A 59840-nucleotide genomic window follows, 5' to 3' on the forward strand; every position below is an offset into this window, starting at 1 on the left:
AATTTTAGATTATCTTATTTTAGCCATCATCCCCCCATCCTCCCACCTCCCCCCAGCCATAGGCAACACCTAATCCTCTTTCTTTCTCTGTAGATTTGCCTGTTCTGGAATTTAATGTAAGTGGGATTATATATGTGGCCTTTTATGACTGGTTTATTTCATTTAGCATATTACTTTTTTTTTTTTTTTTTTGTCTTTTTGCCATTTCTGGGGCCGCTCTCACAGCATATGGAGGTTCCCCGACTAGGGGTCTAATCGGGGCTGTAGCCACCGGCCTACGCCAGAGCCACAGCAACTCGGGATCCGAGCCTCATCTGCAACCTACACCACAGCTCATGGCAACGCCGGATCCTTAACCCACTGAGCAAGGCCAGGGATTGAACCTGCAACCTCATGATTCCTAGTCGGATTTGTTAACCACTGCGCCACGACGGGAACTCCTAGCATATTACTTTCAAGCCTTCTCCACATTGTGGCATGTATCAGTACTTCATTCCTTTTTTGGTGGAGTAGTGTTCCATTGTGTGAATGTACCCCACTTTGTTTATCCATTCATCAGTTGATGGACATTGGGATATTTCTGTCTTTGTTCTCTTGTGAATAATGAACATTCACGTACAAATATTTATGTGAACAATGTTTTCACTTCTTTTAGGAATATACCTAGAAGTGAAATTGCTGGGTAAAATGGGAACTCTATGTCTAACTTTTTGAGAAACTGCCAGATTTCCGTCCAAAGTAGCTGTGTCTTTGTTTTTTTTGTTGTCTGTTTTTTGTTTGTTTGTTTGTTTGTTTTTGGTCTTTTTAGGGCCGCACCTGCAGCATGTGGAAGTTCCCAGGCTCGGGGTTAAATCCAAGCTACAGCTGCCAACCTGTGCCACAGCCACAGCAACGCCAGATCTGAGCTGGGCCTGCAACCTACACCCTAGCTCACGGCAACGCTGGATCCTTAACCCACTGAGCGGAGCCAGGGATCGAACCCACATCCTCATGGATACCAGTTGGGTTCCTAACCACTGAGCCTCAACAGGAACTCCAGCTGTGCCATGTTTGCATCCTTACCAGCAGTGTATGAGGAGTCCAGTTCCCCCACGTCGCCACCAACACTTGAAATTCAATTATCTGGCTCTTTGATTGTAGGCATCCTAGTGATGATAAAGTGATAACCAGCTCATTTTTAATCCTCTGGGATGGGGTATTGGGGAAGCTATTCTTTTTAACACTCCACACAGGGTCTACGGGGGAACAGCCCTTTGGAAACTTAGCCCTGCAAGATCATCAGGGTATTTCCACTGAAACTGAAGTTTTTCTCAGAGGGATTGTGCCCCATTAGTAACTCATCGTTGATTTGTAACAACCCAGATATTTGCACCACCCTCTTAGTAGATATTATTGGGAGATGAGCACATATTTTTGAGGGACTACTTACAGTTACAAGGCAGATTATTACAAGGCATCTCGACTCCACAGACACCAGGACAAGATCCCTTCTAGAGAGAAGTTCTGTAGACACGACTGCCCAGCCCCACCTCCCACCACCTATTTCCCATCCCTGTGATTTGCAGACACCAAGGACCCTTCTGGGGAGAGCAACCAGAGCTGCTGGGAAAGTTTCCATAAAGAAAGGAAGAGTTTCTCTGGGGAGGCAGACACCACAGCACAGCAAGAGCTCAGAAGGGAAGTTGGTTCCTGGTCCTGCCCTGTGTGGTGGCTGCTTCCCAGGGTGGAAGAGAAATTGAACTCTTTGCACCCAAAGCAAGTCAGCCAGTCAAGGGCTGTTTACTGGGTGCCTGCATATGCTGACGTCCCTTGGGTGTTGCACTTACTGGGTGCACCTTCAGAGAGTGTTTCAAAGTCAGGTCTTCCCATTGCATGCTCCCACTCCACCCTGAGGGTGTCTTGCATAGCACTTTGCACAGTTATGGCAGAAATGCTAATTTCAGTTCATTGCTTGGTACCCAGAGCCTGGAACAGCATCTGGCACGTGCACATACTCTAAAGTATTTGGTGAATGAAGGAAAAAAATCTAAACCTGACACTGGCTAGTGGAATCCAAGCACAGTAGTACCTCAGCATATATTATTTTGTAGTTTATTTGTACTTAGTAAATATAGCGTTGTTCTCCTGTTGTTAGGTATTCCCTGATGGCCCAGTGCTTAAGAATATGGTGTTGTCACTGCTGTGACTTAGGTCACCATTGTGGCGCTGGTTTGATCCCTGGCCTAGGAACTTTTGTAGGCCTCAGGCGTGCAGCTGAAAAAAAAGATGCAGTATTGTTGAAAATTTCATTTGGCATAGTGACTATGTAATATTCTTCTCATGTACAGTGAGGTACCACTTCACACTAGTCAGAATGGCCATTATAACAAGTCAACGAATAACAAATGCTGGAGAGAGTGTGGAGAGAAGGGACCCCTCCTTTGCTGTTGGTGGGAATGTAAATTGGTACAACCACTATGGAAAACTAAACATGGAAGTACCATATGATCCAGCAATCCCATTCCTGAGCATATATCCAGACAAACATTTGTTCAAAAAAATACATGAACCCTTACGTTCATCACATCACTATTCACAATAGGCAAGACATGGAAACAACTTAAATGCCCATTGATAGATGAATGGATCAAGAAGATGTGGTACATATACACAATGGAATACTACTCAGCCATTAAAAAGGACAAAATAATGTCATTTGCAGCAACATGGCCAGAACTAGAGATTCTCATACTAAGTGAGGTAAGTCAGAAAGAGGAAGATATGACATCATTTGTATCTGGAATCCAAAATATGGCACAAATGGTCCTATCTACAAAACAGAAGTTCCCGTCATGGCTCACTGGTTAATGAATCTTACGAGGAACCACGAGGTTGTGGGTTCAATCCCTGGCCTTGCTCAGTGGTTTAAGGATCCAGTGTTGTCGTGAGCTGTGGTGTAGGTCACAGACATGGCTCTGATCTTGTGTTGCTGTGGCTCTGGTGTAGGCCAGTGGCTACAGCTCCGATTCGACCCCTAGCCCAGGAACCTCCATATGCCACGGGTGCAGCCCTGGAAAAGACAGAAAGACAAAAAAAAAAAAAAAAAAAAAAAAAAAGCAGAAACAGATCATGGACATGGAGAGCAGACTTGTGTTTGCTGGGGCAGAGAGGGGAAGGAGTGGGATGGATGGAGAGTTTGGGGTTGGAAGATGCAAAATATTACATATGGAATGGATAAGCAATGGGGTCCTACTGTACAGCATAGGGAACCATGTCTAATGTCTTGGGTTAGAACATGATGGAAGATATTATTTAAAAAAAAGAATGTACATGTATGTATGACTGGGTCACTTTGCTGTACAACAGAAATTGAAGGAACATTGTAAATCAACTACACTTTAATAAAAAAAATTTTTTTAAATATTCTCCTCACAAACTGACCAAATTTGTCCTGACCAAGCTCTGGCTATTGGATATTTACAATTGTTTAAAATTTTTTCCTATGAAAAAATAATAGTGGGCTTGGGCTGTGGGATGGAAATCCTGTGAAATCAGATTGTTATGATCATTATACAACTACAGATGTGATAAATTCATTTGAGTAATAAAAAAAATGAAAAAAAAATAGTGGGAGTTCCTGTCGTGGCGCAGCGGAAATGAATCTGACTAGGAACCAGGAGATTGGGCGGGTTCGATCCTTGGCCTCCCTCAGTGGATTCAGGATCTGGCGTTGCCATGAGCTGTGATGTAGGTTGCAGACGCGCCTCCGATCTGGCATTGCTGTGGCTGTGGCCTAGTCTGGCAGCTACAGCTCCGATGAGCCCCCTAGCCTGGGAACCTCATATGCTGTGGGTGCGGCCCTAAAAGGACAAAAGACCAAAAAAAAAAAAAAAATAGTGATACATCCTTGTAGAAATGTCTTTGAGTACATATCTGACTGCTTCCTTACTATAATTCCCGGAATGGAAATCCTGGGTCGAGGAACATGCCCGTTGTCAAAGGTCCATGATGCCTATTTGCCAGCATCCCTTCTCCCAAGGGCTGTGGATGGGGCCTGTTTCCCACACACCATTGACCTCAGCAAGCATCGTCATTTTCTTCATGCTTTCAGTAAAATTGCCCCATAGTCAGAGTATCTGATTCCTGATACTACACAGCCTCTCAGGGGATTGCCTGTGAATGCAGGCCCAAGTTTTATGTCAAATTTGCCATAAAGAAAACAGTTCCTGAGAAAACCAGATCAAGGAAACCAGATTTCCTTCTTGGAAAAGCCATTTTATAGATGACTAATAATAACCACTACCAAAAAGAATGTCTGGTTAAAGATTCCTGGAAAAGTTGCAGGTTGAGTATGCGCCTTGAACGTCAAGTTAAGTGTCATACACTTTCCCCAGACTGCCAGTCAGCTGGGGGTTGGGGGAGACTTCCCAGGAAGAGGAGCTTATCTGAAAATAATTTAGTTGCTAGAAAGTAACTCAGGGTGCGGCTCCAGCAGGCTTGATTCAATTTTCTCTTTTACTACATTGATGTGACGTTTGTCATGTTACTGATATATATATTTTTAATTTAATTCACCTGTTTGCTTCCCCTGTCCCCACACTTTTAAAGGGCCTCTTCCCTAACATCCAGCCAACCATGTGTCCTAGCAGATTTTCCATACAAGGTTCTTGACACACCGTGTATCTCTACTCTTCTGTAATCTTTTTCTTGAAATTGACTTATTTTTTAAAGACCTCAATGAATTTATTTTTAAAAAATTTATTGGAGGACGTTCCCATTGTGGCACAGATGAAATGAATCTGACTAGGAACCATGAGGTTTGTGGGTTCGATCCCTGGCCTCATTCAGTGGGTTAAGGATCCAGCTTTGCCATGAGCTGTGGTGTAGTTCGCAGACGCAGCTTGGATCCTGCGTGGCTGTGGCTCTGGCGTAGGCTTGCCAGCTACAGCTCTGATTTGACCCTTAGCCTGGGAACCTCTGCATGCTGAGGGTGCGGCAGTAAAGAGAGAAAAAAAAACAAAAAAAATTTTTGGAGTATAGTTGACTCACAATGTTGCATTAGTTTCAGGTGTACAGCAAAGTGATTCAGTTACATGTATACATGTATCCATTCTTTCTCAGATTCTTTTCCCATGCAGCTTATTAGAGAATATTGAGTAGAGTTCCCTGTGCTATGCAGTAGGCCCTTGCTGATTATCTATTTTAGATATATTAGTGTGTACATGTTAAACCTGAACTCCTAATTTATCCCTCCCCCACCATGATTTCCCTTTTGGTAACTGTAAATTTGATTTTGAAAGTTGTGAGTTTGTTTATGCTTTATAAATAAGCTATCTTGTATCACTTTTGATTAGATTCCACATATAAGTGTTATCATATGATATTTACCTTTATCTTGCTGACTTCACTTAGTATGATAATCTCTAGGTCTATCCACGTTGCTGCAAATGGCACTATTTCGTTCTTTTTTATGGCTCAGTAATATTCCATCGTATACATGAACCACATCTTCTTTATCCACTTTTCCATCAATTCCACGTCTTGGCTACTGTAAGTAGTGGCTACTGTAAATAGCAGTGAACATTGGGATGCCAGTATCTTTTTGAATTATGGTTTTCTCTGCATAGATGCCCAGGAGTGGGATTGCTGGATTATATGGTACTTCTATATTTAGTTTTTTAAGGAAACTCCATACTGTTTTTCATAACAGTTGCACCAATGTACATTGCCACCAACAGTGTAGGAGGATTCCCTTTTAAATGAATTTGCTTGTAAAGTTAACTTTACATCATTACCTCAAATTAAAAACTAGTTTACTTTTCCATGAATAGGAAGGCACCATAAAACAAATACAATAAAATTCTAGGTGGATCTCTGTGATTACCAAAGTCTCTTTGAGCAGTTCTCTTCCTGGTAGTGGGAAATAGGCAGGCATTCGAGAACAGTTAAAGATATACCAGCAGTAAATGAGTGGTATAATCAGAATGATTGACATAAATTTGAAAATGCAATTACCTTCCCCGTCAATGTGAACCATTGTTCTCTAACGCTATGTCCACAGGCCACTTAAAATTGTCTTGTGTGTCACAAGCACAGTAGCTGTTATACCTGAGTGTGCATCAGAGTTTCCTGGAGCCTCGTTAAAACACAGATCACTGATTAAGTCTGGGATAAGGCTTGAAATGTGCATTTCTAAAAAGTGCCCAAGCCAGAGTTCCCGTTGTGACTCAGTGGGTTAAGAACTGACTAGTACGTGGAGTTCCTGTTGTGGCACAGTGGTTAACGAATCTGACTAGGAACCATGAGGTTGCGGGTTCGGTCCCTGCCCTTGCTCAGTGGGTTAATGATCCGGCGTTGCCGTGAGTTATGGTGTAGGTGGCAGACAAGGCTCAGATCCCATGTTGCTGGGCTGTAGTGTAAGCCAGCAGCTGCAGCTCCAGTTCCACCCCTAGCCTAGAAACTTCCATAGACCACAAATGTGGACCTAAAAAGAAAAATAAAATAAAATAAAAAATTAAGGGCATTCCTGTTGTGGTTACGAACCTCACTAGTATCTATGAGGTTGTGGGTTCGATCCCTGGCCTCACTCAGTGGGTTAAGGATCCAGCATTGCTGTGAGCTGTGGTGTAGGTCACAGATACAGCTTGGATCCTGCATTTGCTGGTCTGCCAGCAGCCACAGCTCTGATTCGACCCTTAGCCTGGGAACTTCCATATTCCGCAGGTGCGGCCCTGAAAAGCAAATAATAATAATAATAATAAATTAAAATAAAAACATAAGTGCCGAAGCCATGCTGGCACTGCTAGTTCAGTGCACACACTCCAAGAGGCAGAACCCTCATTTCATCACCTCTCACTTTAAGAAAAACTGTCGGGGAAGGCTTACAGATGCAAAGCAAAAACAACTGCAGGTACAAACAGGTACAAACCTCCTCCCATCCCCTGTGGGCAATTTTCCTTTCAAAGAGCCACAAGCCCAGGCTAGGCACTACCCTCCCTGAAAGCAGTGCTGTAATCTCTAGACCCACCCACTTCCTCTAGAGGAAGCCTGAATTAAAATGTGGAGCCGGGAGAGAGCCTTCTGATCTTAGTAAAACCTCCCCACCATAGGTGAGCAGAGGAGGAAGTAGATGAGAAACCCAACTACTTCCTTGGAAAAGCCCCTCCATATAATTTTTCCCAGAGCTGAATTTCTAGAAGATCAAAAATCAAATGGAATTAAGAAATCCACAGAAATTCCTTTTTTTCTTTTTCTTTTTAGGGCCGCATCCACAGCATACGGAGGTTCCCAGGCTAGGGGTCCAATCAGAGCTATAGCAGCCAGCCTACACCCCAGCTCACAGCAATGCCAGATCCTTAACCCACTGAGCGAGGCCAGGAGTCGAACCTGCATCCTCATGGATGCTAGTCAGGTTCATTTACTGCCAAGCCACGATGGGAACTTCAAAAAAGCATTTTTTGAGAACTGACTAAACTCAGTGAGGTGAGTAGATGAGTGATTGATTGTGGAGTTTCACACGCCAAGATGCAAACACCTATGCCTCCCCCTTTTGAAGGCCGAGGTATTGGGAATGCAGCTCCAGTGAGTGAAGGTCCTTGTGTCAGTATTAGAACCTTCCTCTGAGCCCTTGATATCACTGGTGTGTGAGAAGAGAAACATCTCAGGAAGACAGCTCAACCACGATCCTGCCTCCCAGTAAGTCAAAGCACATTAATTTGTCCATGTTTCCTGCTAGAGCTTTTCTTTATAGAGGCACATTTTTCATGTAATTAGATATATAATGATAACCCGCTTTTTTTTTTTTTTTTTTTTTTTTTGCTTTTTAGGGCTGCACCTGCAGCATATGGAAGTTCTCCGGCTAGGGGTCGAATCGGAGCTACGGTTTCCAGCCTACACCACAGCCATGGCAATGCTGGGATTGAACCTGCATCCTCATGGATACTAGTCAGATTCATTTCTGCTGTGCCACAATGGGAACTCCCAAGACTCTTGCATTTAAAAAAAATTTTATTGAAATAGATGAAGTATTGTTGATTTACAATATTGTGTTAATTCCTGGTGTACAAAGTGATTCGGTTTTTCATCTATATTCTTTTCCATTATAGTTTGTTACAGGATATTGCATGTAACAGGATATAGTTTGTTGCAGGATATTGTGTTATACAGTAGGACCTTCTCGTTTATCTATTTTATATATTGTAGGGTTTTTTTTTTTGTTTTTTTTTTTTTGCTATTTCTTGGGCCGCTTCCGCGACACATGGAGGTTCCCAGGCTAGGGGTCCAATCGGAGCTGTAGCCACCGGCTTACGCCAGAGCCACAGCAACGCGGGATCCGAGCCGCATCTGCAACCTACACCGCAGCTCACAGCAACGCCGGATCGTTAACCCACTGAGCAAGCGCAGGGACCGAACCCGCAACCTCATGGTTCCTAGTCGGATTCGTTAACCACTGCGCCACGACAGGAACTCCTATATTGTAGTTTGTATCTGCTAATACCAAACCCCTAATTTATTCCTCCCCCACCCCCTTTTCCCTTTGGTAACCATCAATTTGTTCTCTATGTCTGTGAGTTTGTTTCTGTTTCCTAAGTAAGTTCATTTGTATCATATTTTAGATTCCATGTATAAATGATATTGTACGGTATTTGTCTTTTTCTTTTTGAGGGGTGGGCCACACCCATGGCATGCAGAAGTTCCCTGGCCAGGGGTCGAACCTGTGCCACAGCAGCAACCCGAGCCACAGCAGTGACAATACTGGATCCTTAACCTTCTGCACCACAAGGGAACTCCTGTCTTTATCTTTCCAACTTACTTCACTTACTATAATCATTTCTAATTGCATCTATGTTTCTAGGAATGGCATTGTTTCATTCTTTTTTATGGCTGAGTAGTATTCCATTGTATAATATTATCACATCTTCTTTATCCATTCCTCTGTTGATGAACATTTAGGTTGCTTCCATGTCTTGTATATTGTACATAATGCTGCAATGAATTTTGAGATGCAGGTATCTTTTAGAACTAAAGTTTTTCTCCAGATATATGCCAAGAGTGGGATTTGTTGGATCATATGGCAACTATATTTTGGGGTTTTTGTTTTGTCTTGTTTTTTTTCTCTTCTTAGGGCCACACCTGCAGTATATGGAAGTTCCCAGGCTAGGGGTCAAATGGGAGCTGCAGCAGCTGGCCTACTCCACAGCCACTGCAACTTAGGATCTGAGCTGCATCTACAAATATATGCTGCAGCTTGTGGCAACATGAGAGACTTAACCCACCAAGCAAGGCCAGGGATCGAACCTGCATCCTCATGGATACCAGTCAGGTTCTTAACCTGCTGAGCCACAACAGGAACTCCCTGTATTTTTTTTTTTTAAGGCACCTCCATGCTGTCTTCGATAGTAGCTGCACCCATTTACATTCCCAAACAATGGTGTAGAGAGGAGAACCCTGCCTTTTCCACACCTTGTCACAGTAGAATAAGCACTCTCTTTTATTGCTGTACCTAGGCTTCCCTTGTGCGATGCTGTCATATATTTCCTCAAGGAGAGTCACCACATTTATTCCTCTGTCCTTGAATAGTAGCAGTTGTTTTTAATTGTTTTTTGGTAATAATGTAAAAGTGCAACAAAAGTTATTGTACATATAATTTTCCCTTCATTTGGAAATATTTCCTTAGGGTAAAGTCCTAGAAGGGAATTTCTCAGTCTAAAGATAAGAACATTTTTATGGCCCTTAATATCTCTCGCTGAATTGCCTTTTGAAGGGGATGTAGCATTTGCAAGTGTGTGAAATTATCTGAACCCCCACCAGAATTGAATATTATCCATGTGAACATTTTTACCAAATGTAAAATATTACTTCATTTGTGTTCTAGTCAGTAGCATGTCTTTTTTGTTTGTTTGCTTGTTTGTTTTTTAATCTTTTTAGGGCCACACCTGCAGCATATGGAAATTCCCAGGCTAGGGGTTGAATCGGAGCTGCAGCTGCCAGTCTACACCACAGCCACAGCAACGTGGGATCCAAGCTCTGTCTGCGACCTACACCCCAGCTCATGGCAACACCGGATCCTTAACCCACTGAGTGAAGCTGGGGATCTAACCCACATCCTCATGGATGCTAGTGGGGTTCGTTACCACTGAGACACGAGGGGAACTCCCAGTATCATGTCTTTAAAATCAGTGAAAAGTCAAGCATTTTCCCATATATCTTTACTAATTTTATTTTCTCTTTGTGAATAATTTATCATGACAATCGACTTTTGGAAAAGGAATTGTTCAAATGCATAGTGAGTCTGAAGACCAGGACTATATGTTATTTACTTTGCACTCCCTGCTCCCTGTATCTACAACAAATGGGATGACGTTCAACTATTCTTTTCTTTATTCCATAAATACTTACTGGGTGCCTGCTATGTGCCAGGTTTCTGGGTGCTGGGATAGAGGAGTAAACAAGGCAGAGACCTGGCCTCAGACAGCTCTCATGGGCAACAGACAACCAAACCAACAAAGATACCAAGTCATTTCATACTGTGATGAGGCCATAGAGGAAATGAACTGGGGATGGATAGTCAGGTGGCTTTTTTTTTTTTTTTTTTTTTTTTTTTTTTTTTGCTGTGCATGCATCATGTAGAAATTCCTGGGCCAGAGATCAAACCTGCACCATAGCATCTACCCGGGCCACTGCAATAACAATGCTGGATCCTTAACCCACTGCTCCACAAGGGAACTTAAGTGGCTCCTTTAGATGAGACCACCAAGAAGAGCCCTCCTGTCATTCTCCTGCTTAAATGTCCCCATGGCTTCCTGGCTTGGCACAGAATAAGATCCAGAATAAGACCTGTGCAGGACCAGGTCACAATCTGCCTCTCTGACATCACCTCCTTCCGCTCTCCTCCTGAATCACAGTGCTCCTCATGTTTGAATGGCAGCCTCTTTCTTAATAACAGGTCTGAGTTCAGATAGCAGCTCCCATGAGATGATTCTGCTTACTGTCCTATTTAAAGAAGTACCGTCTACCCACAAGTCACTATCCCATTGTGTTTTATTTTCTTCATAGCACTTATCACTCTCTTAAATTATTTTGTTTGGTTGTTTTCTGCTCACCCCTCAGCCCCTGTAAGCTCCAGGAGAGTGGAGACTTCCATCATCTTGTTCACTGCTTTATGTTCAGAGCCCGAGAGATGTACAGAAGTGTCTCAGGCATCTGATATCAATTGCACAGCCACTTGAACTTTATTCTTGTAAAGTATCCAGTAGGTGAAAAGTTAATTTCAGCAGATGTGAATGCCAGGATTGGAAATGGTTTTGTCAACGTGTCAATAATTAGGAGTTTCCATTGTGGCTCAGTAGTAACGAATCTGACTAGTATCCAGGAGGAGGCAGGTTTGATCCCTGGCTCGCTCAGTGGGTTGAGGATCCGGCATTGCCATGAGCTGTGGTATAGGTCACAGACAGGGCTTGGGTCCTGTGTTGTGGCTGTGGTGTAGGCTGGTATATGCCGCAGGGCGGCCCTGAAAAGAAAGCAAAAAAGCATTACTAATTAAACGCTTGAGTTGGAATTTTGCTTTCCCATAAGCCATTTCTCTGGGAATGGTTTGCTGAATTAGATAGGAAAATAACTGATCAACTTTATTTATTATCCAAATAAGATATTGATAATTAGCTTTCGTGAATCTGGGAAGACTTTAGTTATCAAGGGACTAGAATTATTGAGAAGCAGCTAAGAGCAGCAAAAATTTCTTGCAACATTTGATTCTGTAGACAGAAAAATTTCTATGGATCTAGTTATTTAATCTTGAGAAAGATGTTAGATTTCTAATGGTGCTTCCCGAGCCTTAGAGCCTTATGATGGTACTGCCATGTTGCAGAATCAAAGTAGTTAAGGAGGGCTTCTTGACAGATCAAATTCCACTCCTAAATGGCTTTGACACAGCTCTCTCCTGTTTACTCTACATCTGAATAGTCGGATGTAATTTAGATTGGTGAACACATCCTTTCCCTCTCCATAGCCAAGAGATCCTTAGTAAGGTTCCTGCTGAAGAATAGTTCTGTGGTAACCAGGTAAGCAAGGGTTAACTTTTTAGCTGATGCTGGACACGGTCACCTACATGCAATATTGTTTCTGTGGGAAAATGGAGTCTGTGATCTCAACTTACAGATACATAGCTAGAATATAGGTGGTATGGGACTTCCCATTGTGGCACAGCGGAAACGAATCCGACTAGGAGCCATGAGGTTGCAGGTTCGATCCCTGGCCTCACTCAGTGGGTTAAGGATCCAGTGTTGCCATGAGCTGTGGTGTAGTTCGCAGATGCGGCTTGGATCCTGTGTTGCTGTGTCTGTGGTGTAGGCTGGCAGTTGTAGCTCCGATTGGACCCCTAGCCTGGGAACCTCCATATGCCACGGGTGTGGCCCAAAAAATTTAAAAAAAAAATTTTTTTTAAATAGAATATAGGTAGTGTGGAGTTAATAAATATCACCTCTTTTCCTCGCCCAGGTGTTGAAGCATGTGAGAAATGAAACAAAGCATATGGCAGATGGAGACAAAATAGCACTTTCAGTTGAAGCTAGTTTTGGAGACTATGTTTTAAGGCTTCCTAATACTGAATCCTAACCCTCCCCAGCTACAACCATCCTGAATACCCAGGTTCTCTCCCCAAAGGGACAAGGCAAGATCGAGAGGTGAGTATTTCCAGTTTATTCCTCTGAGAGCCCTCAGTACCCGTCACTTAGGGGGCAGTGAATAAAGGCAGGAAGGGAGGCCAGGAGCCTGGCGCTCACAGAGCTGCAGCCACGTGAACACAGCAGCAACGCGGAGCAAGCATCTCCCCTACTGAGAGGCTCTGCGTACATTGTCTCTACAGCCCTGGAGTGGTGCAGTCCAGTGTGGACTGAGTTAAAAGAGGCCTAAGAGAGGAGGGCTGTGGATTCACACTTTGGGGACTGCCTAACGTCGTTGCCCATGGTTTTCCAGGGAAGGCCAGGGAAGAGTGAGAAGGCAGGTGCCTAGCAGACCTGCATCCCTTCCCGGTGACTCTTCCCTTCCATGTGTCCTCAGCAGAGAAGTGGAGTGGAAAGCCAGGGTAGGTATCAACACCTTCATAAAAAATAGCATGAGCACACACTGGCAACAGGGCCCTGTGGATGTTACTCTCTTGATATCTTGAACCCAGGAAAAGGAGAGCCGTGTGCTCTTCCTGATTTAGAAGATAGGATTTGAGACTCTGCAGCTAATTATGTGACCCCAGGCCACTGTCCCAATTTTCCTAAATTCCTGGGTAGCCTTTTATAAAATGAATGTAATAGGTTGAAACGCCATGTAAAAATGGCAGGAAGGGAGAATATATTTCCCATACATATGTAAAGGACACTGGAAACTCAAAAATAAGAAAATAACTCCACTAAGAATGGATAATGATTGAAACAAATCTTTTTTTAAAAGAAGAGATATGAGTGGCTAATAGGCACATGAAAAGATGCTGAATGTCATTCGTCATCAGGAGATGCAAATTAAAACCCTAATGGGATACTACTAAATACCCTTTAGAATGGTTAATATTAGAAAGACTGATGATGTGGAGTTGCCATCATGGCTCGGCAGAAACGAATCTGACTAGCATCCATGAGGATGCAGGTTCAATTCCCGGCCTCCCTCGGTGGGTCAAGGATCTGGTCTTGCCATGAGCTGTGGTGGAGACCACAGACAAGGCTCAGATCTGACGTTGCTGTAGCTGTGGTGTAGGCCAGCGGCTACAACTCCAATCTGACCCCTAACCTGGGAACCTCCATATGCTGCAGGTGCGGCCCTAAAAAGACAAAAATGAAAAGAAAGACTGACAATAACAAAGTGTTAGCACAGGTGAGGAGCAGCTGGAGTGCATATGTTGCTGATGGGAATGTAAAACGGGACAGCTTTGGAAAACAGTCTGAGAGTTTATGAAAAGTTAACCATGCACCAGGGTTCCCAAGTGGCCTACCAGCTAAAGATTTGGCCTTGTCACTACCAGAGCTCAGGTTCTACCCCTGGCCCTAGAATTTCTGCAGGCCATGGATACAGCTACCAAAAACAGTATTAAGCATATACCTACCATATGATGCAGCCACTCCATGACTAAGTATTTACCCAAGAGAAATGAAAGCATATAACCACACAAAGACTTACACATGAATATTCTCATACCTTTATAATAATCAAACACTAGATCAAGCCAGGCCAAAAAATATCCCCTCCCAAATCCCCATAACATTCTACATATATAAAATTCTAGAAAATGCAAACTAATCTATAGAGACGGAAAGCAGATCACGGGTTACCTCAGACTGAGGGTGCGAGGAAGGATGAACACAGGAACACTTGGGAATTATGAGAATGTTTGCTATCCTGACTATGGTGATGGTTCCATGGTGTTTGCGCATGCCAAAGCTTTAAACAGGTGCAGTTTGCATACATTACACTTCACTATAAAAGTTGTAAAAGAAAGAAAGGACGCAAGGAGGGAAGAAGAACTGATACCCAGGAATTTGTATGAAATTTCACAATCATCCTGCTGAGGGAGAAAAACCAGGCATAAGCCAGCACCTACTGTATGATTCCACTTCTATGCAATTCTAGAAAAAGTGAACTGATCACCGGTGACAGAGAGCAGGTGAGGTGTTGCCCAGAGTTGGGGGTGGGGGAGGGGATGGACTACAGAAAGGCAAGAGGAAATTTGGGGAAGTGATAGAAGCATTGTGTATCTTGGAGATGGGATCAAAACGGCGGAATAGTAGGACGGGAGCTCAACTTCTCTCCTCAAAACAACAAAATTTACAACTACATGCTGAGCAATCTTCAACCAAATGGACTGGAAACCTTCAAAAAGATATCCTACTCCAAAGGCAAAGAGGAGGCCACATCAAGAGGTATGAGGGGCGATTACATGATATAAACAACCCCATACCTCCTGGGTGGGAAGCCCCCACAGAGTAGAAACTAACTGGTTCACAGAGACTCACCTACAGGAGTGAGAGTGCTGAGCCCCACATCAAACCCTCACCAGCGGGGATCTGGCACTGGGAGAAGGAGCCCCTGGAGCATCTGGCATTGAAGACCAGTGGGGATTGTACGCAGGAGCCCCACGGGACTGGGGGAAACGGAGACCCCATTCTTAAAAGGCGCACATGGATTTTAACGTGCACTGGGTCCCAGGGCAAAGCAAAGTCTCCATAGGAATCTGGGTCAAACCAGACTGCAGTTCTTGGAGGACCTCCTGGGAAAATAGGGGTGAATGTGGCTTGTTGTGGGGGAAGGACATTGGAAGCAAATCTCTCGGGAATATTCAGCAGCTGCTTTTCTCTGGAAGTGGCCATTTTGGGAAAATCTGGCCTCACCCATCAGTCAGTCAGCACTGAGAAGCCCCAGGGCAAACAACAACCCAGGTGGGATCACAGCCCTGCCCCTCAGTAAACAGGCTACCTAAAGACCCCTCAGGCACACGGCTGCCTCTAACCCCATCCAGAGACTAAGCCCCACCCACCAGAGGGATTAGAAGCAGCTCCACCTACCAGTGGGCAGGCATCAGCCCCTCCCATCAGGAAGCCTACAGCAAGCCCCCACACAGACTTCAGCCACAAAGGGGGCAGACACCACAAGGAAGAGAGGCTACAACTCTATTATCTGGAAAAAGGTCACCACACCAAAAACCTATAAAAATGAAAAGACAGAGAACTATAACTCAGATGAGGGAGAAAGAAAAACCCCCAGAAAATCAGCTCAGCGATGAGAAGATTCTCAGCCTCCAGGAAAAAGACTTCAGAATGTCGATGCTGAAGATGATGCAAGACATTGAAAATAAACTGGAGGCAAAGATGGATAACTTACAGGAAACACTGAGCAAAGAGATACAAGATACACAACATTTCTTAAGTTTTATATCTTGAATATAATGGTGATTTGACATGACTATAAATCTATCAAAGCTAATTGAATTTTACACTTTTTTTTTCTTCTTAGGGCTGCACCTGTGGCATATGATTACAAAGTTGCTAAAAGTGACCCTCAGAGAGGCCCAGAGCGGTGGTCCACAGCGAAAGACGACAAAGCTCAGCAGCGCGCCTTGTGGGGAAGCACAGTCTCCTCAGAGATTCTCAAACTACCGCTGGAGGAGTTCCCATTGTGGCGCAGTGGTTAACGAATCCGACTAGGAACCACGAGGTTGCAGGTTGATCTTTGGCCTTGCTCAGTGGGTTAAGGATCCGGCGTGGCTGTGAGCTGTGGTGTAGGTGGCAGACGCGGCTCGGATCCCGCATTGCTGTGGCTGTGGTGTAGGCTGGTGGCTACAGCTCCGATGAGACCCCTAGCCTGGGAACCTCCACATGCCACAGGAGCCGCCCTAGAAAAGGCAAAAAACTACCGCTGGAGGAAACAGGATGTCCTGCATCCCAGTGGAGTGACTGGAGCACAAACTCTGTGATTGGGTATTTGAAGGAATTGTGACTTCCAAGAAGATGGTAGCTTGGGGTGTTTGGAATGTGAAGAGATTAGCTGACACCCCCGCCCCTTCCGCTGTCCCCCAACCCCCATCCTCCCAAGGACGTTTGGGCTGTGTTGAGTTATTTTATACTATGAGACAGAAAAATAATCTATAAGACCAGTTTTGCCTCTTCCATCACAAAAGCTCAGAAGAGACCTATGCTCTATGACCCAACCCTAACTAGCAGTTTCCTTTGTCTGGTTTGACGTCAGTTAATGACTGGACTTTGAACCTGAAAGAACATTAAAAGGAAAGATAGCTGAAGGGAAATCATTTTCTCTCTGGATTACCTGGCACCAACATCCAAAATGAAAGTCTTCATTCACTTCACTCTGCTTGCCCTCCTTTTCCTAAAATCAGGTAAGGAACATTTACACATTTTTAATTCTTTCCGTCATATTTGTCTTTGAGATAGAATTAGCAAGCTTAAGCTACCAATCCCCTCTGCCCCAACTAGTGGGCTATTTTGTAGATTTCCTCGCCAACCAGGCTCAAAGATCCAAGCCAGGGAGTTCCTGTTGTGGCTAAGTGGGTTACAAACCTGACTAGTAGTCTATGAGGACATGGATTCAATCCATGGCCTAGCTCAGTGGGTTAAAGATCTGGCATTGCTGTGAGTGGCAGTGTAGGTTGCAGACATGGCTCGGATGCTGCATTGCTGTGGCTGTGGCGTGGGCCAGTAGCTGTAGCTCTGATTCAACCTGGAGCCTGGGAACCTCCGTATGTGACCCTAAAAAGAAAAATAATGAAGAAGAAGAAGACACAAGGCATTTCAACCTGTGATGAAAGCAGGTAGAACATTAGTAAGAGGGGCTTCTGGACTAAGATTTGGTGTTCAGCAAGGCAGACATTTTCTTGAGTGTCCTGAGGCCAGACAGGAACAGCTTAGTAATTCCAGGGCCCAATGCCTTAGAGTCTCACTAACCACTAGATATCACTTGGGTTCTAATGCAGAGTAGGGATCTGGTTTGATGCCTGAATCTTGCATCAAGAGTTTTCTGCCCTTGGTGCCCTGTTGTGGCGCAGAAGAAACTCATCCGAGTTTGATGCCTGAATCTTGCATCAAGAGTTTTCTGCCCTTGCTGCCCTGTTGTGGCACAGCAGAAACTCATCCGACTTGCAACCATGAGGTTGAGGGTTCAATCCCTGGCTTCGCTCAGTGGGTTAAGGATCTGGCATTGCTATGAGCTGTGGTGTAGATCAGAGACACAGCTCGGATCTGGCGTTGCTGTGGCTGTGGTGTAGGCTGGCAGCTGTAGCTCTGATTAGACCCCTAGCCTGGGAACCTCCATATGCTGCAGGCATGGTCCTAAAAAGACAAAAAACAAAAAAATAAAACAAAACAACAAAAAAAAGTGTTTTCTGCCCTTTACACGTGGGAATTGAGGCTTATCTCTGGACAAATCCTTTCGTTCCTCTGAGTATTGGTGGGCATTTCTGTCAAATGTGGATGCTCACATCCATTCCATAGGCACTGTAGGGCACAGGGTAAGTCCTTGATAAATGATAGGAGGAGTGGGAACAGGGGCAGTCAAGGTGCTCAGCTGATGAACTATTTTCTAGCCCCTGGAAGAAAACTGGCTTATGAATGATGGTTTAAGCCAGACCCTGTTCAAGGTGAAGAGCCAAATTCTGCCAACCAGAGGCTTCCACACCCAAGGGGGAATCAGGTAGCTTCAGCATTTTTTCTATATCTGAAAGTTTAGGGATAGCTTCCTCATTAAAACTTTTCTTTTAATAATATTTTAAACCCACCTTCATTGTCAGAATTCTTAGAGACAAAGTTTCTAGAAAAATGATGACTGGATCACAAAAAGCTTATTACCCCATGTATCCAGGGGTTCCTAAGAGTTGAAAAAAGGCAACTTTGGGAGTTCCCACTGTGGCGCAATGGGATAGGTGGTATCTCTGCAGCTCTGGGACACAGGTTCGATCCCCCCCAGCCACCGTGGGCTAAGGATCTGGCATAGGTTGCAACTGCAGCTTGGATCTTATCCCTGGCCTGGGAACTCCATTTGCCATGGGGGCCCCCCCAAAAAAGGCAAGTTTAAGGATCACCATAGCCCTTAGAGTAAAGATCATCTCTATCATTTTACTCTTTAAAAACTTCATGTGTTTAGAATTATAAATGGGTAAATATCACTAGAAAAAAATTTGAAAGAAGTTTAATACACACCTAATGTATTAACGATTTTTATTTCGTCATTCTTTAAACACATCCCCTTCCCTACCATCCCTCAGCTATTATGTTGTGTGGAAAATTGGGGCAAATGCCTTAAAGTGTAAAAGGACAAAAGGAGGCCATTTCCAGGTAGTAACAGTGCCACCTGGTGGCATTTTCAATTCTCCTCCCTGAGAATCTCGGAGGAATATTAAACTCAGATTGACAGACCTGCAACTACAGGCATAAATGCATCTTGTATCAACATGTGATATGTTGATATTAATATATATGTTATACTTTAATTATATATCATAATATCATATACTATAACTAATAATTAATATAATTAATAATAAAATAGATGATGTTAATACGTTTCTAACCAGCTGACTTAACAGACCAGGTACCATCATATTTTCCAGTAACCCTTTTCCAGTTTTGTCTGTTTAATTTTTTATTTTACTTTATGTGGTTTTTTTTAGATGTAGTCATGTATTTTCATTTTTTAATGTAGTCGACTACATCTACTTTTCAGAAAAAAAAAAAAACGGATTGGGTACCAATTAGTATTAAATAGTAGCCTCTGCCATTATATATTGTGTTTTGCCTTCTGAAACTTTATATCTTTATTATTTTATAGCTTCTACCTCCACATCAAACACAACTTCCACCCCCACACCAACCACAACTCCCACCCCACACCAACCACAACTCCCACCCCCACACCAACCTCAACTCCCACCCCCACACCAACCACAACTCTCACCCCCACACCAACCACAACTCCCACCCCCACACCAACCACAACTCCCACCCCCACACCAACCTCAACTCCCACCCCCACACCAACCACAACTCCCACCCCCACACCAACCACAACTCCCACCCCCACACCAACCACAACTCCCACCCCCACACCAACCACAACTCCCACCCCCACACCAACCTCAACTCCCACCCCCACACCAACCACAACTCCCACCCCCACACCAACCACAACTCCCACCCCCACACCAACCTCAACTCCCACCCCCACACCAACCTCAACTCCCACCCCCACACCAACCACAACTCCCACCCCCACACCAACCACAACTCTCACCCCCACACCAACCACAACTCTCACCCCCACACCAACTACAACTCCCACCCCACCAACTCCCACCCCCACACCAACCACAACTCCCACCCCACACCAACCACAACTCCCACCCCACACCAACCACAACTCCCACCCCCACACCAACCACAACTCCCACCCCCACACCAACCACAACTCCCACCCCCACACCAACCACAACTCCCACCCCCACACCAACCACAACTCCCACCCCCACACCAACCACAACTCCCACCCCCACACCAACCACAACTCCCACCCCCACACCAACCACAACTCTCACCCCCACACCAACCACAACTCTCACCCCCACACCAACCACAACTCTCACCCCCACACCAACCACAACTCCCACCCCCACACCAACCACAACTCTCACCCCCACACCAACCACAACTCCCACCCCCACACCAACCACAACTCCCACCCCCACACCAACCACAACTCCCACCCCCACACCAACCACACTCCCACCCCCACACCAACCACAACTCCCACCCCCACACCAACCACAACTCCCACCCCCACACCAACCACAACTCCCACCCCACACCAACCACAACTCTCACCCCCACACCAACCACAACTCCCACCCCCACACCAACCACAACTCCCACCCCCACACCAACCACAACTCCCACCCCCACACCAACCACAACTCCCACCCCCACACCAACCACAACTCCCACCCCCACACCAACCACAACTCCCACCCCCACACCAACCACAACTCCCACCCCCACACCAACCACAACTCCCACCCCCACACCAACCACAACTCTCACCCCCACACCAACCACAACTCTCACCCCCACACCAACTACAACTCCCACCCCCACACCAACTACAACTCCCACCCCACCAACTCCCACCCCCACACCAACCACAACTCTCACCCCCACACCAACCACAACTCTCACCCCCACACCAACCACAACTCCCACCCCCACACCAACCACAACTCTCACCCCCACACCAACCACAACTCCCACCCCACACCAACCACAACTCCCACCCCCACACCAACCACAACTCCCACCCCCACACCAACCACAACTCTCACCCCCACACCAACCACAACTCCCACCCCCACACCAACCACAACTCCCACCCCCACACCAACCACAACTCCCACCCCCACACCAACCACAACTCTCACCCCCACACCAACCACAACTCTCACCCCCACACCAACTACAACTCCCACCCCCACACCAACTACAACTCCTACCATCGAAGCAACTACAACTCCTACCATCTCAGGAAATACGAGTACTCCAGCCTCAGCAAATGCTTCTGCTACCTCAAGTACACCCACTCCCTCCACAGCCACCTCAGGTAAGAGAGATTCCCTCACAGCTTCTCACTGAGGCATCAGGGCCTTTTGGAGGATGACAGGTAAGTGTGTTGTTCAGGAATGGGGAAGTGCATATAAAGGGACCCAAGATGACCTTGAGTACAAAACCATGGAGTCACAAATGCTAATAGCAATGGCAGAGACACTGAAAGATTACCTGCAATTCCATTCTGTTCCCCTTTCCTCAAGCACTTTCTAGATGTGGAATATTTTTATGAAGTTGGATTTTATGAAAGCTCCTTTTCTAGCTTCCTTCTCCCTAGGAGATTTTTGGAAATAATGTCAGCTTCTTTGAGAAGGTCAGGTCCAAATAAACACTGACTCTGCAGCCCCACAGATCTAGATCCCTGGTCTACTGAAGGAGAGAGTCACTTCTACTCTGATTCCACATCACGTGTTATTGAAAATTATGACATTAAATGGTAGCATTGCTCAAAGAGTCCTAGACATGACCAGGGCCATGGTCCAAAAGACAGATGTTTGGGGATATTTATCTAAGACAAGATGATTGACCTCAAGCCAAAGTTGAAATTAAAACCACTTGCCTCATTTCCTAAAGTTTGGTGTAAAGCTAGTGTCAGTAAATTTTATCAGTGAAGGGAAACTAATAAGTAGTTTAGGTTTTGTGGGCCATACATAAAACCTGTTACAACTTACTAACCTGGAGCTGTTACAACTATTCCACTCTGCCGTGTTAACATCAAGGCAGCCATAGGCAATATACAAATGAATGTGCCTGACTGTGTGCCAATAAAACTTTATTTGCAAAAACAGAAGACTGGCTAGAATTGGCACACAAGTCATCGTTTGCCAAACCCTGGTCTAAAGGAATGCTCAAACCTAGGCTTCAAGTGTCTAGATAAACCCTGTTATTCCCAGTTAGGGGACCTGAGGTTCAGTGAGGGCAGCAACTTGCCCAAGGCCAAAAGTCAAGGTGATGTCTCCCTATGCTTACTTCTTGTGGCTTCCCCATCGTTCTTTGATAGACCTGTGAAATGAATGATTAAGCAAATGGAGCCAGAGCCTGTATCAAAATTTGGTTCCCAGACTTCTTTTGTGTTTGAAGGGTCCACTCTGAAGGCTAGATCAAGAGAACCACAGCTGCACAATCAGTTCTCCAGTAGGGAGCTTATCTAAGCTGTTTTGCTTCCCTAGACACTCTTGTAGAGTAAGGCAGTCTTCTTGTGTTCTGGCCGTACACTAACTAACTCTGGGGCACAGGGCAAATCACTTCTGTCTTGGCTTCAACAGACTCATCTGTAGCAAGGTGTGACTGAACTAAATAGCCAGCCCGGAGTTCCCATTGTGGCTCAACAGGTTAAGAACCCAACTAGTATCCACGAGGATGTGGGCTCTATCAGTGGGTTAAGGATCTGGCATTGCCGCAAGCTGTGCCATAGGATGTGGCTAGGATCCTGTGTTGCTGTGGCTATAGTTTAAGCCAGCGGCTACAGCTCTGATTTGACCCCCATGGCTTGGGAACCTCCATATGCCACGAGTGCAGCCCTAAAAAGACAAAAAAAAAAAAAGCCACCCAAATCCTTTTCCCACTGTGACATCCTACGACTCTATTCCTGGCACACAGAAATGCTAACAAGTCTGTTCTTTATTGCCAGGGAGAAAGCACACCGGGAGTTATCTGTCTGGTATATTCAGAATGGAGCTACACTAAATTTCTTCCCTAGAATTTTCCAAATCATCCTTGCAATGTGACTGAGGCTTTTTTAAAAAAGACATTTACTTTACTTAGAATGTTGGTTTACATCTTGTTAAAGGGGTGACCCTCACATGGTTTATGAGATCCTGTGCCATCCCTCTTATGTCCCATAGCCTGGGGTTTGGGATTTGGGGTTTGATTTTGTGTGTGCGGGTTTTTTTTCCCTCTTAAAATAGAGCAATTTTAGGCTCACAGCAAAGTTGAGAGGAAGGTACAGAGATTTCCCATGTTTCCCGGTCCTTGTGCCTGTACAGCCTCCCTTATCATCAACATCCCTCTCCAGATGGCACATTTGTGACAACTGATGACTCTACATTGGCATATCATAATTGCCCAACTCCAATTTACGTTAGGGTTTACAGTCGATGTTGTATATTCTATAGGTTTCGACAAGCATATGATGACATGTATCCATCACTACGGTATCATAAAGACTGTTTTCACCTGCTTTTTCATCCTCCCTGCTAACCCTTGGCAACCACTAATCTTTTTTACTATTGCCATAGTTTTGCCTTTTTCAGAATGTCATGGAATCCCACAGTATGCAGCCTTTTCAGATTGGCATCTTTCATTTAGTAATGGCGTTTGAGTCCTCCATGTCAATTTTCAAGGCTTGAGCCCTGAGTAATATTCCATTGTCTGATTATACCAGTTTGTTTATCCACTCACCTACTGAAGGACATCTTGGTTGCTTCCAGATTTTGGCAATTATGAATACAATGCTCTAAGTGTTTGTATGCAGGGTTTTGAGTGGATATAAGTTGGTAAATATTAAGTAAGTACTTAGTTACATCAGGTAAATTACAAGACAGGCACTTGCTAGGTCATGTGGTTAAGAGTGTGTTTAGTTTTGTAAGAAACTGCCAACATGTCTTCTAAAGTGGCTGGACCATTTCATGTTCCCATCAGTTTGAGAGTTCCTCACCCCCAGTATTTTAGTTGTTATTTTTTAACAGGAGTAAATTGGGTCCATAGGTTAAAAGAAGCTTAAACAGGGCAAAAGTATATGAAATAAAAATGAAATCTTCCTCCTATCCTAAACTCCTAGGACCCAGACTCCAGTTTGCTTCCCCAGAGGCAGCTTCTGCGGCCAATTTTTTGTGTTTGTGCAAATACAAACATATATACTTGTATGTTTCTGTGTATTCCTCTCCTTTTTTTTATCATGAAAAAGAGCAGGGATTTCTGGCTATATACCCTAGAGTGGAATTGCTGGATCATAGGGTAAAACTAAAAATAAACTACCCTGTGATCCAGCAATTCCATTCCTTGGTATATAGCCAGAAAAAAAAATGAAAACACTAACTTGAAAAGATCCATGCATCCCCATGTTCATAAGAGCACTACTTACAATAGCCAAGACATGGGAGCAACCCAAGTGCCCACCAATAGACTGGATAAAGAAAATGTGATATGTGTGTGTATGTGGCTGTAATGATAGCACTTATATGTAGAATCTAAAAAATAATACTGGAGTTCCCCTCGTGGCACAGTGGTTAACGAATCCGACTAGGAACCATAAGGTTGCGGGTTCCATCCCTGGTCTTGCTCAGTGGGTAAAGGATCCGGCGTTGCCGTGAGCTGTGGTGTAGGTCGCAGACACTGCTCAGATCCCGAGTTGCTGTGGCTCTGGCGTAGGCTGGCAGCTACAGCTCCGATTAGACCCCTAGCCTGGGCACCTCCATATGTGGTGGGAAGCGGCCCTAGAAAAGACAATCAATCAATCAATCAATCAATTAATTAATTAATTTAAAAAAATACAAATGAGTGTATATACAAAACAAAAACAGACTCGCAGATAGAGAAAGTAAACTTGTGGTTACCAAAGGGAAGACAGACAAATTAGGGGTATGGGATTAACAGAAACAAACTACTATGCATAAAATAGATAAGCAACAAAGGTAAATTGTATAGCACAGGAAATTTTAGGTGTTATCTTATAATAACTTGTAATATAGTCTGCAAAAATACTTAATCCTATGCTGTATGCTTGAAACTAATACAGTACTGTAAATCAATGATACTTCAATAAAAATAGACCATGTTGGAGTTCCCATCGTGGCTCAGTGGAAACAAATCTGACTAGCATCCATGAGGATGCAGGTTAAATCCCTGGCCTTGCTCAATGGGTTAAGGATCCGGCATTGCCGTGAGCTGTGGTGTAGGTCACAGACACGGCTTGGATTTGGCGTTGTCGTGGCTGTGACATAGACCAGTGTTTATAGTTCCGATTTGACCCCTAGCCCAGGAACCTCTGTATGCCACTGGTGAGGACCTAAAAAAAAAAAAGAGAGAGAGGGAGACCATGTTATACCCATTTTAGTTTATGTATAGCTTTTTTTTTTTAAGCAATGATTTCCACCCATAGGATCCTAAGAATCTTAAGACAGCACTGAGGGTTGTCAGTCACTTGATTCTATCCTGAAACCAAAGTTCAGAATCATTTCACTTAACAAAGATAAAGAAAATGGCTAACCAAGCTCATCTTTTGGCCACTGCCCTAACTTTTCCTTCTCAGATCCCATCAATTCTCCAGAGACAGGCAAGATGCTGCATCCTGCCTGGTCTAGGAGTCCCAGCCCATGGTGTAGTAACCATTGTAATGTTCTTCTCACCATTTATTCAGGTCATCCACCCAAAAAACCAGCGATCCCCTCATCACTTCCTCTTAGAATCTTCACTGGATTAATCCACTTTGTTCCCTTACTATCCCTTTCTTTTCTTCGTAGGTCTGTATACCATGCATACTAACCAAAATATAACACCTAATTTATTTTTGGCAGCTTCTTGCCTAGTCCTCTCTGTAAGTCAGTTGTTCACAAAATATGATGCTTTCTCTGAAATGGTTTTAGGGAACACTACCTAGTGTTAGAAAACCAGATGTCAAGGTTCTGGAGGATCCTTGAGGTCCAAATTATTTCCTTATTCCTCAGAATTAGAAGATGCCCTCTCTCTCTGCACAGACTCACCCACCTCTGATCTTTCCTGTTTGACAAGTGCTTGGCTCCAGAATTTTAGCAAAAAACTTTCCAGAGACATAAGAAAATATGTACTAACAGAAATTGACAGAACATTGTAAATCAACTGTAACAAAAAAAGAAAAAGAAAAAGAAAGAAAATATGTATTTGTTTCTAGCTGATTTAAGGGTGTGCCATGGAGTAAGACAGCTGAAGAATAGAAAGTGTTCAGGAGGGGAGGCATGAATATTTAAAAGCATGTTTCTGGGTGCTGTTTGTTTGTTGTCATTCTGTGTATTTTTAACGTTTTTCTACTCCATTGCAGGTTCCAGGAACCCTTGCCAGCAAGATTCCTGTAAGGGTGGTTCTTCATGTGTTAGTCTGAATAATACGTTTTTTTGCCTGTGTTCAGAAGGGTATTACTATAACTCTTCCACCTGCAATAAAGGTGAGTTAGAAGGGATGAATCAGGTAGAGCTGCATCTCAGACCTAAAATAGAAGAGAAAACTTAAACTAATAGCAAGAAGAACTTCTATAGTATTAGAGGCAGATTTGGAGGCAACAAAGCCCAGGAGAGTACAGAAAAGAGTCCCGTCTTATTTCAGTGCAAACTGATGGGAGAGGAAATGGACTAAGTCAGATTTATGAGCTAGTCCTAAAGGTGTGCGTGTGGATGGGTCCCTTCACCTGACCTGTTCAAGGGAATGGTGCCATGGGATCAAAGTCAGAATGATAGGTGTTGACGTCCCTGGACAGGTACAAAGGTGTATAAATATTAAGTGATGCTGTTACATGGGGACACTGATGCAGAATTAAGGTGATTTCCTAAAACCACACAGACCATCCGGAAACCTGGTCTCTGACCTTGGTTCAGTTCTCTGTCCTAAGATTTGCACAGGAAATGAAGGCATTGTATTGGCCACAAAGATTAGATATCCCAAAAGCCAAAATAGATGTTCATATTTTTAGCACTAATAATCTCATTTTGGGGATCCACACTAAGTCAATGACCCTAAATACGGGAAGTTTTATGCACGAAGAGGTTCATTGCAGTTTTTTCTCTTTTGAGTAGTTAAATGCACTGAAAACAAGAAATGACTGCATTGGAGTTCCTTGGTGGCTCAGCAGGTTAAAGATCTGTTGTCACTGCTGTGGCTCAGGTCAATGCAGTGGTGCGGGTTCAGTCCCTGGTCTGGGAATTTCCTCTTGTTATGGGTGTAGCCAAAAGAGAAAAAATGAAACAAAACAAAATAAAAATGACTTCATCGATAAAGGAAACATGTACTTCCTAGAATGTTTTGTAGCATTTAAAATGATAATTATGAAGTCTAAGTAATGATTTGGGAAATGCTTATGTAATATACAAAGACATGATATAAACTTGGAGTTATAATGATGTAAACTAGGGACACAAAAAAGCTGGGAGAAATATGCCAAAATGAGGATAGTTGTGGTAGGTTAGGTGAGGGTTGGGGTCATGTTTTTCATATTCACAGACTTCCTGTAGTATCATCAGACATTTAGAATTTTTAAAAAATTATCTGTTTTAAAGAAAAGAGAAATGCCTCTCTTCACATTAAATATCACAGAAAGATTGTGTTTGAATTTCAGGAAAGATTTTCCCTGGTAAAATTACGGTCAAAATATCAGAAACAACTGATCTAGAACATGAAAATTCTGTGGCCTATCAAAATTTATACCTTCAAGTTACAAATTTTGTAAGTATTTTCCAACCATCCTTCCTATACAATTATTCTTTATATATATATATATATATAAAATGATTTCTATTTTTTCCCATTATAGCTGGTTTACAGTGTTCTGTCAATTTTCTGCTGTACAGCATGGTGACCCAGTTACACATACACGCATACGTTCTTTCTTCTCACATTATCATGCTCCATCATAAGTGGCCAGACATAGTTCCCAGTGTTACACAGAAGTAGCTTATTGCTTATCCATTCCAAAGGCAATAGTCTGTGTCTGTTAACCCCAAGCACCCCATCCATCCCACTCCCTCCCCTGATACTATATATAGAAAACCCTAAGGACTCAACCCAGAAACTACTTGAACTGATCAACAAATTCAGAAAAGTAGTAGGGTATAAGATTAATATTCAGAAATCAGTCACATTTCTGTATACTAACAATGAAATATTAGAAAAGGAATATAAAAATATAATACCTTTTAAAATTGCACCCCAAAAAATCAAATACCTGGCCAAGAACGTAAAAGACTTATATGCTGAGAGCTATAAAACATGAATCAAGGAAATCAAATAAGATGTGAAGAAATGGAAAGCTATTCCATGCTCCTGAGTTGGAAAAATTAATATTGTAAAAATGGCCATACTACCCAAAGCAATCTACAGATCCAATGCATCCCTATCAAATTACCCATGACATTTTTCACAGAACTAGAACAAACAATCCAAAAACTTATGTGGAACCACAAAAGACCTAGAATTACCAAGGCAATTCCGAAGAACAAAAACCAAGTAGGAGGCATAACTCTCCCAGACTTCAGGCAATAAATATTCTTTAACTGACTTGTTAGACTGATATTCGGGTGGTACAGGCTGGTACCAGTGATTCACATAGGTGAAATGCATCCTTATTGGTTGGTGAAGAGCAGCTGTTCCAAATTCTTGGGTGCCGTGGCTTCCTGGTTGCCTGGACTCCACCTCTGGGACCCTGGGACCTCCCCGTGATCCTACACCTAGAGTGTAACACCCAGCACTGCAGAGAGCCTTTAGAAGCCTGCTATAGCCATGCTATACTTGTTTTTATGGAGGCTATTAAAATATTTTTTAATGGACAGATAAATTAATTATACTTAAAAATAAGTTATTTCCATAGATGTGAAGAGAAAAAAATTATTTGATTACTCAATGAATTTATTACATTTATAGTTGATCATCACAATCCAGTTTTATAGTGTTTCCATCCCACACCCCCAGCACATCCCCCCACCCTCCAACCTCTCTCCTTTGGAAACCATAAGTTTTTCAAAGTCTGTGAGTCAGTACCTATTCTGCAAAGAAGTTCCTTGTGTCCTTTTTTCAGATTCCCAACCTGTCAGTGAAAGCATTCAATGTTGGTGTCTCATTGTCTGACTGACGTCACTCAGCATGATCATTTCTAGGTCCGTCCATGTTGCTAAAAATGCCGGTATTTCATTCCTTTTAATGGCTGAGTAATATTCCATTGTGTATATGTACCACATCTTCTTGATCCACTCCTCTGTCGATGGACATTTAGGTTGTTTCCATGTCTTGGCTATTGCAAACAGTGCTGCAATGAACATCGGAGTACATGTGTCTTTTTGAGTCATGGTTTTCTCTGGATAGATGCCCAGGAGTGGGATTGCTGGATCAAATGGTAGTTCTATGTTTAGTTTTCTGAGGAATCTCCCCACTGTTTTCCACAGTGGTTGCACCAATTTACAATCCCACCAAGAGTGTACTAGGGTTCCTTTTTCTCCACACCCTCTCCAGCACTTATTGTTTGTAGACTTTTTGATGATGGCCATTCTGACCAGTGTAAGGTGGTACCTCATAGTGGTTTTGATTTGCATTTTGAAGAGAAAAAAATTTAAAGGTGTTTTTTCCATTTTACCATCCAATTTGCATACATTTCTAGACTAGTCCAGCTTTTTTAATGTCCGAAGGAACTCCTTCTAAATTAACATCCGTTACTTCTTTTTCCCATTGTCAAAAATGTCCAAATGAGCAACAGCTTCATTTCTTTGTGATTATTGTGAGTGAATATGTCGATGTGAGAGAGGTGGAGATCTCTATTCTAAAACCACAGCTGTCAGACAGGAAGGCCTTAGAGAAGGTGTCCCATCAGTGTTTCTCAAAGTTTAGTTTTGAAGGAAAAAATGTTAGCTTGGAAATATGTCTAAGCACATAATTCTAGGTGAAGAAATGCTTTTTAAAACTAACATCTTACTCTATGATACTGCCTTTCCGTTTGACATTATGTCATTGTAAAGAGTTTTATTGCTAGAATTGGCTAAAAGTGAAAAGTTATTATCCAAATGGTCTTAGAGATTGTACATATAGAGTGAATGCTCACAACCAAACAGCCAGTGCCTGACACTGCTCTGATAAAACCCATGTCCACTGCATCCCGGACTTGCCCTGGCCCCTTTGCTGTTCCACCTGCACATGAGGGGCACATGGCCATGACTTAGCCTCTTACCCTGGGTCTGCATTCCAGTTCCCCACTCAGAAGATATTCAGTACATTGAAGATAGCAACACAATGTTCCTGTCTCCAGGGAACCCCTCAATTGTCTTATGTGACTTCCCCAATCCCTGGTCCCTGGAGCCACTGCATTTCCCAACTTGCTTTGGATCTGAATGTCCAAAGCCCTGTCTGGCTTCAGGCCAACGCCCTGGTCTTCGGAGATAAGTGTAGCAACTTGATCTCAGATAGGACTTGATGGTCCCAGGGGTACCAGGGCTGGGATGGAACACTTTCATAATTTCTGAGAGTCTTTGAATCTGAAAGGGATCTGCCAGAATGCCTTTGCAGCTCCTAGAGAGAGGAAAAGAGAGACAATTGACTTTCTTCAAGGTCCCCTTTGCAGACTCTGTAGCTGTGGCAGTGCCAGCTCAGGCCCTGAGGGGTCTCCCAGGGCCCATTTTCTCCCCATGCAGAGCCAAATGGACAGTCCACATAGGGATTTTTTTTTTTAATGAGTCATATTGGAGTATAGTTGACTTACAAAGAGTTAATTTCAGGTATACAGCAAAGTGAATCAGCCATACATATACATATACATATATATCCATTCCTTTTCAGATTCTTTCCCCAAATAGGTCACCACAGGGTACTGAGTAAATTCCCTGTGCTGTACAGTAGATCCTGGTTACTTACTGATTTTGTACATAGTAGCGTGTCTGGGCCAATCGCAACCTCCCAGTTTATCCCTCCCCTCAATGTTTCCCCATAATCAGAGGGATTTGAAGTTTCCCTGTTGCATGCCATACCTGGCATTGCATGTGTCATATTTCTAATTCTCAAAATAGGCACCTGGGGGAGACGGTACTTTGATACAGGTTTGCAGGTGAGGTAGGTAGTCAAGGATCAGGAAGGCTATGTAACTGAATAACTTACGGAAGGTCACCCAGCTGACGAATGAGGATGGGGAGATGGGAGCCCAGGACCTGCCTGACCACAGAGCCGCTTCTCCTTCTCTCCTGCTGGCTCTCTTGTGCCATGGACTCCAGACAGGCCTGTTTGGATAGTTCCTGCCCTCCTGTCCAACCCTGCAGCCCTTCACATTGAAAGGTGTATAGCCTTAAATCCTCAGAGGGTTACCTGGAAGAGGGGGAAAAAAAGGAAATCTTTTCTTCCCTGTGCCCGATGCTAATTTTACAATCCCTTCTTTGGAATTAAGAAAACTAAATGGGCAATGGTCAGTAGGGAGCTGTAAGGAAAACTTGGGGTGGAACTTGTTCCAGTTAATTTGTTCCTAAGACTCCCAGGGCCCTGAGGGTTTATAGGAATACCAGCTTTCCCTGATATTTAAAAGAATTAAAATGAATATGGACATATTCTGGATACAAGGCTGCCCAGACTAACTAAATTTATTTGAATTTGACTAAAATAAAAAAGAAATGATTTGATATCTTTTTAAATGACATTGGCTGATCTTCTAAAATATGGGGTCCTTGTGGGAGAAAAATAATAAAATTCTTGGGTTATAAAAAATTTGCACCAACCATGTTCAACATTGACATAATAAATATGGAGACCAGGGCCCAAAGAGAAGACATTTCCAAAGTCATGTCTTTCATAGTTAATTCATTCAGTCATCAGTCAACTGGTACCTGTTGAGTGTTTCATGGGGATTGCCCTGTGCTCAGTGCTATGGGTGGGAATGGGTGACAGACAGGTGTATGCATGTGGGGGGTGTGTCATGAGAAAGAGGAAATTAACTCCAGCCTGACATCAAGAAACTTATGTTCCAACTGGGACCCCTGCCCTACCTCCACCTCACCCCTACTAGAAGTCCCAGCTCCGTCTCTGGCCATGTCTTTATAAGTATCTAGAGTTGTCTCTGCCTTTTTTTTTAGGGCCACACTTGCAGCATACGGAAGATCCCTTGCTAGGGGTCGAATCGGAGCTGTCACTGCCAGCCTACACCACAGACACAGCAACACTAGATCCAAGCCACATCTGCAACCTACACTGCAGCTCACAGCATTGTCAGATCCTTAACCCACTGATCAAGGCCAGGGATCGAACTCTTATCTTCATGGATACTAGTCAGGTCCACTACCACCAAGCCACAATGGGAACTCCCAAGTTGTCTCTGCTCTTGAATACAACTCAATCCCAATAAGATCAACTTGTGCTGGAGCCCTTCCCAGTTCCCATTTCACAAAGCCATGTATCATATATACCATCTCATTTCCTACATCGTATAGCCCTATGTGGTGGGAATTACTGATCTCTCAGATTTTCCAAGAGGAAGTGAAGCCCAAAGAAGTTAAATTTTGCAGCAAAGATGACAAGTTGTGTAATGTGACACTCCAGCCTGCTACCTTCCGAGTGGCACTGTTTCCCAGTGTTGGTGTGGGTGGCTCCTTCTTCTGCTTCCTGGCCCCACATGACTCTCGAAATGCTTTAAGTCCCATCTCCTTTATGAAGCCCTCTCTGGTTTGCTACAACTGGAAGTGAGTTTCTTTGAACTTCCACATTAGATTGTACTCTCTGTGGCACTTACCTCTCTCAGCTCCATGGTGTAACCTCCTATTTGATCACACGCTGGGTCTGCCCATCTTGGTTATCTCTATGTTTCTGGCATGATGCCTCAGCAAGGTAGGCAACTGAGTCTTCCTTTGGTAAACTGATGAGCGTATGAAGTACGCGTAAAGATAAATTAACAAATGTGCAGAACTTCACAGTGGCTTTGAAAAGACAAAAGTTAGTCACATTATTTTTAAGACTGTGATCATTGATTTGGCTGAGTGCTTTGAGTTTCCCCCTTCTTCCTGGGGAGCTCTGCATTGTATCAGGATCGTACTACTTTGAAGCAAAAAAATACTGAACGTTGTTAGCGTGTGTGTGAAGAGTAATTTGCTGTGTTATATAAATGTGTTTAGAAATAGATTTATGTTAAAATTAAAATATAGCATCACGTTTCCCCCTCTTTGTAGTTACTAAATCTGTTCTTCTTCTCCACAGTTTAATGACACATTTAGCAATTCTGAGTACGGACAGACCGTAATTCTTAAAGTAAGGTAAGTTTACTGTGGACCGATGGGTTATTTTGGAAGCAGGTGTGAGTTTGCCTAACTTCCTGTCTTCTCTTGCATTCCCCATGCAGCACCAAGGCCCTAGGGTGGCTGCTCACATGTTAAGAAGAAGTAGTCAGTCAGAGGACTGCAGGGGCCCCTGCCTCTGATGTCACATTGATCCCAGCCTGGGTGGGTGGGGTGAAGCCTGGGACAGCAAGTTGCTGTCTGTAATTGGCTGCTCAGCGACTTACACACATGGTCTAGGGCATCACCTGGATCGGTTTGGTTGGTTTGATCCCTTGGCTACAAACCACACCTAGTCCACCCCTGGAATGTGTATTCCAGGAGGTCAGGAGGCGAATGAATGGCTCACGGCCATCTCTTCCCTCATAGCGGGGAGTATGGCAGACGACAGGAAGGTATCAGTCATGCACCTGGCTACTGAAGGCCCTGTCGTGAGCTCTTTCTGCCATGAGAGTAAGCATGCAATGAGCCCAGCAACATTCAGTGACCAGGACTGCATGCTATTTGGGGACCCAAAAAGGCAGAGGACTCTCAAGAAGTCAGTGATTCCATCTCAGCCTACCCTGAAGCAGATTGATACACAAGGGCTGCAGTCTGAGGAAAGAATGTCCTAGGATGCATGGAGTCATCTAGTACTGCAGCCCTAACATTTCTGTTTTACGGTTTTACTACTGCATCTCTCTTTGTAAACTGTGTCGAATCCTATTGTGGAAAAAGATAATCTGTATATACTTAGATATAGTATATATCTATATAGAGAAGGCCTCCTAAATATGGTGAGTTTTGATCTTGGTGGTGAAGGAGGGGCACTTGTGATTGGGAGCCAGGAGGCCAGCAGGGAGCGTAATGGGATGCACAGAGCAAACATCAGGCAGGGAGGCTGGGCTCTGACTGCAGAGGCTGGAAGCGGGAGGGATAGCAGACCACTGTCATGTAGTGTTTAAGGACGTTAGTTTGGTTGAGGGGACGACAGGGTGTTCATACATCGGGTTGACCAGGTAAAAACAGGAATGGTTAGGTGTGGGTGTGTCCGCTAAATCTGTACTTGAATCCTGGCCTCAGCATTTTCTTGCTGTGGGACCGGGCAGGCATTTTCACCTCTCTGAACTTTCGATACCTCTTCTGCATGACTGGGATAGTCTGATCAACTTTCCCGGAACCCTGGGAGAAGCGAATGAGATACCATTGAAAAGATGCCCTGTGTAAAGTTTCTGGCGGGTAGTCAGTTTCAGTATGTGTTCATTTCCATCAGTTTCCCTTCCAGAATACCAGATCCTACAAGTGTGATGGAGAGCTGGTCCCACATGGTCACTTGGGGAGCCGGGGGGGGGGTCCTTAAAATAGTGTCCCTACTTTCATTCTTAAGGAGTTACTACTGAAAGGACGCCCATGGAGTTTGGAAGCAACCCCTTGCCTGTGAGCTCAGGGTCCTGGAGAACACCACCTTCCCCCAGCTTGGGGGCTGAGGAGGGCAACGAGACCTCAGTCTCACCTCAGAAGACATTTCTTTGACTCCAGACCAGTGTCCTCTCCTCTGACTCCCAAGCTCTTTATTTACTTCCCAAATGCTGCAATGGGAAGGATGCTCAGAAATTCTCTAACCTTCAAATCTCTCTCTGGACAGAGGAGGACACTCAGACTGCGGGAAGCTGGGCGGGTCTTGGGTCACGGAAGGTGGTGACCATCCTGGGTTCTTAACTCCCAGGCTATGCTCTAGCCATTTACACTGTACCTCTTTGTCACTTAGTACACAGCTGCTCCATCCTTTCCCTGAACAATTCTGTGATTCTAACGTCTTGCCTCTTGAATCAGAGTATATGTTAGTAAGTTCTTCAAACGAATGAATGATGGACGGCATTTCTTTCGTAGCCCCACTGCAGAATTATACCATAGATCTCTAGATAAAGAATAGCTTATGTGAAATACCCCTTTCTCACTGCCCTGTACATTCCACTACCACCTCCAAATCCCATCATGAACAAGTCATGATAGGAAGCTTGAAATTAGAATTCAGCCCTAAAGAGACCAAAAGCAGAAACAAAGCACACGGCCACAAATCAGAGAAGGAAGGGGGTTTTGTTTTGTTTTTTTTGTTTGTTTGTTTTTGGTCGTTTGTCTTTCTAGGGCCACACCCGCAGCATATGGAGGTTCCCAGGCTAGGGGTTGAATCAGAGCTACAGCTGCCGGCCTATACCACAGCCACAGCAATGCGGGATCTGAGCCAAGCCTACAACCTACACCACAGCTCATGGCAATGCTGGATCCTTAACCTGCTGAGCAAGGCCAGGGATTGAACCCACAACCTTATGGTTCCTAGTCGGATTTATTTCCGCTGAGCCATGATGGGAACTCCAGGAGTTCTCTTCTTTAAGCCCTTTCTCTCTCTCTCTCTCTCTCTCTCTCTCTCTCTCTCTCACTCACTCAGTGGTTGGATCATTTGACTCCTTTTGGATAATGAAAGAATTAGAACTTGGCTGGTCCTAGCGCCCTGCTTTGCAGTGCTGATTAGAGAGAGACTCCTATAATGTCTTGCTCATCACAAGCCATTAGTGTCTGGTGGTGTGATTTGGTATCAGATGCTGATGTTCACCACAGCCCCATCGCTCCTTGGAAGGCAGCTATGCTTACCATGTACCACCAACACCCCATCCCTCCTTGGAATCAACTCTCCTCTGGGTCAGGTGGGCCCAGACCCCATCATACAAGCATTTTGAAGCTGCTTGCTGGCTTCCTAGGCCCTTTCTGGGAGTGACCCAGACACCATATGGTCAGCTGCCGCCCTCTCTGTGCCCAAAGACAAACACGCACCTCCCAACCCCCATCTCTCTCAAAGCACAAGTCTGGCATTTTACAGCTCATCCAGAGACCTATTCTTGGAAGTTCCCTGGTGGCTTAGCAGTTAAGGATCCAGCGTTGTCTCTTGATTTTCTGCAGAAAGTGACAACTTACTATTTCAGATGTCATTTATTCTACTTCTGGTTCACTCCAGGCTCCTAGGTCCTAAAAATAAGCATCCATGATTTTCCTAAGTGTCCTCCAACAGGACCTTGTTGTACCCCTAGATTTCCTCAGAATGCATTCTAGGCCAGAGATCTCTAGGCCTATAAATGTCCTTCTTATGGCAACCCCAAGCCTCCCTGGGATTTGGGCCTCAACTGTGGCTATAGAACAGTGGGTTGGGACAAGCGTGGGGAGATTGGAGAGTCTGGGAGGTCTGAAGATCAATTTGTTGATGCTTCAATTCAACTTAAGTGATGGGTTCATTTCCATTTTTAGCACAACTCCTTCAGCAAGATATGAAATGCGTGCCAGCAACCAGCTTGTTGAGGTAGAAGTAGTAAACATTTTTAGAGAAACTACAACAGAAAATGAGAGTTCCATATTTAATGCCATTGACCAAGCAATTAAAAGCAACCCAAGTGACTTTACAGAATATATCCGTAAGTACTAAATCATTTTATTCAACATTTACCTGAAGATATGTCTACCTTTTTGTGAACTTTTCTATTATATGTGTGAAAGAGGCCAGAAGAACTGAATCACTGAATCCACAGATGTCTCTGAGTTTCCTTTGAAACCGCCCTTTCCTCTCTTAATTGGCTTCTGCTCCTTTATAACCATTCTCCAAGCCGTCAGACTGACTAGTTTGTTCCTCTTCTTGGAAGGTTGTCTTAATAAACAACCTCTGGACAGGGAAAGATGAAGAAAAGAGAAACAAGGGGGCTCTATGCTCCGTTATCACTTTCCACATGCTTATAGAAAGTTTTCCTAGGCTGTTTTCCTTTTAGGCAGACACACAAGTCCACAGCAGAGCTGTAACAATTCATTTTGCTGTGTTACCAATACCCCAAAACTTAGTGGCCCAAAACATTAACCATCTGTTTATTACAATACCATAATTCTCTGGGTCAGGATTTGGGCTGGGCTCAGCTGGGTGGTTCTGCTGATCTAGGCAGGGCTTGGCTGATCTCTGCTGAGCTCACTTAAGCTGCTGGGTGGGTCCACTGGAGGTGAATGATCTCAGATGCTCACCTGGATAGTTTGTCTCTGCTCCACACAGTATCTCATCCTCTAGCAGGTTAGTCCAGGTTTCCAAGGTGGCAAGAGGGTGCGTTTCAATTCACAGGTGTTTCTCACTCTCCGCTTGTGTCACATTTACAACTGTCTTCATGGCCGGAGCAATTCACATAGCTGAGCACTGTGTGGCAGGCCCCACCACGGGGCATGGGTACAGGAAGGTAGGAAAAAATTGACGTGATTAGCACAACCACCACAGCAGTCATCGGGAGTTTCTCTTCTCAGAGGTACCTTGGCCAGCCCTGGGGTCGGTTCTGTGCAACTGGTTATCAGTCCTGGTTGCCAAACCCAAAGGCCTCTGTTGAGGCACAATTTATCTGACAGTTCTGTAGCGTTTGCACTGGTACCCTCCCCTTCCTAAAGTCCTCTTCTCTCTGGCCCTCCATCCACCATTCTCCTGATCCCCTTCATCCCGCCTCCCTCATCCTTCATTTTGAGACTTCCAAGACTCCTGCTTTACCCTCTCACGTTTTGCTTTTTGATGATTGTAACCTCCATGTCCTCATTTGCAAAACGTACCACTCTTTCTAAAAATATACTTAAATCCTGTTTGTATATAGTGTTCAAACATCTTTCTCTCTTTCTAAGATGTCACAGAGATTCTCACGGTTCTCTCAGGAACTTGGAATATAAATGCTCTGGAATAAAACATGATGCTGCCAGAAAAGATGGGGCTCTCCTGCACCATCCCCTCTCCGTGGCTGTGGTCCCCTTAGCAATGTCCATCCAAGTATCCTTTCCTGGCAGAAGAGACTGGAGCAAAATAGTTGCAGAGCCATTCGATTTTTCTCTTGTCATTCATGTTACTCCAACCAGGCCTGACCTTTCCATGAGCCCCTGTAGCATAGAAAACACACACACCCCTTCATTCGGCCATTTTTCTTTTCTTTCTCACTTTTCATGTTTAACTCTTTGCTCATTGCCATCAGATTTTCTTCTTCTTGTTATTGTTTTCGGTTTTGTTTGTGGCAAACCTACGCTCATTTGGACTCTAGACTGTCTCTGTCATACTTTTAATATTCCATCTTTGGTTAAGAGACCTTCTTTGCATATTCTGTCTATATCTCTCACCTGAGAGTTTCCTATGAGAACCATGCCAGTTTCTTAAATTAACTCACCCTCTCCCATGATTTTTTTGTAGTTCATTGGGACCATATGCAGCTGCACAGTGAGAATTACATTTTCAGAGCTTCTTACTGTTTTAACCTATTTTCATCTTCCTGAGTCTCATGCCATGGAACTGTACCTTACCCTTTCTGAACACTTCAAAATGTGTCTCTCAAAGTCATACTTCTCTATCTGGCTATCACTTGGTCCTTATCTTCAAAAGGACCCATCGCTTCTGTCTGCCAATATATTTCTTCTTGGGGTCATAATTTGCTCCAGAGTAGTAATTCATGTAGTCAGAACCTCTGCCCCCTGGAAGATGAAACTGTCAATGAGGCAAGACAAAACCTTATCATACGCTCCGTTTGGGGCTGGATGAGACTTCTAACAAGTGTGAGGAAGTTGAGTGTCCCCGTCAGCATGGTCACCAGATGAAAACAACTGGTGCATTCTTCAAGAAAAGTTGGGGTTCCCTTTGTAATTCTCTCATTTGACTCTACTTAGTAACCACCTTGGCTCTGAGCTTTGGCAGAGTTGAAACCATGTGGCATCAGCACTGAGAAGTGCTCTTTTTTTTTTTTTTTTTGATATCTCCTCTTAACACGTCTCTACTCTGAGGCCAGGCATGTGCTCTCAGATACATTAACAAATTCCTGAATGATGCCAACTAGAGGTGGCCACAAGAGCATGAATCACCCAGCAAATAGAAGTGAGAGCTTAGGACTTTTAGAGAAAAACACCTTTTGCTGCTCTCTTGTTTCTGCTGCAAATACGGACTCTCTCCTTTGTGTCAAAAGCTGTAGAATCTCTTTCTCTAGGTTTTTACTTGGAGGCATTTTTAAATGGCAGGTAATGAAGGAAGGTTAGTTACAGCTTTGGGATGTTTAGAAGAGAGCAACCACATCTCTGTTCTACCTGCTCCTGCTCTCTGCTCAGATTCATCTTTTGTCCCTAATGCCTTCCATTATGCTTCTACACTATTTTTAAAAGATGGCTTTCTCGTGCCATGTTTCTGCTCAGAATCCACCAATTGATTCTTAGGCTTACAGGATAAAAGTCAGTGCTCTTAGCCTGGACCCAAACCCTGCTATACCAACGAATGAACAAGAGAATGATTATTTGTTGAGTTTCCTGTAGTGGACACTTGCATTTATATGAGCTCATTCAGTTCTAACAATAATGATGTGAAACAAGAATCATTAACCCCATTTCATAGAGGGAGGGAACTTGGACCTACCACAAATCAAATAATTGAACAAAAAGCCCACAGCCAATGGGGACGGCAAAGCCAAGAAGTCTCAGTGTTCATCCCCCTCATTGCATTGCCTCTCCCCTGCCCAAGGACAACTCCATCACTCCTGGACAGGAATCCTTTACTTCTTTCCATACCTTGTTTATTCCACATAGGCAGACTCTGCCTCCCCTTTGACTGTCACATCTCCTTATCTTTCAAGACTTAGCCCAATTCCTGCCTCCTCCACAATGTTACCTTTAGGTAGCTGAGCCCCGAATTCCCATTGTACTTAAAGTCTGTGTTACGAGTTGCTGGATGCAACTGGCTATGGGAACCAACACGTAACTCTCCAAAGATGGGGCCCAAAACTTAACCAACTACTGTGTCCCTTGTGGAACCTAGTCTAGAGCTAGGTTCAGAAGAGATCTTGAACTTGATCCTAATTGCGTTGCACTGGATTGAATTCATTTGAATTGGATAATGTAAGGAAATTGTTCTAGAAGAGATGATTGGGGAGTTGAGTTTCAAAAGCCCAGATTTCTATTGGTTGACCCCCAAGACATGTTAAAAGGCAACCGTAACATCAGTGGAATGGGATGCTTTCACAAGCTACCCTGTAGTGTCTTGCTAAATACGTCTTTGAATTCTTTGTGCCTCTCAGAGCAAGATCGGTGTGATTATTATGGATGTAAGAGGCAAAATGAGCAAGATGAGTGCCCCAGTGGTTTACTGTGTGAGTGCAAAGAGGGGCTGGAGAGACCAAACCCACAGATCCCTCTGTGTGTTGGTAAGTGTTCCACCTGCTTCTGAATGGTCCTCACACCTCCTGCCTTTTCTCCATTCACATTTGCAAAGGACTCATTTTCTGGCTCAAGTTTCCATGTACATTTCAGAGTCTGAGGGATATGAATTTTGGCTATAGGCCTGTGGTCCTGGATGGGGCGTGGGCTAAGGAGCTGGTGAGGAGGCCCATGTGCTGCCTCACAGGGGACAGGTCACATGCAGAGCCATGGAGCGCCTCATTCTACCCAGAAAAAGCAATGTGAAAAAATTGTATTCTGTGACATGTCACTTTGGGGTTGAACGGGTTGAACTGGTCGTTTCTGAAAATTACCCAGAAATCGCTCTGTTTTGAAGCTTTGGGTCCAGCATGCTCTGATACCTGCAATGCAGAGAACAATAGGCAATGCCTCGTGAGGAGCGCTGGGAACGCCGAATGCTTGTGCCTGCCTGGCTACAAGGAGGATAAAAACAAGATCTGTCAAGCGTAAGAGAAATCACTCCTTTTTCATCTTGTCATAGATGAAGCTGAGAGAGAAGTTAGCACGTGTCACATACATATGGGTTTAGGGTCAGGAAGCTGGTACGCTGGCATCCGTTAGGAAGTTGCAAAGCGTCACCACCTTCATCATCACCATTCCCATCACCATCGGGTTTTGAACCTTCTCTATGTGCTGGGAACCACCCAAGCAATACTTGTCACACAGCAGCACTGTCGGGCCTGTGTTCATTCCCTGTCTTCAGGTGAGGAAGCTGAAGTTCGGAGAATATAAACATTCCCAGATCACAGGGCAGTGAATAAGTAGCAGAGCCATGTGGCCTCACAGGCTGAGGGGGTCCCACAATGCTCCATGCCTCTGGGGCTCTGCTCTGCCCAAACTGCTGAATGTTCCTGATGCTCGGAGGGTGGAGCGTTCAGTCAGTAGCAATTGGAACCACAGGAGATTGGGGAGTACCTCCCTCAACCTTCCAGAGGCCATGAAAGGTACTCCCCTGAAGAATGGGAGTGTAAGGAAGAAAAGAGAAAGAGGAGATGGAACAGGGAGGAGAGAGTGAAAGAAAGATGCAAGGATGGAAGTTCCCATTGTGGCACAGTGGAAACAATCCAACTAATATGCATGAGAATGCGGGTTCCATCCCTGGCCTTGCTCAGTGGTTTAAGGATCTGGCATTGCCCGGAGCTGTGGTGTAGGTCGAAGACTCAGCTCAGATCTTGAGTGGCTGTGGCTGTGGCTGTGGTTGTGGCTGTGGCATAGGCTGGCAGCTGTAGCCCTGGTTTGACCCTAGCCTGGGAATTTCCATATGCTACAAGTGCAGCCCTAAAAAAAAAAAAAAAAAAGAAAAGAAAAATGCCAGGATGACATGGAGGTTGGGTGGGACCTCTGACGTGCTCCTCCAAGGCTCTTTACCATGGTTTCCTTCTCATTGTATTTTAGGTGTCCATTTGGCTACAGTGGAGTTGGCTGTGAAAACCGTGAGTAGAAAAGTCTTGCTCTGTTATTCAGCTTCTGAAAACCATGGACCACATTGAGAATTCTACCCAGTCCCCCAAAGGCCCTGGCTTGTTTCATAAAGAGAGAGAAAATCTGCCTGTAGTTTGCCTTCTGGGTCAGCCATCCCATGTCCACCCTTAGGTCCCAGACAGAGCTCCTTCAGTGTGGGAAATAACAGAAGTCCGCCCAAGGGGTGCACTGGTGCCTCTGGACTTGTCTCAGGCCAAAGAAGTTTGTCCCAACATTATATTTGTTTCCTACGTTAGCTTCAATCTGCATTGTCTGCCACTGGAAAGGATACAAGACTGTATTCCAAAACTGTGTTCATGGGCGAGCAGAACTAGAAACTGGACTTTTAACTGCTCAAGTTTTCTTTTTGTCTCAGAGCTCTTTGCTAGTTTGGGATGTGTTATTGCAAATTCAGTTGCTTTGTTCCCTCCTGCCAGATTGGGACAATACTAACTTCATATTTTACATTATTCTTTTTTTTTTTTTTGTCTTTGTCCTTTTTAGGGCTGCACCCTCGGCATATGGAGGTTCCCAGGCTAGGGGTCTAATCAGAGCTGTACCCACCGGCCTAAGCCACAGCCACAGCAACACCAGATCTGAGCTGCGTCTGCGACCTACACCACAGCTCACGGCAACGCCGGATCCTTAATCTGCTGAGCGAGACCAGGGATTGAACCTGCAACCTCCTGGTTCCTAGTCGGATTTGTTAACCACTGAGCCACGACAGGCATTCCTTAAATTATTCTATATTTAAAATTGTACGTAACGCACCAAAAGATCAATGACCCAAAATGAACGAAATATTCCTATTCACCTTCCAGCCAGCCACAAAGTTAGTGATGAGAAATGCTTTCAGTTTCCGCTGTTTTTTTTTTTTTCTTTTTTGGCCGCCCCACAGCGTATGGAGTTCCCTGGGCCAAGGATCAGATCCAAGCTGCAGTATCCACTTACGCTGCAGCTGCAGCAATGCTGGATCCTTAACCCTCCTGCATCCCAGTGCTCCCGACACACTACCTCTCCCTTCGCGCCACTTCAGGAACTCCAATTTCCACTGTATTTTGTTTCAAGGCTGGGTTTGCTAAGTCATTTCTTCCTTCTGGCTTTCAGTGTCCAACCTATAAAGTGAGAGGTTTGGATCAGATAACATTTGAAGTTTTTCCAGATGGAACAGTCTGTGGCCCATGAACCCAGGTTAGGGGTGGCATACGTGGCAGGCATGTAGCAGAAGAATCAAGGGGATCTAGAGTCGTGCTGTCCAATAGAAATATGACGTGAACTTCAGATTTCATTTCACATTTAAAAGTTCTAAGCAAAATTTTAAAGGTACAGAGAAATAGATGAAATTGATTTTTAACATTTTGTTTCATTCAATACATTGAAAATAGTATCATTTCAACAGGTAATCAATATAAGAATATTAATAAGGGGAGTTCCCGTCATGGCGCAGTGGTTAACAAATCTGACTACGGACCATGGGGTTGAAGATTCGATCCCTGGCCTTGCTCAGTGGGTTAAGGATCCGGTGTTGCCGTGAGCTGTGGTATAGGTCGCAGATGCGGCTTGGATCCCAAGTTGCTGTGGCTCTGGCGCAGGCTGGCAGCTACAGCTCCAATTAAACCCCTAGCCTGGGAACCTCCATATGCTGTGGGAACGGCCCTAGAAAAGGCAAAAAGACCAAAAAAAAAAAAAAAGAAAGAATATTAATAAGATATTTTACATTTTTTTCATACTATGTGTTTGGAATCACTGCGTATGTTACGCTTCCAGGCCATCCCACAGCCACATTTCGAGTGCTCAGTAACATTAGAGCAGATCTAGAGGAAAAAGGGTGGTAATGAACCTCCAGACTTTTCCCTCCCCAATTCCATCTGGACATCACCCGGCTCCTCTATCAGGGACAAATTTAACTCCCAGCCAGGTCCCCTGGTTTATCGGCAAGGTCAGTTGTGGCAGGCAGGTGAGAGCAGCAGAAGCAGGGAGATGGCATGGACCTCGGATGAGATCCCATCCCCATGAAGCCCAGGAAGGTCCTGCCACCCTGGCCTACTTTGTGTTTAGGTCCTTGATTATCTGGCAAGGCTGCCTCTTCTGAACACACAGTTGGGGGTGAGCAGACAGAGGGTTAGAGAAGGTGAGCCACCCACCTATCCTGGCCCTGGAGACCAGAGCCTGATGGTCCTCAGGGCCAGGAGCCACTAGGAATGCGTGTACCTGTGCAGTAGACAGTGGAGGTCTGCTTGGAGGAGGCTGTTCCTACTCTTCTCTTCTCCCTTTCAGCATATCGGCTGATCCTCACCATCGTGGGCACCATCGCTGGCATCCTCATTCTCAGCCTGGTGATTGCATTCGTCCTCTCATTAAGGTATGGAATGGTGTCTCTTTCCTAGGACACAGCGCCACTGGCCTCACACTCTGGTTCACAAACACACCCAAGCCTTTTCCCAGGCAAGAAGAGAAAAATAAGGCGAGGCCTCTCTAGCACCATTGCCCTTTTTTCCCGACCTTAATTTTCTCCTGATTCTATAAGCTACACATAGTCCCTGAAGAAAACAGGGAAACGTGCAAAGAAACAGAATAAAAAATCACCCACAAAATCCACTACCTTGAAGCAACCAACATTTTGGCATATATCTTTCCAGGTTTTTTCCTACCTTTTAAAACAATATTGTATATGTAACTTTTTTTTTTTCATTTGTGCCATTTTTTTTCATTTTTTAAAGTTTTATTGAGGTAGAGTAGATTTACAATGTTGTGGTGATTTCTGCTTTACAAATAAAGCGATTCTGTTATGCATGTACCCGCATCCATTCTCTTTCAGATTCTTTTCCCACATGGATTATCACAAAATATTGGGTCGAGTTCCCTGTGCTATACAGCAGGTTCCTGTTGGCCAATCATTCCATATACCTCAGTGAGCAAAGGCCAATCCCAAACCCCCTCGTCTGTTCCATTCCCTCCCGCCTCCCCCTCCCCCTCGGCAACCACAAGTCTGTTCTCTAGGTCTGTGAGTCTGTTTCTGTTTTTTGCAGATAGGTTCATTTGTGCCATATTTTAGATTCCACATATAAATGATATCATATCTGTATACATAGTTTTTATCTTTTGCGTTTTTAAAATTTGTTGTCGAGGTTTGATTTTGCTTAATACTGCAATGTGATGTAGCAGTCAGTTTTCTGATGTCATTAAAAAACTCTAGTTAGTGGTATTTAACTCCTCTGATGTTGTCAAATGTAATTTACAAGTCACTCCCCTGCTCAAGTCCCTCCAAAGACTCTAACATCCACCTCAACTGAGCGCCCTGGGCTTTAAGTAGAAATGTTATCTCCGTGTGGCCATTTCTCAGCTTGGTGCCTTAAATGCTCTCTTTTAAAACTTAAGTAGGGTCCATTCATTTATTCAACAAGTATTTCGATATAGTAAAATTCCCTCCATTAAGAGGGATGCTATCATCTATTATTATCTATTATTTATTCTATTCTAAATGTGCCAAGTGAGGATCTACTTTGACCAAAAAAAAAAAAAAAAAAAAAAAGCTACTTTTGGAGTTCTCGTCATGGCACAGTGGTTACCGAATCCGACTAGGAACCATGAGGTTGAGGTTCGATCCCTGGCCTTGCTCATTGGGTTAAGGATCTCGCATTGCTGTGGCTCTGGTGTAGGCCGGCGGCTACAGCTCCGATTAGACTCCTAGACTGGGAACCTCCATATGCCATGGGAGCAACCCTAGAAAAGGCAAAAAGACCAAAAAAAAAAAAAGTTACTTTTAAAAAATAATGTTGAGCACATATCTTATATTTTAGCTAAATAGGTTTTTTTTTTTTCACTATAATATGGACAAATAGATTTTAGGTTCCTAAAATTTGACTTCCTCTTCTTTTTTTTCTCTTTAATCTATTTTGATATGAACTCTCCCCAGAGACTTGATTACAAGGACACCACACTGGGAACTGGAAAGGCAACTTTCCCTTTCCAGTCAGAGGGCCAGGATGCCAGACTCTGGAGCAGGGCTGCCCTCTTGGCAGGACTGACTCACTGCCCTGGTCTCCAGGGTCCAGGGGCTGCAGCAGAACTTGCGTGCCCATGACAGCCATAGTTCTCAGTGCCCCCTTCCTGCTTCAGAGCCAGGTTTGCTCTTAATTCAGCCTTAGGGTCATGATTCTTAGGAGCACACCCACAATTGTCATTTCTTGCCCATTTCAAAGGGAAGGAAGCCTCTCCTCAGTCACCCTAGATGGGAGTGTTGTCACAGCAGGAACCCTATAATGGGCTGGGCTGACCATCAGGTCACCGGGTGAGGGGATCTTGACGACATTCCAGTGTCTGAGAGACACCTGAGAATACTCTGTGGCCATCACCCATGCCTGTGGCCCCACTGCCCACTCTCCAGGGCCAGGACCATACCTGGGGGCCAGAGGACAGAAAGAAGGGTTAGAGGATCAGAGTTACTTGGGGGCAGATGCCTCCCTCACCTGCAAGTCCTTCCACTTGGCTTTGAACGCTTACACTTGAGGGCCCATAGCAGAACCTGGGAAACTCCTGTTTCTCCTTTTAAGATCTTTATATCTTGAATTCATTTTATTCATGGAGCTGCTTCTGTAGATACTGACTTTGCCCAAATGAAAAATTGTCACAAATATCTTTTCTTTGACTTTTATTATCATTTCCATAAGTAATTCAAAGGCATACTTAAAATACTGACAATATTAGCAAAATATAAACAGGACTGGTGGAATTAGAGGGTTTTAGTTTTGATGGTTTCATGGAGTTTCTCAGGAGAGTTAGGGAATCTACACTGAATGAAGCAATGAAGTAGAACCGGTAATGGGCATCAGGTCTGCAACTTACTCTTAAATGGTTCAAAAATGTTAACAGTTGGGGAATCTGGGTGAGAGATGTATGGGAGCTCTATGTAATTTGCATGTGTGTGACTTACGTGTAAATTTGAAATTATTTCAACATTTTAAACATTTTGAAAAAAGCCTATTAACATCAGTTTCAAGGGACTTGCTGCCATTGTCAGATCCTAATTCCTGTGACTGATTACAGATCAAACAACAAAAACAAGAATGTGGAAGAACAGAACTTGATTGAGAATGACTTTCAAAACCTGAAACTGCAGGAGACTGGCTTTAGCAACCTAGGAGCAGGAAACCTCTTTCCTAAGATCAAGGTGGACATTTCCAGAGGTGGTCAGCCACAGAATCCCTATATAACCCAGGGTAGTATACCCCGCCCTGACTATTAGGTGAGTCTTTGGGTGCTTTCTGTTTGCTTTTGCTGAGTGAAATGCCCCAGAGCAGACTTGGAACCTGCCTAGTGTATCATCACCAGCCCTGGCTGCCCTGTGGGTTTGGGTTTTGGGTTTTGGGGGGTTTGTTTTTTTGAATCAAAAGTTACTGGAGTTCCCGTCTGGCTCAGTGGTTAACAAATCCGACTAGGAACCATGAGGTTGCGGGTTTGATCCCTGGCCTCACTCAGTGGGGTAAGGCTCCGGCATTGCCGTGAGCTGTGGTGTAGGTTGCATACTCGGCTTGGATCCCACGTTGCTGTGGCTCTGGCGTAGGCCTGGCTAGGCTACAGCTCTGATTAGACCCCTTGTCTGAGAACCTCCATATGCTGTGGGTGCAGCTCTAGAAAAGACAAAAAAGACAAAAAAAAAAAAAAGTTATTGTAATAGCCACCGCTTGATCCGTAGCACTAGCCATCTCTGTGACTTTAGACACACAACTTAATTTCTCTGACCATCGATTTCCTCAGCTGTAAAAAGGGAAGCTTACATTAGACACCCTTAAGATCTCTTTACATCCTCTGTTCCTATGGCTGTAACGCTGGTGGTTGTGATGACAATTCCAAGACTGCTGAAGGGCCCAGGACCTAGGCCAGAAATGGGAAGGACTGTGGGATGTAAACACAGTTTTGTTCACGTGGATCCTCTCCAGCCAGCCCTTCTAGAGGCAAATCTCTCCTTTCCTTCCTCCCTCAGACCTCGAGGCAACTATATCAATTTCTAAAAGAACAAGACAAGTGAGGCTGGTAATACTTTCTTTCCCCTGGGAGGACTTTCAAGGAGCATAGCTTGTCCCGTTAGATTTGTCTGAACAGTCATGGCCAGCAATGCTGTATGACCTGATGGAATGCTGAAAGCAGAAAGCCCATCAGAGAGCACTCCTGAAGGAAAGCGTGACAAGATGAAGGCGGGAGAGATGGCAAAGGAGGAGGAGGGGCCAGAGAGGAGAGGGGGGAAGGAAGAGAGGCGAGGAGAGCAGCGACTTGTTTGAAAAAGGAAATGCTGGCATTCCAGTCGTGGCGCAGTGGTTAACAAATCCACTAGGAACCATGAGGTTGTTGGTTCGATCCCTGTCCTCGCTCAATGGGTTAAGGATCCGGCATTGCCGTGAGCTGTGGTGTAGCTCGCAGACGTGGCTCGGATCCCGTGTTGCTGTGGCTGTGGTGTGTAGGCCTGCAGCTGTAGCTCCAATTAGACCCCTAGCCTGGAAACCTCCGTATGCCACGGGTGCAGCCCTAAAAGGACAAAAGAAAAAAAAGAAAAAGAAAAAAAAAGGAAATATTCAGAGAAAAGGAAAGAAGGAGGGCCAGGAGTCAGGCATTCCCAGGAGAGAAGAAAAATAAAGAGTCTGAAAGAGGAGGGGACCCAGAAGGGTGGTAGAGAGGCTGGGGAAGCCCCCCTACCCCGGCCCCCGACATCCACTCTCTCTGTGTGCATATTTCACTTCCATGGGCTGCCCTCAGCAGATGGATCGTCCTTTGAGGATCTCAATGGGAAAAGCTGACTTTTATTTTGAAATCCCAGGGTTGATTTTAGACATTGTTTCCTTTAGTCATGAAATCTAAGTGTTACATGTGTGCACAAAGGGATGACTTGTACCACCTGGGCCATGTGGGGTCAGACACAGAGTCGTAGCAGGAGCTGAGAGTGGATGTCCTGTTGGGTCTACCTGAGGTGAACCTTAACCATCAAACTCATTTCAGACTTCCCTTCTCCACATCAGTGGAGCCCATACTTCAGGTATAACCTCTGAAGAAAGCCCTTGAGTGGCTTTCCCATGCTTATGGGATTTAGAATTGGACAGACCTAGGTTCATAGCCAGGCTCTTCCTGCCACTAGCTGTGTGATCTCCAATGAGTTGTTTGACTTCTGTGGGTTTGTTTTCTCATCTGTGAAACGGACAAAATGAAACCTACCTCACAGGATAAATATCAAATAAGCAAATATGCAAAAAGAACTCAGCACCATGATGGGTTCTAATTTAAATAACAGTATTCAAATAATGGTAATTAAAATAATGTTAATCATTTATGAATTTAAATTTTCTCATAGGCTTCTGTTGGAATGTTTCTAAGAGTTTCTCTCTCTCTTTCTCTCTTTTTGTCTAGAATGGTAAAAATTTGGAACCATCCATGGCCGTCAACCCAGCACATGAGATTTTTGTGTGAGGGTTTGATAGACTGATGGAGAAAAGAGATCTGGCCTTTAGTATTTTTCCTCCATCCAACATCTGGTCTCTCTGAATGGAAGCTGTAACTGTTTGCATTGAATTCAGCGTGTTTGAATCTAAGTACCTATGAAGTTAAATGCACACATAAATGCTATTAGCACTTGTAAGATAGTTGATTTGCTCCAGTACAGTGGTTAGGTGTTTGTTTGTTTTTTCCTGGTGGGACAACAATAACCATTTCCAAACTAGAGGGAAGCTCCCCAGGATTGTTCATTCCTGGAAGAGTCTAAGTGTTGCTTTGAGTTGATAGCATGCAGATAAGTGACCTAATTCTCGGAAATTCTTACACATCAGCTGTGGAATTCCAGTAGACGGGAGGAGACACCATCCTTAAAGGTACTCAGTGGACCCTGAAGATTCATTCTCTAGCAAGTTAAAATAAGGATGCTACTTCTGGTCCTCAAATGTGGGAATTTCATTACCCTTAAACTGCTTGCGACCTGGCTTCACACCAAGAGGACAGAAAACAAGACATGTCTCCCAGCTTTCAGGAAGGAGTTCCTGGGCATCCAGGACCTTTGAGATGTTAATTAAAAGATGTGGACTTGGGAGTTCCCGTCGTGGCGCAGTGGTTAACGAATCCGACTAGGAACCATGAGGTTGCGGGTTCGGTCCCTGCCCTTGCTCAGTGGGTTAATGATCCGGCGTTGCCGTGAGCTGTGGTGTAGGTTGCAGATGCGGCTCGGATCCTGCGTTGCTGTGGATCTGGCGTAGGCCGGAGGCTACAGCTCCGATTCGACCCCTAGCATGGGAACCTCCATATGCCGCGGGAGTGGCCCAAGAAATAGCAAAAAAAAAAAAAAAGACGAAAAAAAAAAAAAAAGATGTGGACTTGAGATGTCTTCCATGAGGATACATTCTAGAGTCTTTGAAATGCTGGTGGGTGAGACCAAGAGTAGGAGCAACAGAGGCAGAAGGAAGCTGAGCTGGGAGGAAGAAGGTACCCAAGACCCACCTTCATCCTCAGATTCCCCTCCCCAATAAACAGGTGGGCACTTTCTCTAATGCATGCCCTACCTATGACTCAAGACCTATGAAAGGATGTGAAGATAAAAACCCTGGAGCAAGAGTTTGGAGTCACTTTGAAATTGTAGACATTCTGTCTGGCTGATGGTGGAGAAGTGATGCAGATTCCAGAGGTACTTCACCAAAGTCTCAGCCTTCCCTGGGGACAGAGGCTTAGCAGTGGCCACCAACACACACACGCACATACACAGCCAAGAATGGGGCAGCCACCTGCCGCACAAGCTTTCTTTAATGTTAATAGTATACTTGTTTATGTCTGATGTCTGGTCTCCTTGCAAGTTATTTGTATTTGTTATTATTATTTGTTTTTGACTGATAACTGTAAAAGGTAATAAATTATCTTTAGTAGATCGTGTCCTTCCTTGTGTCTGGAACTTTGGGTGATGCACATAGCAATGAAGTTTCACTATCAATGGCAAACATGAAACGTGGCCAATTGAATTGATTGATATCTGCTCATTAGAGGCTGTGGGATTACCCAAGGTGATTTTTTTTTTTTTTTTTTTTTTTGTATCATGTAGTACACATTTTTGGCTGGTTCCCCATAGTATAAACCACTACTCTCCCAAGCAACCAAGCATTTTGGGTGGAAGTGATCCAACCCCCAGCTCCAACTGTAGGCCTTGGTTGGCCCCAGCCAATCAGTGGAATCCTACCCCTCCTCCCCACAGTGATTGACTTAGCACATGGCATAAGTTGATGCAATTAGAATAAAGCTCAAGGACTTCACATCGTGGCGCAGTGGGTAACGAATCCAACTAGGAACCATGCAGTTTCGGGTTCGATCCCTGGCCTTGCTCAGTGGGTTAAGGATCCGGCATTGCCGTGAGCTGTGGTGTAGGTTGCAGATGTGGCTCAGATCCCGCATTGCTGTGGCTCAGGCATAGGCCGGTTGCAGCAGCTCCGATTAGACCCCTAGCCTGGGAACCTCCACATACCGAAGGTGCGGACCTAAAAAAGGTAAAAAGACAAACAAACAAATAAAAAGAATAAAGCTCAAATATTAGCAGAAGGCTTGGGGGAGGAAAAACTCTTTATTCTGGAGAGAGGGGTTAAGGATGTTAGGTCTCAAACTGCTTCAGTTTTGCTGAGTTGACACGTGAAGGAGGGCAAAGCTGAGGGAATCATGGCATAATGGAGCTGGCACTCTGATCAGACCATACCTGAAGCCTTTGGACTTTACTCTTAGGCCAGTTTGAGTAGTAGTTTCTGTTTTTGCAGGTGAGAGCATCCTCACTGATACAGCTTGTGTTTGCTTTTCTGTTCTCAAGGCTAGATGATGAAGAGAATAAAAGAGACACTTAGGAGATCCCTGGTGGCACAGAGGGTTAAGGATCCAGCATTGCTGTGACTTGATTCACTGCTGTGGTGTGGATTTGCTTCCTGGCCCAGGAACTTCTGCATGCCAGGGGCACAGCCGAAAAAACCCCCACTTACTAACTATTAACACCTTCAATAAAGATATTAACCATCAATTAATAAGTTAAAAGCAGCAGAATTAATGTAGACATAACTTAAAATTGGCTGACCACCACAACTTGTCATCACAGATTCTCACCTGCATGTTTCCTCCTTTACATTTGAAGATGATTCTGGATGTAGTACTAAAGGTAGGCTATTTGAACCTCTTTTCTAAAAATCCCACCTCCCTCGTGCCCCTCTGCACTAGACTATGCCTTTTTCCATCACTTCTCAGAGATCCTGGACCATTCCAAACTCTAGGCTTCATGGGCCAGAGAACCTCCACTCCTGGGAGATTTTCTTTGCTATTGTTTGAATAAGAATAATGCTCTAGGGAGTTCCCATTGTGGCTCAACGGGTTATGAACCCGATTGGTATCCATGAGGATGTGGGTTTCATCCCTGGCCTCGCTCAATGGGTTAAGGATCCAGCATTGTCCTGAGCTGTGGTGTAGATTGCCCTGCAGCTGTGGCGCGGATCCCACATTGCTGTGGCTGTGGTGTAGGCCAGCAGCTGCAGCTCCCATCCCACCCCTAGCCTGGGGACTTCCATATGCCACAGATGCAGCCCTAAAAAAAAAAAGTAATGCTCTAAATATGATATATGTAATGTTTACGGAAAGGGCATTTGCTTCCAAAGTTGTTTTTGATTCTTACAGTAGAGCCTGCAATGCATTTGCTTCTGCTCACTGGGACTTTTGCAAAGTCCTGCAGCCTCAGAAGGCTTCCAGGATGAACTTTCTAAATCTGATCATGACATTCCCTTGCTTAAGGTTTTTAGGGGTTCTCCACTGAGAGGATCAAGCTCAGCAAATCAAGCCAGACTTTTGCAGCTCATCACTCCTGCACCAATGGCCCCAGCTTTGCCTCTCCTTCCACCCCACCCCCCTGAGGGGGGGTACTAACACTGGCACACCTGTTGCTCCTTAAACATGCGACGTCCTTGTACCTCCATTTTTTTGCCTGTACTGTGCCCTCCGCTTGAAATGCCCCTTTCCTTCAACTGCCTAATAAATACCTTCATCTGTCTAGATCAGCAAATCATCTCCTTGAACCAGCTTTTCCTAATCCTTTCCATCTCCACACAGAACTCTCAGGCAGAAGTATCACCTCCTTCATGTCCCAACCGGGTCCTGGAACTCGTTCCCCAAGGAAAGAAATCCTACTCAGGTGAGTCTGTTTCCTTCTCACCCCAGCACGGAGCCTGGCATAGAATATTAAACAGTTGCGAAACAGTATAAATCAGGATTCTTCCAGCTCAGTCTCCAAGAGTGTTCATTATCTTGATGGTGCTGAAGCTTTCACGGATATATCAAACTTAAACTGTATACTTTTTGGTGGTGGGGGGGTGGACCAAAACCATTTCATTGAGGGGCTTCAGGGTAAAGTGGAAGCGCTGGGAGAAAAATGAGATGTGACATCCTCGTCCTGGCCACGATCTCCCCCAGCTTCACAATCGATGCTGGACCCTTTATAGATGTACAGTTTATTGCATGTCACATATATCTCAATAAAGCTGTTGGTTTTTTTTAAGAGGAAGGTGGCTGCTCATGCAGGGGCCTCTCCAACCTTGAGGGAGGCATCGTCTGCTCACAGCAGAGGATGACATGTCACTCCGCTGACCTCGGCTTCAGCCTGAAGGCTCTCTGAGGTCAGTGCTGGGTGAAATCAGCTGGGGAGGGGTTGCTGCCTGGACAGCAGCAGGTCTCAGCTGTACTTTGGAGTCACATGTGGAGATTTAAAACTCACAGATGTCTGGGTCCTGTCCCAGAGTGCTCCCTGGTCCAGGGCAGGCCTAAGCACCAGGCTTGTTTACACCCTGCAGGTGATTTGAATGTGCAGTGGCGTTTGCAAACCATTGCTGTAGCTCTTCTTGCAGTCAAGCCCCAGATCACATCATTTCCCATCCCTTGCCTAGAGATGCTAGAAACCAGGAGTCCATTGCGTACACGAAACTTCGGTGGGCTCTGAGCCTCCTTATGGAGGAGGAGGCCAGGTATTCAAATGGCATCGACACCAAAACAGCTTGAACCTTAAATCTTTGTGGGCAGTTTTGCTCCTGAACTATCCACTACCCTCTTGCCTTTTCTAGCCACTGGGCAAATTCCATGACCAGTAGGTGGCGATGTCTCCTATGGCCTGCAAAACCCCAACTTCCGGTAGGAACAGCTCAACTTTTTATATTGCACTTTATTGTACTTTACTTTTTATATTGGAGTAAGTTGATTTACAACGTTGTGTCAGTTTCAGGTATACAACAAAGTGATACAGGTCTATGGTTACACATATCCATATAGCCATTCTTTTTCAGATTCTTTTCCCATATAGGTTATTACAGAATATTGAGTAGAGTTCCCTGTGCTACACAGTAAGTCCTTGCTGATATTTTATATATGGTCGCATGTATATGCTAATCCCAAATTCCTAATTTATCCCTGCATACCACCTTTCCCCTTTGGTAACCATAAGTTTGTTTTCGAATTCTGTAAGTCTCTTTCTGTTTTGTGAATAAGTTCGTTTGTACATGTTTTTAGATTCTACATATACGTGATATTATGTGATTTTTGCCTTTGACTTATGAGGCAGCCCTTTAAAAGGGATTGTTTGAATTCATTCACTTTGAATACAACAACTTACAGCAATTCTAAGTGATTCCCCCTTGACTTTTTTTTGGTCCCTTCATTCCTGCCTCTTGTGCCAGGGAAGCATGAGTGTTATGTTTACTCTTGTTGCAATATTTGCATAATTCATACTGGATCATTAGAGATCATACATTGTTTCTTTTTAGGATTTGAAGTAATTTTTCCTTTTGCTTTTTTTTTTAGGGCTGCCCCAAGGGATATGAAAGTTCCCAGGCTAGGGGTTGAATTAGAACAGTAGCTGCCGGCTTATGCCACAGACACAGCAATGCTGGATCCAAGCTGCATCTGCAACCTACTCCACAGCTCACTGCAATGCCGGATCGTTAACCCACTGAGCAAGGCCAAGGATCAAACCCACAACCTCATGGTTACTAGTCGGATTCGCTTCCACTGCGTCATGATGGGAACTCCCAGGAATTGAAGTAATGTTAATGTCTTCTTAATGGTGCATAAAATTTGGTAGAAGTATTCAAATAATCAACATTTTATTTAATAGTTTTCAAAAATAAAAAAGAAGATAAATCAAACTTTTTAAATTAAAAAAAAATGCCACCAGTGGGAGGTTTCTGTCTTTCATCAACTTTTATGAGGTGAGCAATGTCTAGGTGGATTTTTTAGAGAATGGGGTTGGGAAGAGGCCTGGGGCACAGTGTGGGGATCTTCTCTCCAACCTCCAAGTTGTGACATGTGTGTTCTTTTATTCAAAGACAGAAGCTTGGAGCAAACCTTCAAAGGTTTCAAAATTCCTGCAGGCTCAGTAACATTTTCTGAGCCACAGTCATGACATGTGGTCTAACAAGAGAATTCTCTCCTGCTTCCAGATGAGAGCCAGTGTGAAAAACAACAACAATAATAATAGTTGATGTGTTATGGAGTACTTAATATATGCCAGGCACAATTCTTAGTGCTTTATGTATTCTATATATAATCCCTTTAATCCTTTAGTTCTCATGATATTTATAAAGTAGAGATTATTATTAATCTTTTTCAATAGTTGGGGAAAATAGAGGCAAGAAGCTTGCTCAAAGTTGCATATGCAGTATTAAACACAGCTAGGATTCGAACCCAGATAATCTGACTCCAGAGCCTATCTCTCTGTCATTTAATGTCAAACTATTAACATATATAGGATATTTCAATGGTCAGTAAAGACAATGAAGACATACTTGAAATTGAGAGTGTCCTCTATTTACTAAGCCTAGTGCCAGATACAAAGGGAGCTTCCTGAAGCTTATAGATTAATAGGCCTTTATTACCAAAAATGAAAAATTCTGTCCTTATACAGTTGTTCAAATCTCAGCATGTATTCTCACCATTAAAGTAATTCATTTAAAATCATATGCAAAGTGCCTGCTGTGGATTACCAAGGTCCCAGCTGTGAGTTTCTTCTCTGTTGGGGGTGGGGGGGTGGGGTGCCAGTTTCTCTCTCCCTGAGAAAAATCTCTCCATTTTCTCTCTGCCCAGCTGTGGTATCTCATTCACATGTGGTGATGGAGGAATCTTCTTTCCTTTTGCTGGAAACAATAACCTCCTGACAAGGTTCAAGCCAGAAATGAATCCCCATGGGGCTGACAGTGAACAGCCCCATCTCCCTGCAGAACCACCTCGATCAGCCAGCCCTTCTCTGCTCCTGAGCTTCTGGAGAAAAACCCTCTGTCTTATTTCTCTGGCATGTAGAAGGCCCTCAATGAAATCCATTGAATGAAAGAATGAAGTCCCTATTTCAGTGAAGTAACATCCTAGAGCAAAAAAAAAAAAAAAAAAAAAAAAATATATATATATATATATATATATATATATATATATATATATCCTGGACTAGGAAGCAATGATAGAATTAGAGAAAAGCAAGAGGAGAAGTCTCTGGATTATAAGAGTTGATTGTCCAAATTGTATTGACACGTTTGAGGTGTGTGTGCTTTTCTTTAAAGTTTAGTCCAGAAAGCCCCTCCGAACCAGCCCTAATTAAGCAGCTTTACCATTTTCTTGAGAAGAATTTATACGATACCTTCTAAATGGTACATAATTCTTGGAGTTCCCATCGTGGCTCAGTGCTTAACAAATTCGACTAGGAACCATGAGGTTGAGGGTTCGATCCCTGGCCTTGCTCAGTGGGTTAAGGATCTGGCATTACCGTGAGCTGTGGTGTAGGTTGCAGACGCGGCTTGGTTGCAGACGTTGCTGTGGTTCTGGTGTAGGCCGGCGGCTACAGCTCCGATTCGACCTCTAGCCTGGGAACCTCCATATGCCGTAGGTGCAGCCCTACAAAAGGCAAAAAGACAAAAAAATAAAAAAATAATAAATGGTACATAATTCTCATCCCACAATAGAACATCTCTCATTTTAAACTAATCTTTAAAAATTATTATTCTAAATCTCATGCTTTAAACACACACGCACACACACACGCACACCTGAAAAAGGTCAATACAAAGAAACTTTTGGCGAATGGACTGCATTGTAATCCAGGACCACCTGTTCTTGCTCCTAGCTGTTCCTGATGACCCTCTGCTCTCCTCTAAGTGTCAATCCAGGAAGGATCCTGCCTCAGCTTCCTCATGGAACAGGTTTCTCAAGGTCACACTATACTCATCTGCATCAATCCAGTGGAAAAGGAGTGTGGAGGATGGTGCAAGAGAGGTTTTTATGGGTCAGGTCTGGTATTAATACCTCTCACTCACATGGTCTTAGAACTCAGTCATATAACACAGCCAACACACCAGGGCACTAGAGGTATATAGCAGAGCGACACATCCAGGAAGACGAGCAATGGATGCGGCTATCCTGCCTCTGTCCTTCTTCCTCCCTTTACCTCACACCACTTTCTCATCCTTCCAGATTCAGCATAAGTATCACTCACCCCTCCCTACCTAGAATAGTGTCTAGCACAGAGTATACATTCAACAAATACTTGTTACATAAAGGAATCATTCCACAAATACTTTAAAAATTTTTTTATCTCATTGAAGTATAGTTGATTTTATTTTATTTTGCTTTTTAGGGCCGCACTCGTGACATATGGAAGTTCCCAGGCTAGGGGTCGAATCAGAGATACAGCTGCTGGTCTACACCACAGCCACAGCAACTCGGGATCCGAGCCACGTCTGCATCCTACACCACAGCTCATGGCAACGCTGGATCCTCAACCCACTGAGCGAGGCCAGGGATCGAATCCGCATCCTCATGGATCCTAGTCCGGTTCGTTAACCACTGAGCCACTACAGCAACTCTGAAGTATAGTTGATTTTAAATGTTCTCTTTAGTTTCTGCTGTATAGCAAAATGATTGAGCTATAGATATAAATATAGATATCGAGATATTGTTTTTCATATTATTTTCCATTATGGTTTATGAAAGGATATCGGATATAGTTCCCTGTGCTATACAGTAGGACCTTGTTGTTTATCCCACAAATACTTTCAAAGTGCCTACTCACTTTTAATTAAGTCAGAGTCAGTCATGCCATTAGCAAGTCATTTCAAATTCAACTCATCTGATGAGCAAGGACCAAGCCCTTTGAGAACACAGAGGAAGACATTCTACAAACACCAGTTCCTGAAGTCTTGAGCTGGGTATGGGAAGATGAGTCGAGTTTCCTAACTGGAAAGACTGGGGACAAGACCTTCTCTGGAGAGGACACCTGGTGTGCAAAGGTGAGAATGTGTTTGTGAGGGTGGGTGCGGAGCCAGACTATGAAGGGCCATCTGTGTTACATGATCATCCAATTCCTGGTCTACTGATCTTTCATTTATACCAAGTGTGGGCCCTGCCTGCTTTTTCCAAAGAGAAGGCTGAACAAAACAACGGTGCATAATAACACAAGTCCTGCCTTCTTGTGTGGAGAAACTTGCAGTGCCCTCTCTGGTCCCTTTGGAAGAAGGGAGTCCAGCTACCTCAGGTGATAGCATGTGAGCATCCTGCTTCCGGCCTGGCTTGGGGTTGTCCTTCAGCTGTGTTACCGAATGCCAGCCCGTGCCGGACGCACAGTGAGGCCAAACAATAAGGAAACATTGGTGTTTGGAGCAGAGAAAGGTTTACTGCAGGGCCATGTAAGGAGATGGGTGGCCCGTGCCCCAAAAGCCCCAGACTCCTCGAAGGCTTTCAGCCAAGCCCTTTTAGTTAGTTGTTGCAAATTTCTTGGTGTCAGATCGTTTGTTCTTTTTGCTATCCACATAGATCAGGTCATGGTCAGGCATGATCTTCTTGTTATTCTCTGTTCAGGTCCGGTCCTGGCAGGCTATTCTCTGTGTTTCAAGCTATAGGCAACATTGTGTTACAAAGGTGCAGAGCATGATTAAGCAGGGCACCAGAGAACCAAGGTTAAAGTAAGGTTAAAATAAAAGGAACAGATCTCATATGGAATCAGATTTGTTCTTCTCTATTATAATTTCCTCCTTGCTGATGCGCCTCAATCTTGAGGAGAATAAGTATTGGACAAGAAGGGGAATAATGTTTTGGAGAGAGAGGTTAATCATAAACTCAGCAGAGGAACTCAGTTTTAGGGGGACTTGGTTTCAACCTCCAATCCTGTTTCATCCTTTTCAACTCTTTCAGGGAATGGTGCAATGACCACTCTGGCTACTTCCTGTTGAAATGGGGTGTAGTCCTACTTTGATTTGGGAAATGGACACCAAGTTGGAAATATTCCTGCGTTCCAAGTCCTGGATCCGAGTTTTGTATCTCATTCCCTGAGGAATTGAGGAAAACAAGCCTGAAAACCAGTCTGGGCCTGGCATTTCAAGGGAGACTTATAACCAGTAGCCATTTGTCTACTTCTAGCTAATTAAGTTTTAACTTCTGACGTGGTATTAACATATACATAATAGGAGCTATTGGTCATTACCTGTTTCTTTTTTCTGCTGACATCTGATCTAAAATGATTTTATTGTCTAAAAATTTAATAGTTACAAGAGGAGGCCTTGAGGTCCTAAGGTTGCAGCTGCCACCTACCAGCAGACACAGCTTTGAGAATGGCTGGTGGCTTCCTGAGTATGACACAGCTCAGAAAATTCAAGTTCCCAGCAATACAGGCATGTGTCTGAAATCACATCTCCAATGGCCACCTAGTTAACCTGCGATGTCTGAACCACAGCGCTCCATTTCTGAGTTTTAAATGTATTTCCTGAGAGTTCCACTGTGGCTCAGTGGTAACAAATCCGACTAGCTCCACAAGGATCTGGTGGGTTAAAGATCCGTCATTGCTGTGAGCTGTGGTATAGGTCACAGATACAGCTTGGATCCTTCGTTGCTGTGGCTGTGGCTTAGGCCTAAGGCTGCAGCTCTGATTCAGTCCCTAGCCTAGGAACTTTCATATGCTGCATGTGCAACCCAAAAATGCAAAAGAAAGAAGAAAGAAAACAAGAAAAGAAAAAAAGTATTTCCTCCTCAGCGGCCAAGGCAGGTGTACAGT

At 44.2% G+C, this 59840-nt stretch overlaps 1 protein-coding gene across 1 annotated transcript; it reads left to right on the top strand.

The window, feature by feature from the left end:
- MUC13 (mucin 13, cell surface associated) lies at nucleotides 21048-50676 on the top strand (the record flags this gene model as incomplete). Its single annotated transcript, NM_001105293.1, is given in 11 exon segments — nucleotides 21048-21111; nucleotides 26131-26253; nucleotides 27418-27524; nucleotides 33009-33064; nucleotides 36362-36525; nucleotides 40165-40290; nucleotides 40641-40770; nucleotides 41720-41757; nucleotides 44063-44147; nucleotides 46832-47030; nucleotides 49181-50676. Coding segments are annotated over 9 exon segments (963 nt in total). The 3' UTR covers nucleotides 49181-50676.

Source organism: Sus scrofa, chromosome 13 (genome assembly GCF_000003025.6).
Source record: "Sus scrofa isolate TJ Tabasco breed Duroc chromosome 13, Sscrofa11.1, whole genome shotgun sequence".
NCBI classification, from domain to species: domain Eukaryota; kingdom Metazoa; phylum Chordata; class Mammalia; order Artiodactyla; family Suidae; genus Sus; species Sus scrofa.